This window comes from Panicum hallii, chromosome 5 (genome assembly GCF_002211085.1).
Source record: "Panicum hallii strain FIL2 chromosome 5, PHallii_v3.1, whole genome shotgun sequence".
Lineage (NCBI taxonomy): Eukaryota > Viridiplantae > Streptophyta > Magnoliopsida > Poales > Poaceae > Panicum > Panicum hallii.
In genome coordinates, this window is record NC_038046.1 from 43,265,481 (window position 1) to 43,337,233 (window position 71,753).

The following is a 71,753-nucleotide window of genomic DNA, read 5'->3' on the forward strand; positions in this document are numbered from 1 at the left end:
TTGTCCACATTTTTCATGGGGATTGGATCACGAAAAGAGGGGCGCCAGTTGACAAGACTCTTCTCTTGGAGCAACCCCTCGAAAATAAGTTTTTGGAGGTCGTTGTTGGAGCACTGACTGTGAGACCACTCTCCGGTCGGCGGCTGCGCCTCCTTCTTCTTCCCATCCTTCTCAGGTCTCTTGGGTGCCATTTCCAAATTCGCTCACCACGAGTTGCTCGGGGGCTGCAAGGAAAGGGGTGGGGAGATTTTGGTTGGATTGGGGCTCTTCAAGAGGGTGAAGGTGGAGTGCGGCTCTATTTGGGGGATTTTAGCAGTTCTTGGCGAATTGCAAATTGGAAGCACAATTTTTACTTGCCCTTGCCGCGGGGTTAAATAACCAGCGGTTGGGTAAAGGTTTACTATTTCGAAGTTGAAGAGTCATTTTAGGGAATATTTGAAAGATGAGTGTCAGACCCGGGGCTACGGGGCTGGGTACATAGCATAGTTTAAGAGGTTAAGTCCGTCTTATCTCTTATTTATCTCGGTTATCTCTTATTTATCTCGTTTAAGTAGGAGATAGAGCTAACCGATACAGAGGGAATCTACTCGAGATATGTTCTGGTACGATTCTTTAGCTGGTGTTGGTTAGTATCTTTGTAACCCTGGCCTCTCGGATATATAAGGGAGGGCAGGGACCCCTCTCAAAACACGATCTCTAGATCAACTTACACCTAAGGCAATACAAACCACTACAGGACGTAGGGTATTACGCACCTGGTGGCCCGAACCTGTCTCAGCTTTGTTTCCTTGTACCTTCGAGTTCCTGATCTCGGCGTCTCCTCACTCAAAATTTATCACCTTAGGTATATCCCTCGGTGGGCAGCCGGTTAAACACCGACAGCTGGCGCGCCAGGTAGGGGACGCGTCGAAGATCCATCAGCGAGCTCGATGGCGTCTTTCAAATTCACCATGTCAGTTCCCTCTCAGGGCATGACATTTGTTTTTGGCTCGTGGATCTTCATCACAGATGGTGTGGGCGATTTTCGGCGATTCCTCGTCGACATGAAGCCAAAGACTTCCGCTGTGGATCTCCGCAACGACCTTGACAAGTTCGTCGACGATCTCGACAACTTGTCAACCTGTGCTTCTGCAAAAAAGATTGAGATGGGGTCTGCTCCAGGCTCGACCTCTTCCAGCGTTGCAGCAACTTCCCCTGGGTTGGACTCATTCCAATCTAGGGACCCGCATAACCGATCCCAACTCGGTTCACGCAATCCGGCCACTGATCTCCAGGAGGCCAACGTCTCTAGGTCCCTCTCTATGCTAGAGAAGGACCTGGACTTTCTGCTCTAGGACAGAAGGCCTGAAGCCACCGGGTGTTGGGGGGCTTCGGGTTGTTTTGGTGCCAGTGAACTGGTGATCACCTCCATGCTGGAGGGGCGCATTGTACATTGGAGGGGCATGGCGCTCTCCGATCTACTCGAGGCTGAGTGTCAACTTGTGGCTCACCTCGAGCCCCTACCCTTTCAAGAGGGCAGGCTGTTGGCTACCGCGGCGGAGGGGTCGACTGAACTAGTCGACCTGAGCTCTCACGAGCTCACCTCCCGCCAGGTGCTAATGGCGGAAGAAGGCGAGGTTAATGGTGGTTTTCCCATCACCGACTTTGAAGCGATCTCTGAAGATGAGGCCATTGCCAACGCTGGCGAAGAGAACGACGCCGATTGCGAGGCGCGGAGGGCCAGGAACAGGGCCCGCGCAATTCGGTGAAGGAGGGCCAACGAGCGCAGGTGATCTATGTATAGCGAGCTTGACCCTGAGTTTGTCGCCGTAAGTGAACAGGGTTTCAGGACCCCGGTGGCTAACATTGCCAGGGTTACGGCCATCCTCGAGCGTAGCCATGATCCGGACGTGCGCCAAGCACTCCTTTACGCACAGAGGGCCTGGATCCAGTTGGATCAACAAAATCCAGCTTCCACCATCAGGAAGGAGCGTGTGGGTGAGAGTCAGAGCCAGGCTCACAGCCGAACGGATGGCGGTCGCCCTCGACTTCAACCCAGCCACAACAACAACGCTTGCGGGAGCCAGGCCCCTGGCGGGAGGCAACAGCCACCTTCGGGGGGTAACCCGCGATAGGCCAATCATCGGCCTCCTACAGAAGACTTGCGCTAGCACATTAATGAAGGCCGCGATGCGCGGACTGTGATCTCCTCCAAGCGTAAGGTACGTGAAGAAGTCGAGACTGAAGGGACTGATTGCAGTGATCATTTTCCTACTTTCTCTGCGCGATTCAGTAGCTATAAGTACCCTGAGGGCTTCAAGCCGATCGGCATCACCAAGTACGACGGCAAGCAGTCTCCTCAGCAGTGGCTCCGTTGTTACTCCACGGCCATTGAGGTCGCAGGGGGCTCGAACATCACCAAAGTCGTCTACTTTCCGATGGCTTTGGACCCTGCACCGCTCACCTGGCTGGAGAGCCTCAGCAGCAACTCCATCGACTCCTAGGAGCGACTCAAGAAGGTCTTCATCGACAACTTCCAGGGAGCGATCGCTCGTGCAAGTACTCGTCACGATCTTGCTCAGTGTAAACAGGAACATAACGAGCTCCTGCGGTCCTACACACGTCACTTCTTCGACGTCCGCGCCACCATCGCGAACATTTCGGAGGATGACATCATCGACTGCTTCTACAACGGCATCACCGATCCAGGCATCTACAGAGATTTTGGGCGGAACAGGCCGAAGACCGTTGTGGGCCTTCATGATATGATGCACGATTGGTCCGAACAGGAGGAGAAGATGCGGGAGCGGTTCCCGCGGCATCAAGATAGCAACCTGAGGCACCCAAACGACAACCGCAACAACAAAGGCCAACGGGACTTTTCGGGTTCACCCCAGAAACGAAAGCTATGGATTGTCCTTCGCGGGGCAAGAAGTCGACAACGCAGGAGGAGTTCGAGAAGCTCCTGCAGAAAAAGTGCCCATGGCACCCAGGTGCCAATCATGCTGCCATTGACTGCTACCACCTTCGGAGGACGTTCAGCAACTCCGGTGGTGGTAAGAAGAACAAGAAGCCTGCGGACAAAGAACCCGAGGATGACGACCACGACGACCAAGGGCGCAACCCGAAGTTCCAGGACGTGTCGAAGGTCGTCAATGTCATCTTCGGGGGAGATGAGGACTTTAGCTCCAGGCGGGACCAGAAGCTGCTTCTCCGGGAGATCATGTCCGTCGAGCCGGCGGTACCATGACCACTCCGTTGGTCGGAGGTCCCCATCTCGTTCTCCCGCAACGACCAATGGACGAGCTTTTCGGAACCCGAAAAGTTCCCCTTGGTCCTCGACCCTGTGGTGGCGGAGGTCAAGCTCACCAAGGTCCTCATCGATGGTGGAAGCGGGCTCAACCTCAACTTCATCAGCACTTTGAGGAAGATGGGGTTGGATTTCAAGGACATGCTGGTTCCCAGCAAGTCCCTTTTTTACGGCATCGTCCCAGGTAACGCGGCACACCCACTTGGTACGGTCGTCCTCCCAGTCACCTTCGGCACGAGGGAGAACTACCGCACTGAGTTTATCAAGTTCGAAGTAGCTAACTTCGAATCTTCTTACCATAAATTTTGGGCCGTCCGGCACTTGCCAAGTTCATAGCAGTGCCATATTACGTTTATCTACTTCTCAAGATGCCAGGGTTAAGTGGAGTTCTTACTCTCCGAGGCGACTTGAAGAAGTCGTATGACTGCAATCAGGAGGCAATACAGTACGCCTCGACTACTCGTGTGCCAGATGCTTCCGGAGAAGTACTCGCGGCCACGCAGTAGCTATCCCAGTCCAGGCTGGAGATTCCCTCCAAGAAGGCCAGCAAGTCGAGCATCCAGTCGACTGACGACGTGGCCCTCAACACGATCCAGCTCCAGGAGGGAGATTTATCTAAAACCGCCGTCATCAGCGCGGGCTTAGGTGACAAATAGGAACTCACACTCGTCAGCTTCCTTCGGGCTAACCGAGACATATTCGCGTGGAAACCAGCGGATATGCCAGGGGTGCCCAGGGAGTTGATCGAGCATGCTTTGAATGTACACCCAAAGGCTGTGCCTAAGAAGCAACGCCTGCGAAGGTTTGCTCACGATAAGCGTGAGGCCATCAAACGGGAGATAGCTAAACTTCTCACGGCTGGATTTAAAGAAGTAATCCATCCAGAGTGGGTAGCTAATCCCGTTCTTGTAAAGAAAAAGAACAATGAATGGAGAATGTGCGTACACTAATCTCAACAAGCACTGCCCAAAGGACCACTTTGGGCTGCCGCGCATTGACCAAGTTGTCGATTCGACGGCTGGTTGTGTCCTTCTTTATTTTCTTGATTGTTATTCAGGATATCATCAGATTGCGCTCAAGGAGGAGGACCAAATCAAGACTGCATTCATCACCCCGTACGGGACATATGCCTACAAAACCATGTCCTTCGGGTTGAAGAATGCAGGAGCAACCTCACAGCGCGCGATCCAGATGTGCTTCGCGGATCAGCTGCACCGGAATGTTGAAGCCTATGTGGATGACGTGGTCATCAAGACCAGGGATTCCGATGACTTGATCGCAGATTTGGAGGAAACATTTAGCAGTCTGCGCAGATTTCGGTGGAAACTCAATCCTACTAAGTGCGTTTTTGGAGTACCTTCAGGGAAATTGCTCGGGTTCATCATTAGCAACCGGGGCATTGAAGCCAACCCTGTAAAGATCACGGCCATCACTGATATGGAGACTCCGGCCACAATCAAGGATGTGCAAAAGTTAACAGGTTGTATGGCAGCCCTGAACAGGTTCATCTCCTGACTCGAGGAGAGAGGACTACCCTTCTTCAAGCTCCTGAAATGCCAAGATAAGTTCCAATAGACGGAGGAGGCCGAGCGGGCCCTACAGGATCTGAAACATCACCTTCAGTCACCTCCGATCCTTACAGCACCATTGCCGGGGGAGGATCTACTACTCTACATCGCGGCAACAACTCATGTTGTCAGCAGTGCTATTGTAGTCGAGCGAGACGAGGAAGGCCATGCATTTGGAGTGCAGAGGCCTGTCTACTTCGTCAGCGAGGTACTCTCCGAATCCAAGGTACGATACCCCGCCGTTCAAAAGCTTTTATATGCAATTCTAATCGCATCAAGAAAGCTGCGCCATTATTTCGACGAGCACAAGATCACTGTGGTTACGGATTTCCCGCTGGCTGATATTCTTTATAATCAAGATGCCACTGGGCGTATATCAAAGTGGGCCGTGGAACTGGGGGCTTTGTCAATCGACATCAAGCCACGCACTGCAATCAAGTCTCAAGTTCTAGTCGACTTCATGGCTGAATGGAGGGAGAATCAAGTCCCAACTCCGGTCGATAAGCCAGAATACTGGACCATGTACTTTGATGGGTCCCTCAAGCTCGACGGCGGCGGCGCTGGAGTTCTGCTTATTTCTCCACGAGGAGAACAATTGAAGTATATCCTTCAGATCTTGTGGGCGGTATCCAACAATGAAGCCGAGTATGAAGCCTTGCTTCACGGGCTTCGTTTGGCAATATCACTAGGGATCAAGCGACTACTTGTGTATGGCGATTCTCTTCTTGTGGTGCAGCAAGTCAACAAATTTTCCGGCTTGGAGGTTCATCACGTGCTACGAGAGCACAATGTTGGCGCAGATACTTTGTCCAAATTGGGGTCGACACGTGCTCAGGTCCCACCAGGAGTTTTCGTCCAGGAGCTCAAGCAGCCATCCATCAAGTCTTGTTCGCAGGTAACCATCGACGCGGGTCCCCAACAACCCGATCGAGAGGTTATGGTGCTGCAAGAGGACTGACGAGAGGCTTTTATTGACTTCATTCGAGATCAAAAGTTACCCGCAGGAATTGATGCCAGAAGCGCAGAGGCGGCACGCGTCATGCGCAGAAGCAAGGGTTTTGTCCTGGTCAACAGGAAGCTCTATCGGCGCGGCGCTCGGCCAGGTGTTCTCATGAAGTGCGTCACAAAGGAAGAAGGTTACGACATATTGCGGGAGATCCACGAGGGTGTCTGCGGTAACCACACAGCTTCAAGAACGCTGGTGGGGAAGGCATAGAGGGCTGGTTTTTGGTGGCCCCCTGTAGTATCTAACACGGAGGATCTCGTGCGCAGGTGCCAAAACTATCAATTTTTCGGCAAACAGCCGCATGTTCCAGCCCACAGCCTCATCACCATACTGCCTTCCTGGCCCTTTGCTTGTTGGAGCCTCGACATGATTGGGCCCTTCACAACGGCGCCAGGCGGTTTCACCCATGTTCTGGTGGCTATCGACAAGTTTACCAAGTGGATTGAGTACAAGCCGATAGCCAAGCTCACACCAGATCGGGTTGTTGACTTCATCTCGGATATCTTGCACTGCTTCGGCTTCCCCAATACCATCATCATAGACTTGGGATCCAATTTCACGGCCAACCAGTTCTGGGAATTCTGCGAGAATGCATGCATCAAGGTTAAATATGTCTCGGTCGCACACCCAAGGGCCAATGGACAAGTCGAAAGGGCGACCGGTTTGATAATCGACGGCCTCAAGAAGAGACTCTACGATGAAAACAGTAAGAAGGGGGCAAATGGATACATGAGCTGCCACATGTTGTCTGGGGGCTTCGGACTCAGTCGTCTAAAGCCACAGGACAAATGCCTTTCTTCCTCGTATACGGATCTGAGGCTATCTTACCGGCCGATATCATGTGGAAGTCCCCAAGGGTTGAAATGTACAATGAAGGCGAGGCAGACGAGGCGAGGCAATTAGAGCTCGATTCTGTCGAAGAGGCCCGCTGCACTGCTCTTGTTCAGTCAGTCCGATACCTGCAGGGGATCCGGCGATATCATGATCGCAACATGAGAGAGCGGTCATTCAGCATCGGTGACTTGGTCTTGCGTCGCATTCAAGATGAGTCCGGCCTACACAAGCTCAATTCAAGGTGGGAGGGCCCATTTGTCGTCAAACAGGTTACAAGACCAGGGTCTTATCGACTACAATATCCCGGAGTCACGATGTTCCGAACTCTTGGAACATCCAGAACCTGCGCAAGTTTTACCCATGAGGAGATGTCCGGAGATAGCTGAATCTCCGGGGGCTTAGATGGCCTCCCTTCCTCGAATCAGTTTGGAGGCTACGTGCCACAAGATTCGGGTCGAAAATTTCTCTGTAAACATGCGGAGGCTACGGCCACTTGCAACATTTACATAAATCAGCTTCTTGTCGAGAATTGTACGGAGGCCACGGCCACGTTTATATCCTATCCATTTCATGTTTCGACGTAACCGACCGCTCCGTTCATATCTTCTACGGCTCGACTTCCGCCGCGGCCTTGGATGGTCGCACGCGACAGTAGTCACATCTATCCCAACAAATCGATCCGTTCGACTGGTTTATACCCAGCTTGTTGGATGGGCTCGTGTAAAGAGCTACCTCGACTACATCCCGAGTTGTTGAACTCAGGGTAGTTTTGTTTTTGCCACAAACACGGCAGAGTTGCGGTGATGCCCGCGTTTGCTCCCAACGAGTTCGAACCGTCCGTCCGGTTCTTAGCTAACTCAAGGAGCGCGCTCATATGAGGAGCGACTTCGACTACACCCAGAGTCGATGCACTCGGGGTAGTTTTGTTTCTCTGCCTTACGCAAGGCAGTTCCGCGATGATGCTCGTGTTCTTTCCTAACAGTTTAGACTCGCTCAGTCGAGTTGCAGCTAACTTGTTAGATGAGTACCCGCTTGGAGCTATGACTACCTTCTGGGTCGCTGCACCCAGGGTAGTGTCTACTACTTAGCCTTTGAGCCTGGATTCCAATTCAACCATGGCACAAACACAAGTAGAGGCATCAAATACAACATTTATACAGGGAATGAGTACTTGTTTTTTACACCCTAATCCTGCACTACACTTTGAACTATACGTTCTGATACAGGTTGGGCTTCTACGAGGTATCCGTCAAACTGATCCTCGGTGCAGTCCGTTGCCAATCCTTGAGCAAATATTTCCAGCTGCGCGTTTGGCAGGAAGGACTTCACAATCGCGAGGGCGTTGCTGACACATGCGATAGGAGCCTCGGAGAGGAATTTGAATACTTTCTTCGGGGCTTCGCGGAGCCGCTCCAGCAAGGGCCGGGGGTTTGCTTCACCTTCCTCCGGTGGATCCACCATGTCCACCAGCTCCTGGGCGGCCCCCCTGAGGTCTTCGAGCTCCCTCTGTCGCTGCTCCTTCTCCTTGCCCAGCGTCTTGATTCGCTGAAGGCAGTCGACGAACTGTCGTTCAGTGTCGCCGATCACCTTCTGCAACCTCTTGACGTCATCTGTACGGCGATAGAGCAGGTTCTTCACATCAGTAAGTAGCTCTTCTTTACTCATTAAGATTCTCCTAAGTTCTGTGGCAGAAAGTTTTTCAGAATCCAGGATGTGTCGTTCAATGCAAGTACTCGAGGGAAGCAATGGCTTACCTTGGTGCGCTTTCTTTTGCTCCTTGAGCTGCTCCTGGTGCGCGTTCTTTTGCGCCTCGAGCGCCTTCTTCTGCTCCTCGAGTTGTCGCTGGAGCTCGAAGTTGGCTTTCTCGAGATGCAAGTTCTTCGTCTTCTTGTCATCAATGCGTCTTTCCAGAGCAGCAAGTTCTTGGTGATCACTTACAACTTCCCGCAGTTTTTCTGATTTCCTCCGGGAGTCAGTGATCACATCCTGCATAGAGGAGGAGGTCAAGTCACAACTACTTGACAACGCATACAAGCAGACAAGCACTTGGGACTTACCATGGTAAAGTCATACAGTTCTTTGTAAGCTCTCCTAAAGCCCTTTATGTTCTCGGCTATCAGCTTCGGGTCATCCACCAGTTCGGTGTCGATGATGTCCTTGTCTCCGGGCCCGGCTTTCAGCATTTCTCGGGGACTCTTTAACGTCCCAGCAGCTTCTTCAGGGGGTGCAGGCTGAGCACCTACAAGTGCACATGTTTTTCAGAATACTGCACCTGGGTCTCGGCAATTAGCCGTGGGCGGTCAGATGCTTACCTGTGCCATCCGCTGAAGCGGCATCTGGAGCCTCGACTTGTTCCACACCACCAGCTCCGGTGTCGCCTTGTTGGAGCTCGGGGGGCGGCAAGTCGGGCAGCGTCGCGTCCGCCTCGGGGGCTGGCTCCGCGGGGGCCAACGGCTCGGGGGCTGGAGCCGCCGTGATAGGTCCCGCGCCTGAAGATTCTTCTTGGGTCGAAGACCCGGGGGCCGGGGTAGCCGAGGCCGGCGTCAGCTGGAGGTCCGCGGCGCTTGCAGCTCTAATGAAGTCGAAGTCAGACAACACACAAGTCGAACGATCCAAATATATATTGTGCAACCAGAGGCAAACTTACAGTGTAGACTTCTTCTTGATGGCCCTTTTCACCCGCAAGGCCTGTTGTGGCATTTCCGTTGCGGGTGGCGGGGTTTCACCAGCCAATGGCGTGGTCCCCGCCACGGCGATGGTGACGACTGCGGCGGCCGATGGAGCTGTTTCTTCTTCTTCAGGCTCGGCCCGAGAGGAGGAGGCAGAAGGACTACAGGAGGACAGTGTAAGCACGACACAGTATCAACATATAGCAATACAACAAGGCAACAACAAGTACCCGGAAGATTCGATTTCTTGCGCCTTCCGCTTCCGCGCTATCCGACGACCCTACGGCACCAGCGGCAAAGCGTCGGCCAACTCCACGACTGGCTCGAAGGAGTTGTCCCGTCGCGCTTCCCCTTCAGCTTCCTCCTCCGCCTGAGGGCTCACATCCTCTGTGGACCCGCTGCTGCGCTGAGCCACAGCTATGCGAGCCCTTTTGGCTTCTACAGCGGCGCTGGGGAGGAGGTGGTCTGGCCGGGGGATATCGGGTCATGGCGGGTAGCTGCGGTAGAGCTCTGTGTTTCCCTGCAGAAGGCTTTCAGTTAGCGATGGCATAACAGAAGTAGATTTCAACAAAAAGTAGTCGAGTACTTACAGGTTTGGGCGAATTCCGTGCGGTAAATAGTTCCGACACGTACGGCACGGCGTCCACGTCTAGCAGCACTCGTCTGACTCGGAGGAGGGCGGCATCGTCTGACAACTCCTCTGCGCACATGCGAGATGGATCTTCAGAGCCTGTGTACTCGAATCCAAGTCGGTGGCACTGTAGGATCGATTGGACTCGGCGTTTGAAGAAAGAAAACATAACGGAAGCGTCGGTCACCCCCGTCATCTTGTGTGCCTCTATGATGTCTAAAAGCTCCTCGACTTGATCCATGTCTCCCCTGGACAATTCAAGATTCCACTCCGGCCTCACTACAGGTGGGTTATTTGTTTTTCCGGGGAGCTGGGGGGGCATGATTTTTAGTATAGAACCAATGGTTCTTCCAACCGGGAAGGTTGGAGGGGAATTTGTATGAGAGGTATCTTTCGCCGACCTGCTGACGCAATTGAATGCCGGCGCCCCCTACAACAGAAAGTTTTTTTGAGGTAGGCTGGGGTTTGACGCGGAAGAGGAAGCGGAAAAGATCCCAGTGGGGCTCGATTCCGAGAAAGGCTTCACAGAAATGGATGAAAATAGAAATATGGCAGATGGAATTCGGGTTGAGATGATGGAGCTCAAGCCCGTAATAGCAAAGAAGGCCACGGAAGAAAGAACAAGAGGGGAGGGCCAATCCCCGTTCGGCAAAATGGTAAAATGTGACGATTTCCTCAATATTTTCCATAGGAAAAGGTTCACGGAAAGAGGGGCGCCAGTTGACAAGATTCTTCTCTTGCAGTAACCCCTTGGAAACTAGCCTATTTAGATCGGTGAGGGAGCACTTACTGTATGGCCACTCTCCGGTCGACGGCTGCGCCTCCTTCTTTTTCCCTTCGATCTCTGATTTCTTGGGCGCCATCTCCGATTCGCTTGCCACGAGATGCTCGGGGGCTGCGGGGAGAGGGGCGGGGAGATCAGGGTTGGGGATTTCTTTGGGGGGGATGGCGGCGGCGCGTGGCTCTGATTGGGAATTTTTGTGGATCTTCGCAAAATGCAGATTGGACGCGCAGTTTTTCTCACTGCTGCCACGGGGTTAAATAACCAGCGGAGTGGGGAAAATTTACTGTTCTGAAGCTCAAGCGTCGTTTTTGGGAATATTCCGAAGCTGAGGGGTCATTTGGTGGACTATTTGGATTAAATATTTGACTACTCATTTTTTCAGGGTTAATTCGCCCGAAAAAAGGGGGTTTTCGAATTCATGATCTAATTTCCATCATCTGTATCATCACTTTGGTAATTTCACAAGTTGTCATTTTTTAGCCTGCATGCCACGGTTTTCGGATCCTTATCTCCAATTTTGTGGGATTTGGATTCAAGGCTCGGGGGCTGCGGGATACGTGGCATCGACTACTTATTTTTCAAATTTCTTTGAAGGATAAGGAGGATTACAGACTAATCGGACCCTCAGCCTGATTCTCCGATTCAACCTAAGGCTCGGGGGCTACTCCATATGGAGTGCGATTTTTCAAATCGCACACCATATTAAGAATAAAATTCGGGGCATGAGCACCTCATAGCTTCGATGTAGCCAAGCAAGTACTCGAAGAAGGACTTCAAGGCGAAGCTTTTGAAGAAGTCGAAGACTACTTCGGAAGTACTCGATAAGCCTGCAGTACTCAGCTACGAAGAGCTCGGGGGCTTGTCAGACCCGGAGCTTTATCCCGTTTAAGTAGGAGATAGAGCTAACCGATACAGAGAGAATCTACTCGAGATATGTTCTGGTACGATTCCTTAGCTGGTGTTGGTTAGTATCTTTGTAATTCTGGCCTCTCGGATATATAAGGGAGGGCAGGGACCCCTCTCAAAGCACGATCTCTAGATCAACTTACACCTAAGGCAATACAAACCACTACAGGACGTAGGGTATTACGCACCTGACGGCCCGAACCTGTCTAAGCTTTGTGTTCCTTGTACCTTCGAGTTCCTGATCTCGGCGTCTCCTCACCCAAAATTACCACCTTGGGTATATCCCTCGGTGGGCAGCCGGTTAAACACCGACAATGAGGGGTCATTTGGTGGATTGTTTAGATAAAATATTCGATTAATCATTTTTTAGGGTTAACTATCCTGAAAAAAGGGTTTTTCGAATTCCAGATTTAATTTCCACCATTTGTACCATCACACCAGTTATTTGGGGATATTTTTTCACTGCATGCCACGACTTTTGGATCCTTATTTCCAAACCTAAGAGATTTGGATTCAAAGCTCGGGGCTGCGGGATACGTGGCATCGACTACTTATTTTTTCGAATTTATTTTGAAAAAGTAAGTAAGGAAGATTCAAGACTAATGCGATCCTCAGCCTGATTCTCCGATTCAACCTAAGGCTCGGGGGCTACTCCATATGGAGTGCGATTTTTCAATCGCACACCATACTAAAGAAATAATTCGGGGCATGAGCACCTCGTAGCTTCGATGCAGCTAAGTAAGTACTCGAAGAAAAATTTCAAGACGGAGCTTTGCAAGAAGCTGAATACTACTTCGAAAGTACTCGAGAAGCCTGCAGTACTCAGCTACTAAGAGCTCGGGTGCTTGTCAGACCCGGGGCCACGGGGCTGTGCACATAATGTAGTTTAAATAGAGTTAAGAGATAGAGCCTCTCTTATCTCTTATTTAAGTTGTTTTCTTCTCGTTTGAGTAGGAGATAAAGCTAGTCGATACAGAAGGAATCTACTCGAGATATATTCTGGTATAATTCCTTGGCTAGTGTCGGTTAGGATTCAGGTAACTCTGACCTCCCGGATATATAAGGGGGGCAGAAACCCCCGCAAAACAGATCATTCTACACCCAAGGAAATACAAACCACCATACAGGACGTAGGGTATTACGCATCTCGCGGCCCGAACCTGTCTAAATCTTGTGTTCCTTGCACCTTCGAGTTCCTGATCTCGGTGTCTCCTCACCTAAATTTACCACCTTGGGTATACCCTTTGGTGGGCAGCCAGTAAAACACCGATATTATCTTCATTGATGATATTCTTATCTATTCGAAGACTCGAGATGATCATGCTCACCACATCCAGATTGTATTGCAAAAACTTCGGAAGCATCGTCTATATGCCAAGTTTAGCAAGTGCGAGTTTTGGCTTGAGAAAGTATCTTTTCTTGGTCACGTTCTCTCCAAGGGTGGCGTCGCCATCGATCCTAGCAAGGTGCAAGATGTTCTTGAATGGAAACAATCTTGAAATGTCACCGATATCCGGAGTTTTCTTGGACTTGCGGGATACTATCGCCGGTTCATAGAAAACTTTTCAAAAATTGCCAAGCGTATGACCGAGTTATTAAAAAATGGGGTCAAGTTTGAATGGTCCCAAGCTTGTGAAGAAGCCTTTCAAACTCTCAAAGATCGTCTTACTACCGCTCCCGTTCTCGTTCAACCAAATATTCACAAGAACTTTGATGTCCATTGTGATGCCTCTCGCGTCGGTCCTGGTTGTGTTCTTATGCAAGAAGGCCAAGTGGTGGCCTATGCCTCTCATCAACTCAAGCAACATGAAGAAAATTATCCAACCCATGATTTGGAGCTTGCGGCCGTTGTCCATGCTCTAAAGATATGGCGTCACTATCTTCTTGGTAATCATTGCAATATCTACACCGATCATAAAAGTCTTAAATATATCTTCACCCAATCAGATCTCAACATGAGGCAACGTAGGTGGCTTGAGTTAATCAAAGATTATGATCATGAAGTTCACTATCATCCCGGTAAGGCGAATGTTCTTGCCGATGCACTAAGCCGCAAGGCCCAATGCAATTGTTTGACTATGGGACCTCCTCTTCATACTCTTTGTGATGAATTCCGGAAACTTGAAATGGAAATGGTCATGGAGGGATATCTTGGTGCTCTTATAATCAAGTCCGACCTCTACGATCAAATTAAGGAAACTCAAAAGAATAACAAAGGTATGGCCCGAATTCGTACCTTAATGAAGGAGGGTAAAGCTCAATGTTTTTCTTGTGATGATCAAGGAGTCCTATTCTTTGGGAAGCGTATTATCGTGCCTAAGGATCACAACTTGAGGCATCTAATTCTTAGTGAAGCTCATAACTCTCAATTCTCTATTCATCCGGGTAGTACCAAAATATTTCAAGATCTCAAGCAAAGGTTTTGGTGGACTCGCATGAAGCGGGAAATCGCTCGATACGTCGCCGAGTGCGATGTTTGCCAAAGGGTTAAGGCCGTACATCTCAAACCGGCCGGTACTCTCCAACCTTTGCCTATTCCATCATGGAAGTGGAAAAATATTGGGATGGATTTTATCACCGGGTTACCGAAGACTACTCAAGGGTATGATTCTATTTGGGTGATCGTTTGCAATATGACCAAAGGAAAAATTAAATACTTAAACTATTTTAATGGTGTCTTAACTCCAAATGTTTTATGAGCATGGTATTTGTTTTTTGGATGTTGGAAGGATGTACAAATTACCTTTCTTAATTTTTTTCATGATTAATGTTAATTTTATGAGTAAATCAATAACCTACAATTATTTTGACTTTCTCTAAAAAGTAAACCTCATCACTACACTCGAGGTTCGGTATTATGGACCCACCGATTAATCCATAATAATTATATACACAGAAGCTGAAGGGGTCCCATGGTGAGGAAGTTTTCTTTTGCAACAAAATGTCAAAATAATCATAGGTCTCTACTATGGACACGAGAAAAGTTGTAGTTTCTTTTCAACATGTATTAAAATAATTAGAGTGTTTTTGAGACCCACTCTTTTTTTATGGTGCTGAAAAGCTACCGGTGCGTTGTGAGTTATTAGGCTAGGGTTCTGAAGTTTATGTTAATCTGTATTGATCATAATTTTAAATGTTTTGGATGAACAATAATGTCTAATCTTGTTTGTTAAAATAAGCAACTGATCATGACATTTAATTTAAACGGATCTACAACTGCTGGTTTTATTACTTTCATGTTGTATAGTGCTATTTAGAGGTTTATTTTCCTCATCTTTTTGAAGTGTAGGGTTGCCCCATCTAACAAGCATAGAATATAGTTCCTATTATTCATTTTGTTATAGGTTCTAACACTATCTTTTCAGTCCTATGTGTTACTCCGTAGTATAAAGAAGGGTTAATTGGATCCATACCATTATAATTGTCCGAGTTCACTGATCTGCCATTACAATTCGTCATTTTGGAACCGTACTATTACAATTTTACAACTCTTCGAAACACACCACTAATTACCCCTTTGATGTGTTTCTAAAAAATTTTGGACCAAAATACCCTTAGTGTTCTTTTTCCTCTAATCCCCTCTCTCCTTCATCTCTCTCCATGGCGTCCGGATCTCCGATGGTTGCCCGATTGCTAGCTCTCGCACAGTCATCGAGGTGGACGCCCGGGTCGGGTCCCGCGCCTCGCACGCACGCCACGCCCCGCGTGGCTGCAGTGCCGCCGCACGCTGCTCCCAAGCGCCCGCGCCGCGCAACGTCCCGGCCCACCCGCACGCAGCCCTGCTGGCCGCGCCGTTGGCTCCTCCTGCGCGCTGCCCGGTCCTCCGCGTGGCTAGCGCGCCCATGTAGCATTGCCGCCGTGCCGCCCGCGCCCATCGCCCCTCGGGCCGCGCGCCTCCCACTCCTCCGGCCACGCGTGCCGCGAGCTGCTCCTCCTCTGCGTGCCTCGTGCCCCCCTTGTCCTGCATGCACGCCTTGCTCCTCCTGCATGCTGAGGAGAGGAGAGGAGGGAGGGGCACCGTCGGGTGGTAGCGAGGGAAGAGACCTACGCTGGGAGGGGCACCGTCGGGTGGTAGCGAGGGAAGAGACCTACGCTGCCGCCGAGGATAGAGGATGTGGCGGCGGGGTGAGGGAGAGAGATGGAGAGAAAGGGGATTAGAGGAAGAAGAAGTCTGAGAATATTTTGGTCCAAAATTTTTTAGAAATACATCGAAAGGGTAAGTAGTGGTATGTTTGGAAGAGTTGTAAAATTGTAATGGCACGATTCTAATATGACGAATTGTAATGGCAGATCAGTGAACTCGGATAATTGTAATAGTATGGATCTAATTAACCCTATAAAGAATAGCTACTTCATCTCCATTGGCAGATCTAGAGATGGAATTGAGCCTGAGCCAGCTCTACCTTTACATCTCCATCTTGAATACCTAGCGTTTTGTAGCTTTTTGTGTTACGGCTTGAATACCTAGGGTCGCTTTATTTATCTCCTTTTATGGTTGGTCAAAGGTAAACTGATGATGGTGAGTTTTTCTAGATGGTTATGTGATCGTTTAATAAGAGAGGCTCAAGGACTTGTATTTATCTTTTGTTTTTTAGTGGTTTATTTTATGAATACGATAGTCGACGAAGGAGGCGTGGACACATATTATAATTTTATTTTCATATTATTAGTTCATTTTGTGAAGAATGTTATATTATATGCTTTTTTGTTTTCCTTTGACAATAATACTAGACTAGATATCTTTTTGAAAACATTTACAAATGGTATTAAAAAATTGAAATGCTTAAACTGACGTGGCCCCCGCAAACTCGCCTCAACCCCTGTAAAGCTGTCCAGCCGTGAAACCTCTCGTTCTCGTTAGCCTCCGCCGCCGCACCCTAACACAACACCACAGGCACGCAGGCGGCGATGGCGGCGGCGAACGCGGGGGACGTGGAGGTGGTCGACTTCGACTCCGATGACGACGACCTCATGGACGACGACGCCCCCGAGGTCAACCCGGCCCCAGCCGCCCCCCGCCTGCGCTCCACCATCGCCGCCGGCGGGGACTCCACCGCTGCCGCGCGCAAGACCAAGGGCCGCGGATTTCGCGAGGAGCCTTCCTCCTCGCGCCCCCTAGCCGGCCGCGCCGATTTCGACTCCCTCGGCTCCGACGACGGCCCTGGACCCCTCAGATGTAAGATTCCTTGGGCCTTGACCCCTTTCCCTCTCCAGCTTCGATCCCCACAGAGCGTAGCTTCTTGACGTGGTTTTGGCGGTAGCCCCTCCTTTCTTGGCCGGATTCGACTCTGGCTGTTGGTGTCCAAAGATCTTGCTATGCTTGAAACAGATGCTGCGATCTTGCGAGGTTTGTAGGGTTTGATTTTGTTGGGCGATTCGCCGATTCTAAGCCGACATGTTTCCTGCTGGCTGTGCTGGGCTATAAGCTCTGAAAGGTTGCTACTTTGTTGGCAGTAACAAACCTCGGGACCTCATGCGATAGGGTTCAGAACTGACGCTGTAGTTTGCCTTGCTCAGTGGTCAATAGATTCGAGGGTTTGCTAGCTGTTCTATTTTTAGGAGCAATTCTTTGTAGAGAACAATTGAAGCATGGCAACAGCAAGGAGCTTTGATCTAGGCTATTAAATTGTTGTGGTCACTTCCTTTTGGTTTCTGAGTTGGCATGTTGCAAAATTCTTCTGGGTAAAGGTATTGTCATTCTGAAATTTTCTTATTAATGTGGATTTGGGATGAATTTTGTGCATTGGTTCTGCATTCAAATAATTACAGAAACACGACAACAACAAAGCCTTTTAGTCCCAAGCAAATTGAGTTAGGCTAGAGATGGAACTCCAAATGAGTGACTGACAAAAGGAGTAACATAAAAAATAGCCCTTTATTTCTGCATTGAAAGGATTAAATTTGCCAAAATCGACTGTTCATGCTTTACACTGATTGGTTAGGTATTCTACATTGGACTGCAAATGCAAATGCTGATTTGTTGATTTACCTTTTTTTTCCCACCTTTCTTTCAAATCTATTCATTGTTTCTGACGAATAATGCTACACCTGCAAAATGTTCTCTGGAAATACGACATACATTCCGATGTATTACCACCCAATTATGCAAATGAAACCTTTCAATTAACAACTTATCAGATTGCAAGGTTGTTGCTGTCTATGTGAGCATGTAAGTACAATTTTTGTAGAGCGTTCTGTATGTATAGCATTACTCATTTCTGATTGAGGTGAATGTGCTAGAAGTTAACAATTTTATGGCAGTAATATTGTTGTTTCCTTATCTCTTTGGAATGGTTGGATGTTATAAGTGCATGCTAAAGTTGGAATTGATTGTGTGCGCGTGCGCTCAGAACAGGGATACATCATTGGGGAAGTTGTTCTGAGCATAATGTTTTGACATGTGACCTTTCCTTTGTGGTTTTGTCATATATTGTTAGATTTGAGATACCAATTAGAGGCATGTGCTACAAGCTACATTTGTCAAACTATTCATTCTTTTCCGGTCTTATGATTACATATTGGAAGACTTTTAAGCTGGTTGTACCGTTTGTGACCAAGGATTGATCAAATTGTATCGTAATTAAGTCCTCTATTATGAGATGCATGCATTATTACTTGTTTAGAGCCTTACATGTAAGAATACTACAGATGCTTGTATGGAGTTTTAGTTGTTGGCTGAAATTCTGTAGCTCAAAGTTTCTGTTATTTGTCAAAGAATTATTGCCTGAAAGATGCATACCAACTTTTTTATTTTACAGCTTTACGTAATGTCTCTGTAAAAATGTATATATCCTGAAGTTGGTATGCATCTTTCTTTCTTCGGTTTTGAAATATGTAGTTCACTTTGCTCTTGCTCAAATGCAAATTTAAGGAAGTTTATCAACTAAAAAAGAACAAAGTATATTACTTCCATGACTATATATCTTTGGTTGAACAAGTGCTACAAAGACAATCAAACCTTATTGCTATAGCTCATGTACTTGCCCCCTTTTCTGTGTGTTTGCAGCTATTGAGGGGTGGATTATTTTGGTAACCGGCGTCCATGAAGAAGCACAGGAGGATGACCTACATAATGCTTTCCGGGAATTTGGGCAGGTCAAGAACCTGCACTTGAATTTAGATCGTCGTACTGGGTTTGTCAAAGTAAGTATTTGTTCATTTCTGTCACATGTTCTTGCTTTTGTGGGAACTCTATCCAAATTCAAGTTGCTGTATTCTTTGAATATATGCAAAAGGTTATCAAAGTGTTACAAACAGTTCCTGTGTCTGATATAGGTAGTTATCTTTTTGTTGCAAATAAATGTGCAGGGAAAATGCCATTACTTATGCTTCTAGAATGTATGCTAGATTATAAGACAGATGCAAGATTACAGAACATTTCCCTTCTATCATTCAAATTTGACTTTAAGTTGGAAAGTCAGGTATTATTAAGGTCATAACTGTCATACTTCCTTGAGCAAAAATTGTCAAAGAACTATATCATAAAGCTATAAGAATGAAAGGGTTTACTTTTCCTTTTCATGTTCATTTGAAGCATGGAGGTTGGTACCTACAAAGTAAACTAAATTGATATAGTCTGGAACGTGCTAAATACTAAAGCATGGTTTCTGTTTAGTAGTCTGTGAGATGTGTGCTTATACCTCCTTAGATGACAGATCCCTGGACATACAGAAAATAAGATGCTGCTTAAGGATACTAGGCTTTAGTGTGTTTTTTTGGATAAAAGTGATGCCATAACATGATTCTTAGTAACCTTTTAACCATTTTTTATCTTTTTTAGTTTGTTAATATAGTTGCTATATTGTTACATTCTTGTGGCATAAACTGGTATTACAATTTTCTTCTCGAGTTTTCCACTTCTCCTTAAAACAGGATTTTGATATGTGATATCTGCCTTCCTTCAGTTTAGAAAACTTGATTTCTGAATTTTGCTATCATGGTACTATAAGATAACAAAATGAAGAAAGTTTTAGCTGGTTTTATCATATTTGCATGAACTATCCTGGATAACTAATTATTATTGTAAACGTGGTTGGCACATGCTGGTACTAGTTTTGCTTTAGTTTTTACTCTCATAAGCCTTTTACATTATAGAAAGCAATCTGTACATGTAAACAGATCTACGATTATGTGTATAATATTTGTTCTGTGTGCTTCCAATGAATGTGAGAAACTATCATTTTTTCCATTCATATATGCATTTACTTCCTAAATTCTGGCAAATTTTCATAGCTCGTTTCTCTATTTAAAGCTGAAACCTTATGTCAAGAAGTAGATTTTTCTTAACTCTGTATACAACCTGACTAATATCACCAATGTACACAAGAAAGATGTAGTTTTAACTGTTTTCTGTCTATCATATGCAGGGATATGCTTTGATTGAATATGAGAGCTTTGACGAAGCCCAGGCTGCAATAAAAGCAATGGACGGAACTGAGCTTGTTACACAGATAATAAATGTTGACTGGGCATTTAGTAGTGGCCCAGTCAAGCGAAGAAATGTTCGCAGGAGGTATATTTTTTTGATATTATCAAGTGCATCTGGCTCTTTATTTGTGTTGAACTTTTGGTTCGGGCATCAAGTTACACAAGTTCCATATGAAAGAGATGATGTGGCCCACAAAATGTTGTACTGTCATTCAAACTCATGAAGTGCTTATAGGGAAAAATGATAAGTTTGCTCTGAATAGTAATATTTGTCCCTTTTTTATAGTTTAACATTTTTCATAATATCTCAATCATGTTCCTTTGATATGGTAACATTAGTGCTATACTTATTCATAGGCAGATTGAATTGAAAATACAATGTATTTTTCAACTTGAGGCTTTTGGGCTTTTCTTATAGATTCAGTACGTGTGAAACAAAAGTATTCCTTGGTTGCACCCTAAAGGGTGTGACCACTAGATATATCTCCATCTTGACCTTGTACTCTTACCATTTGTTAATTCTTTGCCACATCAAGGGGAAATTTATGTGTATGTAGTTGCCTTCCAACTTAAAGGTTTTCAGTCAAAATGTTAAAAAAATTGTTTTACCCATTTAAGTCACAGAATACACGGAAACATTTCTAATAACAATTTACATGCTTTATAGGCACTAATGCCTTTTCTTTATACTTGTGCATTTGGGAACATGCTATGATTGTGTTTTTATATACTTGTACGTATGTTTAACTACATTCATGACGGTATTCATTATTCCTATCTTTGATGTTTTTGTTTGGTTGTCGCTACGGCTAACATTTGTCATGACCAATTTTGCAGATCAAGGAGCCCTGCCAGGAGGAGATACTGAGCTTGCCTTCACCATGTCATAAGGGAGGACTTATGTGATGAAACCTGAGCTTGCTTTCTCTACATTGTCATAAGGAGAGCTTGTGTGATGAAAATTGTCTGTTTTCCAGGTTTTGCGCTTCCCGATTTCGTGAGTTTAGTTTGACGCATGATGGTTTGCTTTTGGTTTCCAACTACTATGTAGTATGACTGTTGTATCTCATTTCGTGTTTCCTATTATTTTGGTGTACGTGGGTGTTTGTACAAACATGCCATGAGCACTATGCCTCGGATTGTAATTGCGATCTATGTTACTCTGGAATGGATGCTTCGACGTTTATGCTATCTGTGACACCGCTGGCCCATTGTGTAATATGGTTCACATGATAGGTACCTAAATACATGTAGGAAGCCATGCAGTGCGAATTCAAGCCATTCTGTTTGCTGAATAGAGAAGTATCTGGAAGGAATGCTATTGTGAATGTTGATTCAATGGTTGACCTTGTGTCCTTACGAACCCAGCATAGTGGTGAGGGTGTACGGGAATCAAATACGAACACAATCTATAGACTGGATAAGAATCGGATATGGACACACATGATTGCTACTTCGCTAGGTACAGTTGATAACCTGGACTGAATTTGTGTATAAAAGAACACATCATCGGGAGCAATTTCCATGCTTGAACACATCATTGTTACAGTTGGTAACGAAGACTTGGTTGAATTTGTATATAAAAGAACACATCATTGGAAAGCAACTTCCATGTTTAAAGTTGCACGCGGTTAAAAGTTTTACATGGAAAAAAATTCGCGGAAAAAATCTTCACCACTCCAAGTTACTGAGAAACAAAAGTCTTTTTCTATTAAGAGCAAGGTTCATAGTATAGCAGCAGGCTGCTAGCTGCAAAGATTTTTACACTCTGTACTGTACAATAGTGAGCTCTTCACCATTAATACATAGCCCATAGATCTCTCTCATAAAGTTTTTTTTCTTGTGTCTAGGTAGCCCGCTTCTCCTCTCTCTCCTCTCCTCTCTCTTCCACCTCAGCATTCAGCCTGCTTACATTCTATTATAATACTTGTTCTAACTTGATCAATATTATCGAGGAACAGCAGGCAAAATAAATAAACATCAGGAATAAGATCGTATCCACAAAAATAGTGTGTTTCAACAAATGGTACTTTTTGATATATAGTACAATTGGCATCACTACAGGTGTGTTGAAGCAGCATTTGTGACTTTTCATACCTGCAAAGAAAGCAATTCCAGTTGCAACAATGCCCTGATATCAGGGGAATAAATAACTTATATGAACAGAAACAAAATATAGTTAAAAAGGGCACCTTATTTGTAACATGACTAAGTGTCACATAAGAGGGATGCAAGATTGTTAAGTACATACGACATTATGCAAATATAGGTACCCTCCGTCCCAAATTATTAGTCGTTTCGGCTTCGTTAGTTCATAGTTTTTGTTATGCATCTAAATGTATTATGTTTATCTAAATGTATTATGTTTAAGTGTATAATAAAATCTATAAATTTAGAAAAGCTAAATTTAGGATAGAGATAGTATGAACTTGACTGATATAATACAATACGATGCTACAACCTTATGGAAATGCATAAACTTTACTATACTGAACATATGGGTTAACTTTCCCTAAAGAAAACATATGGGGTAACATAATAAAAAGTTAATATTCTTGTTTCATGTGGTTGGACTTGGGCGCGAAATCATCGGCGAAGCTGAGAGGGGTAAAATCGGAAAGACGCATATATTCGTTGGCACGGAGAGCCAGGCATCTGTAGCGATTACCCTGGTCCTCCTCGCTCCCCTCGCCTCTCTTCGGTCGGCAGTAATCACCGGGACAAGGAAAGGAAATCCTCGATCTCCCGTCCCAACTCCTCAGCAAGCGCGCCGAGAGGAGGAGCGAAGCCATGTCCGTGCCGGGGGCGGGGCAAGCGGCGGAGAGAGATGAGCGCGGGAGGGACGACTACGAGCAGCAGCAGGCCCGGGTGCTCATGGCGCTGATGCGGGGTTTCTGCGCCGCGCGGTACCGCAAGGCCGACAACACGCCATGCCCCATCGAGCAGGTCTCGCCGGTGGCTCCATCTTTCGCTCTTTCCAACTCGATCTGTTTTCTGCGTTTCTTTGCTCTCTGTTCCACACGACCCTGTCATGGATTAGGGGCTGACACTGACGATCTTGGTGCCTGACGTTGGGATATTGCATTTAGGACATCGGTCACCTTCTGTTTGTGGTTTTCTTAGAGGATAATAGTGTTTATCTTCACTAAGAAGAGCTCCCCATCTCAATTAGTTCAACTGATGTGTTCTCGTTAGGAGAAACGAATTTTTCTTGTGTACCATATTGTTTAATAATGAAATTGTTATGTTAAAACTGCTGCATATGTTTGATTGTCACACCTTGTAGGGTCTTTACTTGGGATCTGTTGGCGCAGCATTGAACAAGGAGGCTCTTAAGAGCTTGAACATCACCCATGTATTGATTGTAGCAAGATCATTGAATCCAGCTTTTCCAGCTGAATTCAATTACAAGAAGATCGAGGGTAATTCCTGTCCTTTCTTTCTTGATAAATTTGCAAAACTGCACGTGTGTTTTCATATCTGTTGAAAACATAGTTTAGATTTTATTTTCTGAAATTATACACTATGAAATTTGAGCAAGGAATCCTGATGCATCACACTTTTTGGCCCTGCTACACTGAGCAAAGTACTGGTCATGTGCCGATTATGCAAAATTTTTGAACTACAAAGGAAACTTTCATTTAAGCAAAACACAATTGTTGCATTATTATGCTCCTTATCTCCATGATGATACCAGGAACTTCCTCATTCTCCTTGACCTTTGCACCATGTGGGAAGGCTAGATCAGCGGAGACCCTGGTGCCGGACTTCATCATTTATATATTAGCCACAAAATTTGAAAGAAAAGCTTCAATAAACAACACTATAATTTGATTTGTACCCTGGTGCCTGTGCACCATGGTGAATGAACTTGGCGTCGCCCCTGTGTGTGATATGATCGATCACCTCCTTGGGCTCTAGAAAATTATCTTCACGTGTCTTGCTGATATATTCATTTGGTGTATGTGTTGCCACATGTCCCATTCTCAACTTGTAATTATTTACTATTTCATGCACTATTTGCTAACAGAGTATAGGAAAACATATTTTGAGTTAGGCAAGTAGTAAATTAGTGAAAATCCATAGATTGGAGGCCAGATGTAGGAAACATAGACTAAGATGAGCAAAACCAGATGTGCCATCTTCACAACAGGAGGCCAGATGTAGGAAACATAGACTAAGATGAGCAAAACCAGATGTGCCATCTTCACAACCTACCACAGTGGCCATTTGTGACCCCATTTTCTCTGGCTGCTTGAGCAGATCTTTTGTGCGATGTGTTCACTGAAACTAAAAGTTTGCAGATATAGTTTTAGTTTAGTCAACAAATCTATAGTTCATCATGTTGGGGCAGGGAACTAGGCTTTATTAAGAGGACAGATTAGAGATAACAATGGCAGATTGAGCAGAGGCCGACCTCCTTGAGGAAGACTCGTTACTCAAATTCTTCATACCTAGACTCCTAAGCTACGGCTTATATACTGCCGAGCCTAACAAACAAAAGCAACAAACTCTGCTGAAAATAATCCCTGCCGCTAACTAACTAATCCAATCTACTCCTGGTTGTTGTAGCGCCACCTCCTCTGATATGTCTGGCCAACGAAGGAGTCCATAACACATCATTTACTTAACCTAGCCCAAATCATCTCTGGTTTTTGTCCAGCCCATATGGAAATTGCTGCACTGCTATGCAGCCAGCAGGCCTGCCCTACTTGTTTCTGTCAGATATGACAGATGGGTTCCTTATTCAAATTTGTTGAAATGTGCGCCAAAAGAGAAAGCTGTCCTTCCCTGGAAAATTGAGTCCTTTTTCATCGTCTGTATGAAACAGAAAATAAAATATTAATTGTTCAATTTTCTGATAGTTTTGCCACTTTGTTCTGTTGACATTTTTTTTCAATCTTAATTGATTTGGATAATACCTTTACCAACTTCATTGCTTTTATATCCAAGATCATGCACTACTAAGCCATGCTTTGTTTTATCAATGTAGTACTTGACAGCCCTGACACTGATCTGTTAATGCACTTTGATGAATGCTTTAGTTTCATAGATGAAGCTAGAAGCTCTGGAGGCAATGTGCTAGTCCATTGCTTTGCTGGGCGGTCAAGGAGGTAATCCCTCTCTCCCTTCCCTCCAAAACACCCCCCGCCCCCCCCGCATTTTAACTACTCAAACATTTGCTTACGTTACCAGCAACCCAGTGAGGTGGTAAAGGGAAATAGCTAGTTTATTCATTTGATAGATTGGTACAATAAGGCTATCATGAGGTGGTGTGTGGTTTCAATACAGCATCTGAAATTTTCTTAGCATGATCATGATTTGCCTCCAGTAGATCATGTTTAATATATTGAACAGTAGAATTAACAATGTTGCCAACACCATGTTGCTTGAAAGCTGCCAACACTGAGGTAATCAAAATGTTCTCCTGTGTCAAACATGACTAATCAGTTCATATCTATCCAAAGAGTTAGGATCAAGATATAAGTGGCCCATTACTGCAGTATGTCACTTCACAGAACTTTCAACGCAACCTGTGTGGCTTGCTAAGTCGTCAGTCTAATTACTAAAGTTGGTTAATTTGGGACCGAGTGATAGAAATTCACAGCAAACTGATAGAAGTCAATCTAAAGACTTCTATATTTTGACAATGCATCTACTATGCCTGGATGTTTACTTAATAATGGAAGACCTATGTGCTACTCTAGAATAATCTCTACAGTTACAAAATCTTTCGTCACTTACATTACATGCAAAGATTTTTATCAACATTTTATACTTGCTAGATCTGATTAACTGTTTGTGATTTATAGCAGAATATGTCAATAACACCTTGCCTTTCTCAAGCCAGTTGTATTCCATCCACTAAAAATTCATTTATTGGATAAAGGATGCAATGATATGTTCCTTAACCATTTCACATTGAATGTTTTAATTCATAAATATCATATTATACTGCATTACTTATTTTTTTGGGTTCCCACTAAGTTATCTTTGTCAAATGTTCAGTGTGACAATTGTTGTTGCATATCTAATGAAGAAGCATCGAATGAGCCTCAAAAGTGCCTTATCTCTAGTTAGAAGCAAACGACCTCAAGTGGCTCCTAATGAGGGGTTTATTTCCCAGCTGGAGAACTTTGAGAAATCCCTGGAAGGTAAATCACAAATAGCTGCGCTGTTCTACTTTATGTTAAACCGGTTTTAGAGGAAGATGTTATCTGTATCTTGCTTCATGCATTCTTTTCTTTCTTTTCTTTTTGTTGTTGATTACCTTTAATTCTAAGCGGTAGCAACACACATTTGTTACTCGGTTGTCTTTTCCTAGTTGTTTTAGTTGAAAACTGTAACATGTAGTTTCCAACTTGGACTACACTATGGACTGTAACCTAGACACTTGTATGCAAGCAAAAGAATCCCTGACTGATGAAAATGGTGTGAAAACACACTTGAGATTTGAACCACAATACAACTGTTTCATGTGAAGGTGTTTCGTCTAGTTGAACAGCTATATGGGGGTCTGCAGCTGCACAGTAGTTTTCCATCTTTAGTTTATGAGTTATTGCTTCTTCATAAATGATACCAGTGTCATCAGCACATATCATTCTTTTAGAAGTTAAATCTTTATGCATATTATTTCTTCTCTTGATTTTGTAATGGGGTTTCTGTTTTGGTGTTCTGTTACATTTCTCTGTGGATTTGTTAAACAACATTAGCTGTCAACTTTTACAAAAACCTGGTGCAGCATACATCCTTCGCATAGTCCTTTTTTCCAAGTTGCATAGAAAATGTAATGGTAGTGGAGGTCCCTACTGACTGGAACTGAAGAGAATAAGGATGCACATAGAGCTTTCTGTAAAACTTCTGCTAGTATTTCATAACTCGTTCATGGCCAACACATAGTTTATCAGAAATCCGACCTTATCAATTGACACAATCTCACTTGCCAAACTGATTTATGTGCAGTGGAGCAGGAACAGAGAACGCATTCTTTGCAGAGCTAATTATAGGTGTAGGGGCGTGTATGTCAAGAATACAATGTTAAGAGCCTCCTGCCTGCATATTATGTCATCTAGATATGAATGCCTTGGCAAACCGGTAGGGCTTCATTGCTTTGTTCTGTAAACAAGTGACATTGGTCACTCATCGAATGGGTTCCATTGTATTGGAATGTGGTTTACATGCTCAACAATCATCACTGTAATTTCTATTCCAAATCAAATGTTAATAATCTGCGCTACTTCTTATTTTAATTTTTTACTTGTACATTGGCAATATAATCTTGATGCTTAAACTATATTAAGCAGCATTATGATTAACTGTAGAATTACGTATATGATTCTTCCAATAAAATTCGCCTGCTGACCTATTTCATTATTTTTACGTAACATGTGAGACTGAATTGTGGATGATGTTTGGTTTTGGTGATGGCACATGTTTTTATTTGTTTTCGTTTTCCAGAAATGCTAAGACACAGATGTCCGGATGGAGAAGAAAAATTGGATGCTCCGATGCTCCGATATATGTTCAATAGTTGATCTTCGATGTTGCAACTATTATTTTCGTATATTTCATGGTGAATGTTGCATGAAATATAGTGTTCATGTTGCGGCGGGAATTTTCGTATCCGAGAGTCAAACGACTTAATTAGTTTTTTTTTGCATATGTTTCAATGTTGCACACATATATTTTTGATGTTGTAGATGTCTTGTTTCGATGTTGCAACGGAGCGTCCGATGGGAACTTTCCTATCGGATGTCCGGGTGCTAGCAAGCCTGTTTTTTTAGCAAAAGGTAGGAGCACTGTCATATGATCATATAAGAAGTTGTTACCTCATATTAAGGAAACGAGATCAAACTCGATTAATTAGGGAAAATTGAACATAAATCCCAACAACTCCACGCCTAAATCTAAACTTAGCTGATCTAGGCCCAAAGCTCTGCAAAACAAGGCATCGGACCTAACGCCTCGCACCTACGTGGGCAACACCTTCGTCTTAAATTATTACTCATTTTAACCTTTTATTAGTCATTTTAACTTTTTAATATATAGATTGTGCTATGCATCTAAATATAATATATAATTATGTACTAAAAAATCAAAATAACTAATAGTTTGGAACAGAGAGAGTACCTAGTTGAACTAAGCATGTATGGGCGGGAAGCGCTGAACCTTAAGACAATTGGGTAAATTAAAGATAGATGCAGACTGCTCGTACGGGGAGTTCTCGCTCGCGCGGCACCTCCACGTATGCCAGGTGTCCTCCATCAATCAGCTTGATTAAAAGGTCGTCCTAGGCTTTGCCCTCCTCCCTGCACTCTATGGGAAAAAGGTGAACACATGTCATGAGGCCCGAGATTTGGTTATTTCGCAAAAGAGTCCTCTAATTTTTCTATAAATTACAACTAAGCCCAACTCATCCGGAATGTAATATTTTCCACTTAGACCCTCAAACTAATATTTATTTTGATAGAAAGAAGGAGAAGTTCAATAATACCCTCTTGTTTAAAAACCCCCTCGCAAGGCACTTTTACATTTACCCCCTCCTGCGTCCGGAACCCTAACCCCTCTCCCTCTCCCTCTCCTCCCCAGCTCGTCGCCGCCCTCTCCCTCCCTCTCCTACTCCTTGCCGTCAGGCCCGGCCCTGGGGGGGGGGGGGTCGAGCAGTGCCCTCGCCCCAGGCCCCCAAAACGTTGGGGCCTCCAAAATCCAAATACATATACATGAGTATATACATACAACTGGGCCAGGTCCAACCAAGAAACAAGAGCCCAGAGCATAGAAATGCTAGAAGAAACTTTTAAGGTAATAATATAAATTGCATGCTATAAATATTGCCTTGGATATATTGAAGTGTTTTATTACTACTGCTATTATTGTTACTATTAGTTTATAGTATTATTATGGGCCCCTCCTTTTAGTTCCGCCCCGGGCCAATAAAAACTCAGGACCGGGCCTGCTTGCCGTTGCCCTCTCTCTCTCTCACTCTTTGCTTTCTGTGTCCCCGCCGCGTCCCCTTGTGACAGTTCAAGTACTTGTAAACTAGGCACATTATTTGTTAGTGTGAAGTATGTGCTTGTTAGTGTAAAGCTTGTGTGTATTTATGTGAAGCTTTTAAAAACTTAAATGCAAGTATAAGGGGTATTTTTTATAATTATGGAAAAACTAGGGTTGTTTTTGCAAAATGTATTTGGATGGGGGCGGTAACTTCAAAACAGGTGAAGGGTGGTTTTGCAAACACATTTTTCTTACCTTACCCCCTGTAAAAAAATGTGTATTTACCCAAAAGTTTCATTTGAAATGTATGTGTTAAATTGTGTGAAATTGAGTGAAGTTTGTGAAGATAAGGACCTAGGTGTAATTATTCAAAAGTATGAGCTCTTTTATGCAAGTATTTTACAAAAGTAACTTTCAAAGTTACTAGGGGTTAAAGTGTAATAATGTAAGTCATCATGACATTACATGAAAGCTTGCAAATAGGTCCTGAACTTTATGAATTTTACACTCAAGAGGATAAGAAAACTTTATAGTTTTGAAGTTAGTCCAAGGTTCAAGATAACACCTGATAATTTGAGTTTTTGAATTTGATCCTTAAAGAAAAGTTGTAGCTTTTGAAAAGTACTGCAACTTTTGTTTTTACCATTTTCTCGTTTGAGCCCTAGATTTATGGAAAATTATGGTTTATCGATAAGCCCCTAGGATTTCTCTATTTTGCAAACCAGTCCCTGGATTCATCCCCCTTTTCTTCCTCCTCTGCTTCTTCTCTGCGGGCTCTGCGCCGCCCCTGCCACCGCCGTGCCGCCGCTCTGCCTCGCATGTGCCAGCCTCTACGCCGTTCCACGCATCGTCTCGGCACTAGGTCACCGCCTTAGCCCTCCCCTCTGGTTTCCTTCGTAGCCGCCACGCGGTCCTGCGGCTCGGCCGTGCCCTGCCGGCCGCTGTTTGCCACCGCCTGCCGTACTGTGCCCTTGCTTCCTCATCCTTCTACTTAAGCCAGTGAGCAAGTTGCCAACGTATTCTCCTTTCTCTTCCGCACTCGGCTTCTCTTCTCCTTTCTACTTCAAACAGAGCTGTCAGCCGCCGGAGTGCCCTTCGCCGCGATGCTCGGACCTCCACGTCGAGCCCTAATCTCCGGCCATCCTCAGCCGTCCCGTTGCAATTCTTTGCGTTCCAGGCTGCCTCGCCTCACCCCGCACCTGCTCCGCTTCTCCTTGAGCCAGGCCGAGCTCCTGCCCGCGCGCCAGAGGCGCCACCGCATGCCATGGCCCCCCCTGCTCACCGTGGAGCACCCCTCCCCGACCTTCCTCGACTCCAATCGACCCCGCAGCTTGCTTCCCCACAGCGCACTGAAGCTCCCCGACTCCTTCCCCGCCGCTCACGACCGCCGGAGCGCCACCGCCACCACCTGCCGCCGCCGCCCGGAGCAGAGCTCTGTGGCCGGCCCGCCTCCAACCACCCCAGCTCTACCCGAACGCCGCCCGAGGTCCCTCTCTACTTCCTTGTGCTCCTCCACCCCTGGCCCCTCGCCGCCGGTGACTCCCCTCGCCAGAACGCCGCCGCCTTTCCCCTATCCTCTGTCAAGTCCGGCCAAGGACTTGATTGCCTTGATTTGAAAAGTTCTAGGGTCCTTTCTGCAAAGTAGTCTCAGTCTTTCAAATCTATTTCAGTGAACTTTGAAAATTCCTAGAAATTTTTAGAAAATTCTAAAAATAGCAAACTCAATTGTTATGAGTTATACTAGTCAATATCTACAAGTTTTCTGTTATGCACTTAAGTTAGTTATGTTTATTTTGTACTCTAGATTAATTGTTAGGAAATGAGTGATTTAATTGTATCTCATGATCTATGCTTGTGCTGCCTGTGATTTTTGGAACATGAGATGTACATACCATGTGTAGATCTGTGTAAAAATTGTAGACCCAGTATTGATCGTTAACCAAAGATTTTAAGTACCTTTGTACTATGTTGATTGAATCTTTAGAATTTATTCAGGGATGATTCTGTTGATGTGTATAGCTGAATCTATTCCCATAGCTTCTACTTAGCACATGTAATCCATGATAAAAAATCTTAGGAACAGAAGCACTGTGTGACTCAAGCTATGAAATTGGGCTTGAGTTTGAAGTTATTTCATGTATAAAAGTTTTGGTTCATGAAAAATTAGGAAAATATTCTGAAATAATGTTTCTGAGTATTATAACTTGTCCACAAAAGTTTTAGCACGTGATCTTGTCTGAAACTCTTGATAAAAATAGATCTTGATATAATAGTGTTATTTGTGTTTATTTTATCAGCACTATTTCTTTAAGGATAAATTCTGGTAAATCTGCAGAAGCTATGTTTATGTTTGGCCAGTGCTAAGTTAAATTTATAGCTCCAGCACTATAGGTGGTTTGTTCTAAAATATAAAACATGTTCTAGGTGTTAACAGTTGGAATTAATTCTTCTGATTTATTTACTCCATAAAATGTTTTGAAAATTTTAGGGTAATTTTGATTCTGTTGGTTCTATTTGTTATAATTTTTGTAGCATCAGATCTTAATTTTAAGATCAGATGCTTATAGTGTATAAACCCTATCTATTAGGTTAAAATGAAACCAGCCCTAGTTATTTTATGAAATTAAACATGTTGTTTAAGTGTAGCTAGTTAAATTAGTCTATACTCGATAAATGACTGCCCAGTAGAAGAGTGAATGATATGTTTGGTACATAGCATGTTTTTCGTTTTGCATTGCTGATAAGTTTGATAGTCTTAGCTCATATTTTTGTGATAGACATGTATGATGTTTAGTTAACCCTTTCACACGAGTGCTTGTGCTCTTCTATCATGACCTTGTCTGTGTCTAGTTTGCAATCTTTTAGGGCCTCTTTCTATATCAAATTCCTTCATTACCCCTCTCTGCCAACACACTTCTATAGGCCGATTTATCAGCTAAGATATTTGGCCACACACCCCTTAGCTATACACCCATAGAACACACCCCTGTCGGCCACATGCCTTTTGGCTGCACATCTGTAGGACACCCATCGGCTGTACGCCACTCGATTGTTATACTGACATAATCAAGTCGATGCAACCGCACCTAGTTACCTAGGATAATACTTAAGCATATTTCAGTTAGGCACAGTTAGTGCAGAGTAAGACAATCAGCTACACGGCTGATGTACCCCTATAGCTGTAGGAGAACATTAAGGGTGAAAACCAGCTACACAGCCAACCCACCAATCGACTGAATACACCGAGACATAGACCGTACGGATGCATAGTTCGACTAGTCTACCAATGCACCATCGGCTAGTCACTCGCATTAATCAACTAGCTATGCCAATACATCACTCGACTAGTTCTACCCGATGTGTAAATCAGCTAATGTGCCGATGCACTAAATCGACTAGTATGCCGATTCACCGATCGACTAGTACACGTACACAAATCGGCTCAGCCGATGTTCACTAATCAACTAGTTTGCAAATGCACTGATCGACTATTTGTACCAATTCACAAATCTAGTACATGCGCACATATCAGCTCGACTGATGTTTACACTCTCGACTAGTTTACCAATGCGCAATCGGATAGTTACATGCTACACGAGTCGAGTAGTTGTTGCATAATCGGCTACTTCCAATATTGAATAGTTACATACACTGATCGACTAGCGTGCTGATATTTACAGATCGACTAGTTTGCTAAAAACACAAATCGGCTAAGCCGATGCGCGCAGTGATCAGCTAGACATCCGATTTAGATGACATATCGGCTGCACCTGCCGAAACACACCACCACAGATCGACAAGTTAGCACAGTAAGAGTCTCTGTTAGGCACGGCCGATACAGCTTTAGCCAATCAGCTAGCACCAGTAGACATCCAATCGGCTAGACCTGATGCACATGAATCGGTTAAGGCCAAGGCCAATGCACCAACCAATCGGATAAACCAGAAACATGCTGATAATCCAATCAGTAAGATCTTTCCTTTTTCTATCCTTAGAGTACTGTACCTTCAACGTTACTCTCTATATCAGCCGATTTGACCTCAGGTGAACCCAAATCGGCTAATCCCCTCTGATCATACACAGGGATTGCACCTGCCGATTTCTCTTCCAAACAGAAATCAGCAGATTTCCTAAAAACTATGTAGATAACTCCCTCCTTTGCCGATTCTATCGGCTAAAACCCTGTTGTTTCCAATCAGCTCTGTTGTAATCCTCAACAAATAGTCAATTTTAATTAGTTGTCCACCTAAAGCTCTACCTAAATTTAGTTTCAGATCTTTTTGGTTGTTATATGAGTAATATGTTAAATGAGTGTTGGATTGCAACTTTATCGTGAAGTAAAATAGTTTTATGTGCACACTTTGAATGTAATGTTGCATTGCATGTAGATACAATTACTTTCGTAGACGGTACCTACGAGATCTCCTAGGAGTCTGCAGAGGATATTTCTGAAGACCAAGTAAACATCACCAAGGGATTATCTGAAGCCCCGAACCAAAGTTCGGAAGATAATAATACTAACATCCCTGACTCTAGCCCCACTAACGAAGGCAAGCCCCGGTGCATAATCCAGTATTTCAAATTACTACATTATGCAATCTTATATTTATATATTATATCTTGCATTAAGTTTAGGAGATGAAATGGAACCCTAGATGCATTGCATCCTAGGAATCTATGTATTGTGCCTGAGTCCTTATCGCATAGATGCTCTGCTAATAGGACCGGTAGAAGTCGGGTGATTTCCTGTCACTCGCGCGATATAGGAGTTGCAATGTTTATATTCCTGCAATCACTATAAGGATGAAGGACGGAATTTGTGTGAAGTATCATGGTTGAGATGATACCCCGTCTGTGTTGATGAATTTGGCTAAGGTCGCAGTGTGTGGTAGCGGTGGTTAAGCATTTGAAAGTAATAGCCACATGCGCGAAATATGGTAAGCGGTAAGCGTAGTAACCAATCATCCCGAGGAGTGGACATACCTCCCACCACTCGTAATTTGGTTTTTCGCTCATGCACCGACGTGCGGGAGTACGTTCCGCAGCGGATGTGAGTACGTCCTACAGTCACGCACACTGTAGGCGTACGTTTCGCACAGGCGGACAGGAGTATGGTCATGTAGTCGCGCTACAGACATACGTCCTGCATATTGGATGTGCGTATGGTTCTATAGTCGCTTGTGGTGGATTTGATCCACGAGTCGGAATGAAAGGCAAACGGTTGCTTCGGAACGATCTCTAGATGTTCCAAGCGTGTGAGTTAGGTTTACCCTTGCAAGGCTGAAATTCAATTCAGGAATCGTCCGTTTCTCGCGGAGATTGAGACTGCTTGATCCCTTTGCCACATAGAGTAACAAGAGAAACTTTATGGTTATTAAAGATGATGTTTGGGTAAAGGTTCTACCATTCTTGAATAGTTATAAGTGCTTATCTAGAATGGATAATCACATAGAATTTGAAAGCTAAAATTTGAAATTAAGAATCTACTCTTTGTTGCTTTTCAGCTGAAAACTTTACCCATAACCATTAAAGCCTTCATAAGTCTAGTTACATGGCTAAATATACCATGAAACGGGTAAGCTTTGCTGAGTATTAGAATACTCAGTCTTGTATTGTGACTTTTGTTCAGGTAATCCCTGAGGAATCTGCTCTACCTGTACCATGGCCTTATGCTCTGCCCGATGGTTGGTCCATGGAATGGGACCCGTCCCCGGCCAACACTGAGCATACCGAGTGATGTCATGCCAGGGCTTAGCATGATGTCCGTACTGGCGACGTGTATAGTTGTCGTATTTTAAACTCCACTGCCGTGAACTTAAAACTTCGAACTGGATTGTAATAAATTATCAGTTTAAGAACTGATACTACTTATGGAAAAATTCTTGTAATATAAATGCTTGTGATGTAAAATATGATTGCAGTTGTATCTCTGGACTCGCCTTCGTGCGAGGTACCTTGTTTGATCCTGCATTCGGTGGTTTATCGGGACGTTACCCGACAGGCCAAGGGATTACACCGTTTGAAGTACGTTGGAGCCCTTGAGAGTGAACTTACGTACTTGAACCGGTGTAATTCAGGTTGGTTCTGCCACACCCCTCCCCTTCTCCCTCTCCGCCTGCCTCCATCGCCCCTCCCGACCGTCGCTCCTCCTGCTCGCCGCCGGTGCCTGCTCCCGCGGGATCCTCCTGCTCGGAGGGAGGGGGGGGCACGGTGGCCTCTCCCTCCCTCTCTTGCTCCTCGCCGCCGCCTTCTCCCTCTCTGCTCTCTCCCTCCCTAGCATCGCCTCCCCTCCCCTTCTCCTTCTCCGTCTGCCTCTATCACGTAGAGGGAGCAGAAGGCAGGACTTTGCGGCATGCACGGAGGCAGCCTGCGGTGTGGGCGGACGCGGGCTGGAGGTGGCCAGCTAGCTGACACGGAGGTTGCTAGGAGCAACCACGCGCGTGGAGGCGGGTGGGAGGTGGCCGTCCGGAGGCGGCGGCGCCCACGAAGGTGGCCTATAGCGCGTGGAGGCGGGCGGGAAGCGGCCGGCGCGGAAGGTCGGGGACGGAGGCAGAGCAGGAGACGGCTAGGAGGGCAGGAGACGGCCGGCACGGAAGGCTTGGAATTGGAGGTGGCCGGTACGGTTCGGAGGAAGGAGTGCACAGGTCAGGTTGGACACACGACGGTCTCCCCCTCTCTTTACTACTTCCTGCCGCCACCCTCTCTCTCTCCCTCTCTCGCTCTCTACCTCTCCACCGCCACCTCCCCTTCCCTTCTCCCTCTTCGCCTGCCTCAGTCGCCCTCTCCGCCACTGCTCCTTATAGTCTCTGCTACGTTCTAGTCGTCCAAAGGCGCTAAATGTTCTAGTTTTGCAAAAAACCATCTGGGTTTCCTGAAATCAGTCCGCAGTCCTCTTCCGCGCTGACTCCGTCCCTCCCACGAAGCCTTCTCCCTCTCACGAAGAACCAAACGCATGCAGCAAGGACGTCATGACGGCGGCGACGGGCTCTGGCAGGCTCAACGCCGGAGGGAAAAACGGATCTGAGGTAAAAAAGGGCCCCTTTGTTCACGTTTTGTTATTCCTATTGCCTGTTTTTTCAATCCCCCTTCTCATAGCTCCTGATTTCCATCCGGATTTCCCAAACCCTAGGTTCTGTATGGATGTTTGATGTTGCGATTGGGCATGGGGAGGACGACTAGCGACGGGCCGATGGCGCTGGATGAGCGAGCTACAAGCGGAAATTGATCGAGAGAAATCGACGATGACCACCCAGCAGGTTTTGCCGTTGTGAGGTCCTCCGCCTTTCCTATGACGCCATCTTGCTGCCACTAGAGCATATGTGAGGTCAGAAATTGCTTACACCACCATGCAGCTCAAGTTCTCTCTACATATCTCTATATGATTTCCCTATTTTCTTCTATTTTGTACCTGGTAATTTGTATCTGACGTATGGATGCTAGGTTGCTTCCTTTTGTCTAAGAATGCAAAACAACAATGATATAAGCAAGACATGGTTAGTTTTTGTTTGATATGGACTTCTGTTTTTCTGATTTTCTTTTCAACCTGATTGCAACGTAGTACTAGGCAGTGATTGATGCCAATGCAAATATGTTCTCATTCACTCTTAATTAGAATTTGAGTTATGGACCTATGATGCTTTAGGTTTGGATCTGATTAAATGATGTTATGTTTCATTTTTTTTCACCCAAGGATTTTAGAAAATTAATTGGGCCACTACTTTGCTTATAGGGGTTATTGTAGGATTGATAAGTTATTTGGAGTTCAACATACAAATAGAATGCCTGATCACGATAGGAAAGAAGTAAATAGTCACCATTATATGATGCTTGGACGAAAGCAGTTCTGTTTTGTTAGGGAGCATAGTTTGACGTGTAAAAAGAAATTCATTGTTGGTGTAAACCATATTGGCATTGATTTTCTTTACTCATAAACTATTATGTTATATGCCACAAATGATTGCTAATAACTCCATCTACTGTTCACGCTACTGGACAAAAAAAAGTTGGTCTGCAATGTAACTCAATCTGCGATATTGCGTAAAGGTCAGTAATGTCTCCTCGCCCCGATTGTACCACGTCATGCATTTTGCTTAGGTTTATGCATAGTGCTTGTCACAATCCATACACAGGATTAAATTCTAATGATCTCCCATTACCTAAAGCAGCCTTCCTGTATGTGCTTTATTCTTTCTTAATTTCTTCCTGTTTTTAATAATTGGAATAATAATTTTAAATATGTACTAGAAGGGATGATCTACGCCCTATGATTTTAGTTCCTCCAGGTTAGAACAAACTTTATCAAATATTGATGCATATAACTCTGCTCCAAATATAGTGGAACTATTCAATATGAGTCAGATAGTTGTCTAACTATTTAGCATTCACATTTGTTTTTGTTCTCTAACTGTTTTGACATAGTTTCTTTGCTTTGTATAAGATCTTTGTTCTACTTGTTAGCCATACTTGCTTAGCTGTCTGCTGAGAACAGCTAGCTTTGCATGTAAAATAGCGTCGTTACATAGGCATGTGCAGAGATTGTAGTCAAACTTTGGACAAAACAGTTGCCTGGCTCCCAGTTCTCTGCTTTATGTATGATTTAAGAGGTGTGGTTACTATTTTTCAGGTAACTTCTATCTGCAAGAAAAAAAGAATATGTCATCTGTTGCTGGCTAGGGCTTGAAGTTACTGCATTCTCTTGTGTGCATCTGCGATAATTTGCGATGGTTTGGTGTCAGATTGAAGATTAGTTATCGTTGAGTTATATAGTTAAGGTCATAATAGGGCATGCAAGGCCACATGGTCAGCTGTATCAATATGCATGCCGTTAGTAGACTGATTTGCTTTGTGAAATGACACTGGTTCTAAACATCATGGCTGGATCCTATTAACAAGCAAAATGGGCAATAATCTGCCATGAATTTGTTCTCGTAATGAACTTTGACCGCATTTATTCACTTTATTTTAAATTGCCATCAATTATGTATATGATTTGTTTTTTCTTATGAGGTATTTGGCTTAGGTTCTCTACATGATTTGATCTTCTGAGGTAGTTGAATTATTTGTAAGGTACTAAATTGGAATCACGATAGGGCGCACAAAGCACGCTTGATGTTCTAGTGGTAATTAAAATAGGGGCCTCCAAGACGACGTCTCCAACAAGATCACAACGTTAGATACAGTGCTGCCAAGTCCACACAAATATTTTCACTGGGCCCAACAATGATGCCTCCAAGGAGCCAAGGAGGCCAGCGGCACCCAAGGGCGTTATCATAGCCGGCACAAAGAGTAGTCAGGCTACGTTTTTTATTGTCTCAGGAGGTGGTAAGAAAATCCAAGAATATTTACAACTTAGAAGGAGCCTTAAAATACGCATAGCATGATAGCAAAAAGGAGGTAACCATAAAATATTGGGATACATTTTTTTTTTTGGATTTGCTTGCTTAATACGTACTTCACATACTCATAATTCATAAAACATTCTTGGAAAAAAACATTCAAAACAGAAAAATTCTCGTAAAGGGACAAAGCCACATCAAGAGGAGCTGGTGCACAGCACGTGCTTACGTCACCTACATAGACATGACACATCAATTAACCTTGAAAAAGAAAGATGGCCCATCAACCCCATTTTTTTTAGAAAAAAGAAAGGACCGACTCTCTTTGATGATCCTCTACTAGTATTAAAAATACGACTTTGGTATTTCTTAAACTGTACATTCAAATAACTATTTTAAACTTGACCAATATTTATGTGTTTTGACCAAGGAAAGTGTACTGAACATTACAATATGAACAAGAGAAATGCATCAGTTCGGTGCCAGGATTCCGACCGCAGGCAAATAAGTTCGCTGGCTCCAACATGCAATAGCAATACAAGCATAAAGAATGTCGGAGGTTAGCCCTCTCGTGTTTCTTTACGCAGTCGGCAGCCGCGGTGAGAAAATTAAACCGGACAGCTCCGGCCTCGTCGGTGTCGATCGAGACTTGATGCGGCAAAGATCAGAGAGCCAACCTCGTCGCCCTTCCAATGTCGGAAAAGACCCTGCTGCCGCCTTTTTAATTTCACACAGGAACCGAATGTTGTCGAGGGAGAGAACATATTCGTGTTCTCATCGATGTGTACTAAGGCTTTGTTTGTTACGAGCAAGATTATATAATTTAGCTTATAGGTAATAGATTATATAACACTACTATAAAAATAATTTGTAGGAAGTTTTTAGGCGGACTAAAACATAATCCGCTCTTACAAATAGAGCTAGGTTACTGTAGCAATTTAGCCGTTCCTGAAAATACATTTTTAGGAGTGGGTGATGGCGTCCCCCGTCCCCGGAAACCACCACCATTTTTACGGGCGGGTTATGCCATCATCCGACTATTTCTAGGGGCGGATGATCTCGGATGAACTCAAACTTTATACTAAAATTATAGAGATTGACGAGACCTATAATTTTATAATTTATAACTTTATATACACTGAAATATACTTAGCATATTTTTTATCTACGGTTCACAATAAGCATAGTGCAGAAGTTTCACTTTTTTATTTATTTTTGCTATATGTAAAGATTTATATGAGTTTTCAGAATAAAGTAGCAAAATATTTTTACGGTTAGAAATCATTTTCAGAGGCCGGTGATGGCGTCACCCGCCCCTACAAATCAATTACAGAGTTAATATAAAAGAATAGCATACTCTATAGAGTCTCAAGTGACTGTAGAGTGTGATGGAAGGGTAGAGTATGATGGAAGGGAAGGTATGCGCGAGGCTAGTAGAGGGGTTTGTGGTGGTGGCTGGCTACAATATTTTTTTTATTTTGCTATTTTATTTTTTTGATTTTTTAATTTTCTGGAAATTGATTTGTAGGGTGGATCATAGTATGACCCGTCCCTAGAAATTATTTTCAGGGGCGGATGCATTACCCACCTCTAAAAATAGCATTTCTAGCTGCGAGAATTGGGGATGGGTACCGTAGGGTGTAAATTATATAATATGATGAATAAGCTTGAGTGTTTGTTTTCTTGTTATATTTTTTTTAAGATTTTAAACTGGATTATATAATCTTATGGGCAAATAAATAGGGTCGAAGTTGATAACAGCTAGTGTCATTATCATCACTACCCATCTTGGATCTGATTTAGGCATGAATTAAAGAAATCTAATTAGTTTCAACATGTGCAATATACAAAGTATTGACGCGAAAACAAGCATCACAAAATACAGGACACGTCACGCGCAAAACACACGGGTGCACCTTTGCAGCACTCCAGCGTAGAACCGTCAAGCCGGTTTTTGCAACCCGAGCAGACTAGATTCATCGGGAAGCACAATAAAAATCAAAACGTTTGCTCTGCAGGGACCAGTGGGATAAACACACCTTGTACCCTATCAGCACGCCAGTTAAGACGCCCGATGAAGACAAGAGAAAAATAGCATAGTATGTGGTTGGAAAAGTGGTGCACTTTTATGTTGACTAGTTTTAAATTATTTTTATGTACTTATAGTTTGTGCTTAGTTTTTTCTCTTTGTGCCGTTTATCCGACACTGCGATGCGTGTGTCTGTTTATTTAGTCATTATGGTAGTGAAATTCCTGATCAGTTTGAGTATATATGTTCATATATACCCACGTAAGGTAACATGTATCCCTCCTACTTTGAAAACAATAAAATAAAATTAATATTTATTTATGATAAAAGAACAAAAAAATTTAAATTCCCCATGCGCGGTAAGAATATTTATATTTTTCAAAGTTGTAATGATGAATAGTTGCCATGCTTTATTCCTCTCTTATGCCTAGTTTACAGCTTAGTATTTCCCAAATTTTGACTATTTTAGCTCTAAATTTTTTTACCATGTATCCAAATATTTATGGGTTGCAAGTTGAAAGGATCGATGGACCAAGAGGGGGGGTAAATTGGGACTTTTTCAATTTCTAAAACAAGATAAAGCAATCTTAACCTATGCAAAACTAAAAAGGCACCAATTCACCAACCGGGTAACTAAACTACCTACGCAAGCTAGGAAAGATAAAAAGAGATAAAGCCTAGCAAGGTAGAGCAAAGAATGATCCCTTTATCAAGCACATCAAAATATTACAAGAAAGATAATGCTTGAATAAGTAAAGTGGACAAGAGACAACCGGATTTTTCCCGTGGTATTGATGTGTTGGCACACACCCCTGATCCACGTTGTGACACTCACAAAGAGTATTGTCACCTCCCAAGTCACCAAGACGAGGGCGCTCACTAAGAGTCTCCGTTCACCATCCCGGTGTGGTGGAGATCAAGCCACGTACAATCTTCTTCTCCGGGCTCCCACAATTCTTGGCAAGCTCCGCGAGAATCACCTCGATCACCAAGATCGCCTAGGTGATGCCAATCACCAAGAGTAACAAGCTAAGGCCTTTCACTTGAGCAAGAACCGATCACCAAGAACGGATGCACACAAGCTTCTCTCTACTCAAGTCCTTAATCTTGCTTCTTGAATGATTGAATGAACAAGTGTGTGAAATGATGAAGCTCAAGGTGGCTCTTGACTATAGTATGAGTGTTTTGATGTTGCCTGGTGTCAAGAGTAGTAAAATGACCCATTGGAGGGGTATATATAGGCAGCTCACACGAATAGAGCCGTTGGAGAAAAAGCTGCCAGAAAACTGCGTAGCGCCGGTTAATCCGACGTCGCTCCAATAGTCATCGTCGGTTTAACCGGTGAATGTAAACTACCCCTTCTGAAAACTAGCCGTTACAGCTTGGGCAGATTAACCGTTGTATCATCGGTTTAACCGGTGAATGTAGTCATCCATCGATCAACTGAAAAACCAAGTCTCTGGAAAACTGCACCGACATCCAATTTCAAATAACGTCGGTTTAACCGGTGAGTGTAGTTGTCCACTGTTCAACTGAAAAACGAAGTCTCTGGACAACTGCACCGACGTCCTATTTCAAATATCGTCGGTTTAACCGGTGTATGGACTTGTCCAGACTCTGCCGACTTTGTTCAACCGACGTATAGAAAAGTTTAATCGTCGGTTAAACCGGTGTTAAGGATTTTTCCTGATTTCCTTTTTCTGATTTGAGTCTTGAATGAAATCCAAATATTCTTGAGATATAAGTTGAGAACCACTTATTTGAGCTTCTAGAGACCTGAGTGACAATTGTGTGCATCCATTTTGAAGCGTCCCCCCATCAGGGAAGACTTAAAAGTGTTGAATTATCAGTCCCAGGAGGCTGATAACACTTTTATTACATCAGATGGTACATCACCGTACAACTCTACGCGGTAATGGGCAGTGAAGCGCCACTATCGCGAGGATTACAACCAGAACCCACACAACTACACTAGCGACGAACAAAGGATCATCAGAGTCTTGCGCCATGTGGAATCCAACGGTGGCCTCAACCACAGGCAAGACTGGGTGCAGGACGAAACCCTACTCGTTGTCTTCGGGGACGTAGTCTGGGTCTTCCACTGTAAAAATAGGAATGGGGTGAGTACAAACGTACTCAGCAAGTCCAATCACACCCACGGAGGGGGGGTAATACAGGAATTAATGCAAAGGGCAATCCAAGGATACGGTTAGGGTTTATTTGCGGAAAACTCAGTTATATGCAAGGGTTCATTTTGAAAACACTTTTCAAAACAAGTTTTTCCAATACCAAGAAGCACACGATGTTGATCCACACAGGATCCCAGTTTTAAACTGCTACCGGACTCCCCGTCCGCCGTAGCACACGGCACAACTGCCGGACACTTTTCCAAACAACTCACACTAGCCCATCCATTCCCAAGATAAACACTAGTTATGTGACCACACCGTAACTTGCCCAATACCGTGGGCACGGCTATTCGAATAGATTTTAACTCTGCAGAGGTGTGCAACTTTACCCACAGGTGGGGTACCACAGCACGAACACCTTAGTGCCGGTGCAGATCCCAACAAAGCCATTACCCACCTTAGCTAGACCTGACTAGCCACCACGGGATCCATCAAGGGGTCATTCGACCTAACTCCGAGGTTTAACCGGGGCATAAGTCACACAGAGCTTATCCCGTCTCCTTGATCACCCGTTGCTCTCAGCTCTCCTGATGGCTATCAGACTAACTAGTGGGATTTATGCTAAGCCGTTGCCCATACAACGGTCAAGCGGTTTGCACGACAGGAAGCTAGGTGAGATGTCACATCAACTCGGTCCTTAGGGGTGACAAGATGGATATCTCCCTTCCACGCTCAACCACACAGGTACGAGCACACCATCGGCAATTCACACAGAAATGCCATCCATCCCGTCTAACTCACTTTTCAAAACCACACTTTATCCCTTCCCACACGCACACACATTTTCTTTATAAAACCAGGTGGTCAAAGTATGGTTGTCACAACAAGGGTGGCTATCCTACCATGGTTACGGCACGCAAAACCATGCAACTTTATAAAACAGGCCATCGGGTTGTGTTTATAAAAACTAGGACAAAAACATGCATCAAAGGGCGGAATTGAACTTGCCATCGTCAAATCCTTGCGGGAGGTCCTGATCGTAGCACTGTCCCTCGGGCTCGGGGTCGCAGAACTGGTCCTCGTTCGCTTGGTCACAGTCGGGACCTTCCTCGTTCACTCCGTGTCCTACGACGCAAACAAACAGGCACACAATCAAGCACAAGAACTAAAAGCTTTTATCGTCGAGCTTGAATCGGAAATAATTTAGTTACGGAGGTCGGGGCAATATCTCTGGGTGGTTTCTTAATGGCATGGCTAAAACTATACTAGAAAGGGAGTGGTGAAGTTTCGGGTCGATCGGAGGTCGTTTCGCGCATAAAATGACGCACTAAAGAGGGTTTTAGGGGTTAAACGGGGTCTAAGGACCTGTTCGTAATTATCCAGGAAGAGTGAGGACTTATTTACGATTTCCTAAAGGTATCCTAAGTATGTTAAAGTGTGTCGAATATAACTAGGTTTGCGTATTGAGGGGTTTGTTTTGAAATAATAAAGAGAGTAGGGTCTCATTAGCAAAAGAAGTAGTTAAAGGAGAGGGGGGGGTCCTTTGGGGAAAATAGGAAAACAGGAGGGGGTTTTGGGCAAAACGGCCCCCTTTCTTCCTCCCCTCGCTAACAGGAACAGAGGAGGAGTGAGGAGGGGCGCCGGCGGCCAAATCCGGCCACCTAGGGCTCGGGGCGGCTCGGGTGAGAGGGGGAAAAGAGAGAGGGGGTCACGGGGAACTCGTTCCCGGCCTCACCTCGGGCCGGGGTGGTGCGTGGGGGCGGGGCGACGGCGGGCCGTGGGTGGCGGCGGAGGTGTTCGCGGCGGCGGCACTGTGAGCCGGGGAAGGAGCGGGCGGTGGCAGTGAAGGCTGTGGGGAAGGAAGGAGCGGGATGGGAGCCTATTTATAGGCAGGGGAAGGCGGTGGGGAGGCGGGGCCGCGCGGTGACCGGCCTCCGGGCTCGGCGGGGCGCCATTAAAGGCGTGCGTCTGCTTGCCCGCGTCGTGACGCGGCGCGCGTGCAAGCACAGGACGGTGAGGCGGCGGCGCGTGCGGCGGGACGGGACACGGCACGGCGGGCGGCGCGTCGTTGCAGCTAGGCGTGCGCGTGTAGGCGGCGTGCGGCTCGGCGGGCGGCGCGCCACGCGGGAAAAACAGGGCGCGCGCAGGCGACGTGCTGCACGGCAGGCGGCGCGGCACGCGGCGCACGCGCGCGCGGGCGCGGGTGGCGCGACACGGCGTCGCGCAGGTCAGGGGCGTGGCTCGGCACGGCACGGCGCGGGGGCGTGGCGCGGCGCGACGCAGTGCACGACTGTGCGGCGCGGCCGGGCAGGGGCTGGCGCGGTGGTGCGGCAGGGGTGCGCGGCGCGCACGGGCACACGCGCGTGCGTGTACAAGGGAGGAGGGGCCGAAGCTCAGTACCAAGCAGGAGGGGCGGCGCTCGGGAGCAGGGGAGAGGAGAAGGAGAAGAGGAAGGGAGGGAAAAGAAGAAAGGGAGAAAGAAAAGAAAGAGAAAAGAAAAGAAATAGAGGGAAAGAAAAGAGAAGGGAGAGAGAGGGAGAAAGGGAGGGGCGCGCCGGCGCCGATCGCGGAGGCGACCGCGGTCGGTCGGCCGCGCGCGTGCCTCGTTCGCGTGTGGCGGGATTCGTGTGCGCGACGCGCGCACGCAGCGCGAGGAGATCAGAGGGGGGAAAAGAAATGCGTCGGCGCCATTCGCGGCCGCAGCCGCGGCCGGTCGGCCACGCGCGCGGTATTCGCGCGAAGAAAAGAAGTCGCGCCGGCGCTAATCCCGGCGGGCGGTCGCGCGTGGGCAACGAGCCATCGAGCGACGCGGAGCGATCAGTTAGAGTTAGGGTTTTGACATCGGATCGTTTTTACGAACTATTCTAGCGCAGGATTTAATTAAGTGAATTTTCGGGGCGTCACAAACCTTACCCCACTTAAATGAATCTCGTCCCCGAGATTCGGCTGGCTCCTAAACAGATGGGGAAATTCCTTCTTTAGGGCCTCTTCGCGTTCCCAAGTTGCTTCCTCTACTCCATGTCTGCTCCATTGAACTCTGCATATCCGTACTTCGGAGTTTCTGGTCCTCCTAGTGATAGTGTCTAAAATCTTGACCGGCACTTCCTGATATCGCAAATCCGGCTGCAGGTCTATTGTTTCCACCGGCACATGTTCTCCCTCGGGTATCCTCAGACACCTTCTCAATTGCGAAACATGAAATACTGGGTGTATATCTGACATTTCTTCTGGTAACTCTAGCTGATATGCCACTGCTCCGACTTTCTTCAGAACCCGATACGGTCCAATGTATCGAGGGGCCAATTTCCCTTGTACCTGAAATCTTCGTGTTCCTCGAATGGGTGAAACTTTGAGATAGGCAATTTCTCCCGGATTGAAACTTATTTCCCGCCTCTTCTTGTCCGCATAACTCTTTTGTCGGGACTGAGCCGCTTTCAATTTCTCGCGGATTTCCGCTACTTTTTCTTCTGCTTCTTTTATGAGCGCGGGTCCTACTAGGGCACGTTCTCCAACTTCCGACCACATCAAGGGAGTTTTGCACTTTCTTCCATAGAGGGCTTCGAATGGCGACATACCCAGGCTGGCTTGGTAGCCATTATTGTACGAGAATTCCGCATAGGGCAGACTCTGTTCCCAATCATTCCCATAGGTTAGTACACATGCTCTCAGCATGTCTTCCACGATCTGATTCACCCTTTCGGTTTGACCATCCGTCTGTGGGTGGTACGCGGAGCTAAAATCTAACTTCGTGCCCATGGCTTTGTGCAGGCTTTTCCAAAACCTAGATGTAAATTGGGTCCCTCTATCTGAGACAATTCTGCTAGGTACTCCATGTAACTTTACTATATTTTCCACGTAAAGCTTTGCCAGCTTTTCTCCGCCATAAGTGGTCCTTACGGGTATGAAATGTGCTGATTTAGTGAGTCGATCCACAATTACCCATATGGAATCGTGTCCCTTCTGTGTTCGGGGTAGTCCCACTACAAAGTCCATTCCTATCTCATCCCACTTCCACACCGGAATAGGCAAGGGTTGCAGTAATCCCGCAGGTTTCTGATGTTCGGCCTTGATCCTTTGGCAAGTATCACAATGAGCCACAAATCGTGCAATATCCGCTTTCATTCCATTCCACCAATATTTTTGCTTTATGTCCATATACATTTTGGTGGATCCCGGGTGGATGGAGTAGGCCGAGTTATGGGCTTCGTCCATGATCAATTTCTGGAAATCTCCATTCTGGGGTACGCAAATCCTATTCTCGTACCATAACGTTCCTTTATCGTCTACCCTGAAGCCCGGTGCTTTGTTTTCTCCAGTTTGTTTGCAAATTTTTACTAACTCTCGATCCGAGCTTTGGGCTTCTCTAATCTTATCCTCTAATGCTGATTGGACGTTTAGCACTTGGCTGGAACCTTGAGGTATAATGTGCACATTTAATCGTGCCATTTCCTCTTGCAGATGGTCATTCGTGGGCCCATAGGATTTCCGACTTAAGGCATCGGCTACCACGTTCGCCTTTCCGGGGTGATACTGAATTTCCAGATTATAGTCCTTGACCAACTCCAACCATCTTCTCTGCCTTAAATTTAAATCTGGCTGAGTAAAGATGTACTTTAGACTCTTGTGGTCAGTGTAAACCTCACACTTATTTCCGATCAGGTAGTGTCTCCAAATTTTAAGGGCATGCACTACGGCTGCTAGTTCCAAATCATGGGTCGGATAGTTCTGCTCATGAGTCTTGAGTTGGCGGGAGGCATATGCAACGACTTTCCCGTCTTGCATCAGTACGCACCCTAATCCTTGTCGGGATGCGTCACAATAGATGACAAAGTCCCGATGAATGTCCGGTAGGGTCAGCACTGGGGCGGTTGTCAATCTTCGCTTCAATTCTTGAAAACTCCTCTCACAGGATTCTGTCCAAGCGAACTTTTTCTCCTTCTTAAGAAGTTCCGTCATGGGCCGCGCTATCTTAGAGAATCCCTCGATAAATCTCCGATAATATCCGGCTAATCCAAGAAAACTTCTGATCTCACTAACGTTAGTCGGTTGCTGCCAATTGGACACGGCTTCAACCTTCTCTGGGTCCACTGCTACTCCTTCCGCGGTTAGAATGTGACCAAGGAAAGCTACTCTCTCCAACCAGAATTCGCATTTGCTAAATTTTGCATATAGCCTGTGTATCCTTAATTTTTCCAACACTACCCGCAGATGTTGTTCATGTTCCTGAACACTCTTGGAGTAAATAAGTATGTCGTCGATAAAGACTACGACAAACTTATCCAGCTCGTCCATAAACACTTTGTTCATGAGGTTCATAAAGTAAGCAGGGGCATTGGTCAGTCCGAAGGACATTACGGTGAACTCAAACTGCCCGTAGCGGGTGACAAAAGCTGTCTTAGGGATGTCACTTTCCCTAATCTTGAGCTGAAAATATCCTGACCTTAGATCGATCTTGGAAAAGTACTTAGCTCCTTTTAGCTGATCGAAAAGGTCATCAATCCTAGGGAGGGGGTACTTATTCTTAATGGTAACTTCATTCAGTGCCCGGTAATCTACACACATCCTCATACTCCCATCTTTCTTTTTGACAAACAGCACTGGGGCTCCCCAAGGCGACGAGCTTGGTCTGATGAAACCAATCCGTTGCAGTTCTTCTAGTTGCTTTTTTAATTCCGTCAATTCCGAGGCCGCCATCCTATAGGGTCTCTTGGCTATAGGGGATGTTCCGGGGATGAGGTCTATGACGAACTCTATATCTCTTTCTGGCGGCATGCCAGGAAGTTCTTCGGGGAATACATCTGGGTATTCGCTTACTACCGGGACTCCTTCTAAAGGCTTGGCTTCCATGCTAAATGCCATTGGGTCAAACTTACTATCTCGGGTTCGGCAGATCACTTGTATTCCTTCGTGGTTTGTTAGGTGTACCACTTTGTCGGTGCAGCCTATGAGACCATTGTGTCGGCTTAACCAATCCATCCCAAGGATCACGTCTATTCTCCCAGGCTTAAGTACTACCAAATCTGCTAGAAAGTCTACCCCACTTAAATTGATCCTTATCCGTGGACAACTTAGTTGACACTTGATGTCGCCTCCAGGCGTCCGGGTTAATAGGGGTGTTTTTAGTAGTACCGTGGGTATTTTGTGTTTTTCCACAAAGCTCGAGGATATGAATGAGTGCGATGCTCCAGAATCAAATAGTACTGTTGCCAGAGCTGAGTTGACTAGGTACTCACCGAGCACTACGCCCTGAGCTTCTTGAGCCTCCTGCGCATCGATGTGATTGACGCGGGCTCGTCCAAAGGATTGCTGGGGCTGCTTTGTCTGCTGGCTGTTGTCGTTGCTGCGGATAGACACTCGGTTGGCACCGGTCAGGGCTGGTCTGGGTCCATTCACCGAGTTGGAGAAGGCTGATGTGGCCGGCTTGTTCTTGGCATAAGGGCAATTGGCAATATAATGCCCTATCTCACGGCAGTTGAAGCAGGCCCTAACATTGTTGTTGTCGGGGGCGACCTGGCTTGTATTGCTCTGCGGGGCCCTTGTGGTATTCTGGCTCCTGGGCGGGGCCTGTGGTCCTGTCACTTGCGACTGAGTCCTATACTGCATCGGGGCCTGAGATCTTGGTGCCATGTAGTTGGAGTTCCTCGGCTTTTGGAAGCGGTCCTGCTGGCGGGCCTTGCTCTCCAGGAATTTCCGCTTGTTGTCCTTCCGCTCTTCAGCTTTGGCCCTTTCCGTGAGGATAGCTTTGTTCATCAGGGTGTTGAAGTCCGGATAGATCTGAGGAGTAAGCAAGGTCCGTAGCTCCGGGCTTAACCCCTTCTTGAACATGTCTTGCTTCTTATCGTCGTCGTTCACTTCTTCCGGCGCGTACCGGGCCAATTCTATGAACCGGTGGGTGTATTCTTCCACCGTCATGCTTCCCTGTTGTAGTGCGCGGAATTCATCCGCCTTGCGCTTCATAGTGGCTGAAGGGATGTGGTAGCGGCGGAACTCCCTTACGAATTCTTCCCAGGTGATGGTAGAGGCATCTTCGGCTGCGGCACAATAGTTTTCCCACCAAGATAATGCTGTTCCGGTGAGCTGGTGGGCTGCCAGAAGAACTTTATCCCGGTCCTGGCATTCGAATGGTTCGAGCTTCCTCCGAATCACTCGCAACCAGTCATCAGCATCCAACGGGTTGCAGGATCCGGCGAAGGTAGGTGGCTTGGTCCTTAGGAAGGCCGTCAGCTTGTCATTCATATTCTGCCCTCGTGGCTGCCGGTTAGTGAGGGCATTGGCCAGAGTCTCCAGTATGAGGGTCTGGTTATGGATGATCTGCGCCAGGTCTCCGAGGGGTGGGGGTGGTGGTAGTTGTTCTCCTTCTTGACTTCCCCCTCGGTTCTGGCTTACTTCTTGTTCTCCTTGGGGGAGATCCTGTTCAACGGGATGTGCTCCGACACTAGCGGCTACGGGGTTCCGGCCACGGGAGGCCCTCGCGGCGTTCCGGGGGGTCACCTGTTGATCGGGTAGATTGGGGTTACGTTTATGTGATGTTTAAGTTGTTTAATTCGTATATATAAGGCAGAATCTACCTCCTACCGGTACTCATATAAATAAGCAGCACACAACAAACCAGCACACAACAACAAGCACAAACCATTTTATTACTGCAAGGGGGGTACAACTTAGGGTAAAGCTAGGTCTCGTACTACTCGTCTGGGATCAGTCACAACAACAAAAATGGCTGGGGGCACATCACTAGGGTGGCGCCGGTCATTTTACTCGCGAGGCAGGCCTTCTTCTGGGGCGGAGAGCGCGAGTGACCCTTGCTCGCCGTCCTCTGGGTTTCCACCGGTCAGGGGTTGTGCTGCAGCATCTCCTTCGGCGGCAGCAGCGGAACTTTCAGGGTTCTCGGGTGGGGCTTGTGTGTTTCTGAAGAGTGTCCCCCATCCTATGATGGGTGTCCCGAGTAAAACATGGTCCTCCCCTATTGCCGGGACTGGTGTTCCGCTTTGGGTCCAATCTTGCATGCGCCGATCTCGGGCTTGCCTGAGGCTCTCTTGGGCGACTGCTTCGCTACTAACCGCGGCTGCGGCTCTCGCCTCGGCATGGGCGGCTCGGATCTGCTGTATCCTCACCGCGAGCTCTGCTTGCTCGGCTCGATGGGTCTGCTCCCTTAGAAGGTTGGCTTGCTCATCAAAGAGTTGGTCCAGGGCGGCTAGGTAAGTAGCCACTTGGTACAGGGGGCCTTCTTCGTGGCGTCGTCGCTCCAAGTTTCTCATGCGGGCTTCCCAGACTGGGGTTCTGATGGCCGGCGGGAAGAACTTCGCTGGCGTAGGGGCGAGGTGTTCTTCAAAAATCCGGCACAAATAACGGAGTGCTTTTCTGATGGCCAAGGGGTAGGTGTCTTGGTGTCTAAACCCTGTGGCGGTCGCTCGCCAGGGCTGGATGTCGGGGTGGCGGTTGCTCCTGGCGATGACCAGGATCACCCTGCAGCGGAGGGTACCATGGTGCTCGTACTCTCGGCTGTAGTACCTTGGGCGTTCCGTAACGCCAAGGCCTTCCAGGGTGTCGATCAAGAGGCTGGGGAATCCAGGTGCAGCTTGGCAATCACCCTGGGTCCATCCTTCCTCAGCCATCTGAAACAGAAACGGGGTAAACAATCTGGTACAGGTGCAAAAGCGAGTAGATGATATTTATTAATACAACAAGGGTGGTACAGTTTTCGTGGTCATTAGGGTAGAGTTTTTGCTAGGGGTGCTAATCCTATCATGGGGATTCTTCCTCGGTCCTGATAGAGCGCTTCTTTATCGGAAGGAACCGATCCATCTCGTTTTCGGTCTGAGTCCCCTTATCCCAATGGGTTTCCATGGGTTCTTCTTCTTCTTCTTCGATCCATCCACCTATCCCGTTGCGGTTCTCGTATTCTTGCATCTGGGCCTGGAGGGCGGCTAAGGAATACTCGGCGTTTGCGGCTCTTGTCCGTTGTTCCTCCAGCTCCTGGGTTAACTTTTCAACCCCATGGATTAGCTTCTTCAGTTGTGCCGACTGTTCGCGGCAGAGTGCATCCAAGCCAGTAAGGTAGATGGATAGGTGGGAGACCGCATCTTCTAAATCTTCTTCTTCTCGTCCAAGTCCCCTCATCCGGGCAATCCAAGTGCGTCCACTTCTTTCAGCGGGTGGGAAAAATCCCATAGGAGTCCGCTGAAGGTAGTGCCTGTAGAGCACACGTAATCGGCGCAGGGCTTTACGGGCGGCCTTTCGGTAGGTGTCGGGGAATCGGAAGCCCTTTGTGGAGATGAACCACGGGTCTACTTCAGGGTAGCGGGTGCTTCTCTCCATAAAAATCATCATGTCACACCGGAGGGTGCCCCCGGAGATGTATTCTCGGTAGGCATACTCCGGTGGTTCCATAACCCCAACGCGTTCCAGGCTGAGCAACAATAACTTGGGAAGGCCAGGCTCTGCGTAGCAGACTCCGTTGACCCATCCATTGTCAGCCATCTGGAACAGGGTAAAAAAATTAGTGGTGAGTGTTTGTGTGAGAAAAGAGCTAAGCCAGCGCAAATCCTAGGGCTTAAAAAGGGTTTCGCTCCTAGGGTCACGTCCTACGGCCAGCCTACGGCTCTGATACCACCTGAAGCGTCCCCCCATCAGGGAAGACTTAAAAGTGTTGAATTATCAGTCCCAGGAGGCTGATAACACTTTTATTACATCAGATGGTACATCACCGTACAACTCTACGCGGTAATGGGCAGTGAAGCGCCACTATCGCGAGGATTACAACCAGAACCCACACAACTACACTAGCGACGAACAAAGGATCATCAGAGTCTTGCGCCATGCGGAATCCAACGGTGGCCTCAACCACAGGCAAGACTGGGTGCAGGACGAAACCCTACTCGTTGTCTTCGGGGACGTAGTCTGGGTCTTCCACTGTAAAAATAGGAATGGGGTGAGTACAAACGTACTCAGCAAGTCCAATCACACCCACGGAGGGGGGGTAATACAGGAATTAATGCAAAGGGCAATCCAAGGATACGGTTAGGGTTTATTTGCGGAAAACTCAGTTATATGCAAGGGTTCATTTTGAAAACACTTTTCAAAACAAGTTTTTCCAATACCAAGAAGCACACGATGTTGATCCACACAGGATCCCAGTTTTAAACTGCTACCGGACTCCCCGTCCGCCGTAGCACACGGCACAACTGCCGGACACTTTTCCAAACAACTCACACTAGCCCATCCATTCCCAAGATAAACACTAGTTATGTGACCACACCGTAACTTGCCCAATACCGTGGGCACGGCTATTCGAATAGATTTTAACTCTGCAGAGGTGTGCAACTTTACCCACAGGTGGGGTACCACAGCACGAACACCTTAGTGCCGGTGCAGATCCCAACAAAGCCATTACCCACCTTAGCTAGACCTGACTAGCCACCACGGGATCCATCAAGGGGTCATTCGACCTAACTCCGAGGTTTAACCGGGGCATAAGTCACACAGAGCTTATCCCGTCTCCTTGATCACCCGTTGCTCTCAGCTCTCCTGATGGCTATCAGACTAACTAGTGGGATTTATGCTAAGCCGTTGCCCATACAACGGTCAAGCGGTTTGCACGACAGGAAGCTAGGTGAGATGTCACATCAACTCGGTCCTTAGGGGTGACAAGATGGATATCTCCCTTCCACGCTCAACCACACAGGTACGAGCACACCATCGGCAATTCACACAGAAATGCCATCCATCCCGTCTAACTCACTTTTCAAAACCACACTTTATCCCTTCCCACACGCACACACATTTTCTTTATAAAACCAGGTGGTCAAAGTATGGTTGTCACAACAAGGGTGGCTATCCTACCATGGTTACGGCACGCAAAACCATGCAACTTTATAAAACAGGCCATCGGGTTGTGTTTATAAAAACTAGGACAAAAACATGCATCAAAGGGCGGAATTGAACTTGCCATCGTCAAATCCTTGCGGGAGGTCCTGATCGTAGCACTGTCCCTCGGGCTCGGGGTCGCAGAACTGGTCCTCGTTCGCTTGGTCACAGTCGGGACCTTCCTCGTTCACTCCGTGTCCTACGACGCAAACAAACAGGCACACAATCAAGCACAAGAACTAAAAGCTTTTATCGTCGAGCTTGAATCGGAAATAATTTAGTTACGGAGGTCGGGGCAATATCTCTGGGTGGTTTCTTAATGGCATGGCTAAAACTATACTAGAAAGGGAGTGGTGAAGTTTCGGGTCGATCGGAGGTCGTTTCGCGCATAAAATGACGCACTAAAGAGGGTTTTAGGGGTTAAACGGGGTCTAAGGACCTGTTCGTAATTATCCAGGAAGAGTGAGGACTTATTTACGATTTCCTAAAGGTATCCTAAGTATGTTAAAGTGTGTCGAATATAACTAGGTTTGCGTATTGAGGGGTTTGTTTTGAAATAATAAAGAGAGTAGGGTCTCATTAGCAAAAGAAGTAGTTAAAGGAGAGGGGGGGGGGTCCTTTGGGGAAAATAGGAAAACAGGAGGGGGTTTTGGGCAAAACGGCCCCCTTTCTTCCTCCCCTCGCTAACAGGAACAGAGGAGGAGTGAGGAGGGGCGCCGGCGGCCAAATCCGGCCACCTAGGGCTCGGGGCGGCTCGGGTGAGAGGGGGAAAAGAGAGAGGGGGTCACGGGGAACTCGTTCCCGGCCTCACCTCGGGCCGGGGTGGTGCGTGGGGGCGGGGCGACGGCGGGCCGTGGGTGGCGGCGGAGGTGTTCGCGGCGGCGGCACTGTGAGCCGGGGAAGGAGCGGGCGGTGGCAGTGAAGGCTGTGGGGAAGGAAGGAGCGGGATGGGAGCCTATTTATAGGCAGGGGAAGGCGGTGGGGAGGCGGGGCCGCGCGGTGACCGGCCTCCGGGCTCGGCGGGGCGCCATTAAAGGCGTGCGTCTGCTTGCCCGCGTCGTGACGCGGCGCGCGTGCAAGCACAGGACGGTGAGGCGGCGGCGCGTGCGGCGGGACGGGACACGGCACGGCGGGCGGCGCGTCGTTGCAGCTAGGCGTGCGCGTGTAGGCGGCGTGCGGCTCGGCGGGCGGCGCGCCACGCGGGAAAAACAGGGCGCGCGCAGGCGACGTGCTGCACGGCAGGCGGCGCGGCACGCGGCGCACGCGCGCGCGGGCGCGGGTGGCGCGACACGGCGTCGCGCAGGTCAGGGGCGTGGCTCGGCACGGCACGGCGCGGGGGCGTGGCGCGGCGCGACGCAGTGCACGACTGTGCGGCGCGGCCGGGCAGGGGCTGGCGCGGTGGTGCGGCAGGGGTGCGCGGCGCGCACGGGCACACGCGCGTGCGTGTACAAGGGAGGAGGGGCCGAAGCTCAGTACCAAGCAGGAGGGGCGGCGCTCGGGAGCAGGGGAGAGGAGAAGGAGAAGAGGAAGGGAGGGAAAAGAAGAAAGGGAGAAAGAAAAGAAAGAGAAAAGAAAAGAAATAGAGGGAAAGAAAAGAGAAGGGAGAGAGAGGGAGAAAGGGAGGGGCGCGCCGGCGCCGATCGCGGAGGCGACCGCGGTCGGTCGGCCGCGCGCGTGCCTCGTTCGCGTGTGGCGGGATTCGTGTGCGCGACGCGCGCACGCAGCGCGAGGAGATCAGAGGGGGGAAAAGAAATGCGTCGGCGCCATTCGCGGCCGCAGCCGCGGCCGGTCGGCCACGCGCGCGGTATTCGCGCGAAGAAAAGAAGTCGCGCCGGCGCTAATCCCGGCGGGCGGTCGCGCGTGGGCAACGAGCCATCGAGCGACGCGGAGCGATCAGTTAGAGTTAGGGTTTTGACATCGGATCGTTTTTACGAACTATTCTAGCGCAGGATTTAATTAAGTGAATTTTCGGGGCGTCACACATTTTCAAATGACCATGTCCATGCTCAAGTTACTAAGCCTAAACCCCTCTTTATAGTGCGATCACTACAAAACTATAAAACCTATACTAAGCTAAGTGTCCTTCTCAACCTTATGACACTTAGGACTAGAAAGATCCTTAGTCTTGACATATTATTGAGTTGAATGCCGAGATCGCCTTTTTGAATAAAGTGAATTAGGGGCCTCTTTTGACATATAACCAAATGAGCGATAATGATCTATAAGGCTGCACAAACTCATTAGTCACAATAATGGTTGTCATTAATCACCGAAGCATACCTTGAGGGCCTTGATGCTTACAATCTCCCCCTTTTTGGTGATTGATGACAACATAAACATAAGTAACGAGAGAGCGAGAAAGATAAGGCACGATAAAACACAAGCAACCTCGAAAGAAAAGAACCAAAGAGCTCAACGGCTCAAAAGAAATCCATAGATATGTCTCAAAATGCAGCATACTCAAGTGACAAGAAATCCATAGATATGTCTCAAAATGCAGCATACTCAAGTGACAAATGTACATATCCATGAACTAACATCAAATGAGATACAAAATATCAAAGTCCTGATCATGAGCTCTCTCTAATGCTACCCTCCCCCTGACTCTCACTCCCTCTCCCCCTTTGGCATCAAAGCACCCAAAAAGGCGAGCTACTGATCCGGCTGTCGCGGGACGGCGAGGAAACGATCTGGGTCATCATCATCGTCGTCGTCAGACGGTGGATCCTCGGTGACGGACGGGAGCTGCTGATCTGAACTGCCGGCAGGCGCTGAGCTGACTGGAGGAGTAGCTGTGGTGGAGGCTCGTGTGCTGGCACTGCCAGGAAGAGGGTCCGTGGAAGTAGTAGCCGGCTCAGCAGAAGACGTGTCAATATCTGAAGTAGTAAGTGCTGACGCTGCCGGCTGTGACGACTGCTGAAGCAAGGACACCTCTCCGCCTCCCCCTGAATGTAGTGGCTGTGGTACAACGGGGAGGCCGACTGACTGCACTGCTGGAGGTGACTCCTGGAAGAGTGAAGTCGCTGGCAGTGGAGAGAAGGATGGACGACCTGCAGACCCGAGTAGTGCGGACAACGAGAACATGATCTCCGGGGTCACGGAAGAAGCTGGAGCAGTGGGGGCTGGAGCTGGTGTGACTGCAAGTGGAGCTGCTCCAACGCCCTGAAGGCCTGACTGTCCTGGCTGCTGTGGGGCGAGTCCGGTGTGAGAGTATAGCTGTGAGATCATCCCGAACATCGCCATCATGCCCTGCTGCATCTGCTAAAACTGAGCGTCTGTCCTCTGAGATACTCTGTCAATGAGGCCGACAAAACGCTCCTCTGTAGCAGCTCGCTCTCGGGCGGCCTCTCTCTGTATCGCTGTAAGCTGGGCCTCATGGGCTCTCCTGGCCTCCTCCTGTGCTAGACGGTCCTCCCTCTGCTGTGTCACCAGCTGCTGCAGAAGTGCGGTGAGCTCAGACGGCTGAGACACCTGAGACTTTGAAACTGTAGTAGCAGCAACTGACACTGGAGCTGGCTCTCCGGACCCCCCTGCCTCATGATCATGACTAGCTGGGGCTGGTGCAGGGAAGTACTCCTCGTCCTCGGAGGAGTCTGACTCAAGATCGGACCAGTGAATCTCATCCTCTCCTCCTGGAAGCTGTGCCTCGGCGGCTAGTAACGCCTCATCCTCCTGGACCACTCGGGCCTGTACCTCAGGTGACAGGCGTGCCATGGCAGCTCTATCAGCCTGCCTGCCTCTCCTCCGGTCTGAGGGTGCTGTCGGACGATAGACTGGAAACCATGGGACCTCGTCCTGTCTGTAAACTGCACTGACGGGGGACTCAGCTGGCACAATCATAGAACAAATGAAGCTGATCCAGTGAGCATATGGAAACTGACGCACGACACCCATCCCGTCAGTGATGACATCCTCAATCTCAGCCAAAATGAAGTCAACAATGTCGAACGGCTCGTGAGTAAGGATGTGAAGAAGCAGTAGCTGCTGCAGACCTGTGAACCCCTCTGGGTAGCCACTCCTCGGGAGCAAAGTCCTCCGGAGTGCCATGTGAACTGCGTAAGCCTCTGGGGTCAGCAGGCTAGGGACTCTGGCGTAGGAAGAAGGGAATGGCTGACGGAAACACTGAGAGATCGCCTCGTGAGAAGGTGCAATTCCGCCAATCATAGCCCTGCGTGGTGGATCTGCATCACCGTAGACCATCTCATGCAGAGAGACGTCAACTAGGTCAACTCCAAGAATCCCTGCAAGTGTCGCTCTGGACAAACCAAAGACCTGGCCTCCAAACATGAAATGTACTGCTCTGCGCTCTAGGGCAATCCATGCTGTGGCATAAAAGACTCTGACCCAGTCCTCAATATATCTGTTCCGCTCAATCGAAAGCAACCTGGGCAGACCCCTGAAATGAGCAAAGTGCTCCCTGACATCGGCTCCCCCTGCAGCTGTCCTCAAAGATACCCAGTCAAGTACTCTGTGAGGGAAGATCCTGTGGCCCCGCCTCTGATAGGTCTCGTAGAAACTGGCCTGAAGAAGTGTCCAGAATCTACGATCGACCCTGCTGTCACGTGTCACCGGGAACCACTCCTCCTCCTGTACACTCCACCTGAGCCTCTTGACCTTTGCCGCATTGGCCTTGGTCAAGTTCTGGAGCAGCACACCTGGCTCCAGACGCACGACAGTGTCCATGCGGAACACTGCGCGCTCGGCCGCTAGGGCCTCGGCTCGACGAGCTGCTGCTGCTGCTGCTGTGGACCTGCGAGGCTCCTGTGGCTGGTGACCTCCTCGCGTCCTCGGTCCAGTGCGACGCTCGGTCGCTGGTGAAGTGTCACCTGCGGGGGACGTCTGCCGGGTGCGGCCAGAACGTCGAGGAGCTGGTGACTGTGTGCCCTGCCCCTGTGACTGCTCGGACTGCGCTGTCTCTGTATCTGAATCTGTCTCTGCAGCTGAAAGCGACTGATCAGACTCTGCTGCTGCTGCTGTCGCAGCTCTGGTGGCCCTAGCACCTCTGACTCTGCCCATGCCTCTGCCTCTGGCTGGCGTATCCCTGATGGCGAACGGACGAGCACGGCCTGATGCCTGCTCTTCGGCGGCCTTAGCCACCATCTCGGCCCTCTCGGCCTCTCTCGCTGCACGAGTCCGCTTGCGAGCGGGCTCCTCAACCACGATCTCCTTTCCCTTTCTCTTGTCACGACCCATCTCGATCACCGACAGGAGCAAAGACGCGACGCGGCGAGTTACGGCGAGCGAAAGAAAAAAAAAACGTGGCGTGAATGCGCAAGAGCGGTGCAATGCGCGTGTGCGGCGGCTCGGTGGAGATGCAGTGCGATGGCACGGTGGAGCGTGGGCGGTGCTGTGGTGGTGGCGACGGCGCGGGCGCAGGCGGCGGCGGCGTGAAAGGCGGTGGCGGCGGCGCCGGGGCTGCGCAGGGGCGCAGAATGTGGCTGTGTGCGGGCGGCGCAAGGCTGGGGCGACGGCGGCACGGCGGTGGTGCAGAGCAGGCGGCAGACGTGGATGGCGGCCGGCGGCGCAGCACTACGGCGGTGAGGGCGGAAGCGACAGCGAAGGCGAGGGGTCGAGGGAAATGACGATGAGTATGCGGCAGCGAGTGGGAGAAAGAGAGTCATATGACATGTGGTCCCCGTAGAATTTCTTATCGCCGGTTGATCCGACGCTTAGGTTTTGAACACCGGTTGATTGCGTCGGTGTAGTTGACCAGGGACCCTGCCAAATCTGCATCTGTACGCCGGTTGAATCGATGCTTCCACAAATGAACTCGTCGGTTGAACAAAGCAAATAACTGTTGATTTTCAGGTCTGAATTGTGTTATGTTCACCGGTTGATCCGATGCTGCAAACTTTGTATACACCGGTTGAACGCTTGGAATGTCTGAGCTGAACCTGAAACTTAGTAACGCCGGTTAAACCGATGGGTGAAGATCCTTTGAGCGTCGGTTTAACCGGTGAAGCTAAAAACCCTCTCTCAGCTCACTCTTCTATGCTAAGTCCAATGAACTTATAAAATTCAGATAAAATCAAGTTAATGGACTTGCATAGGCGACTTTATCCCTCAAAATAAATAGGATAGCTTGCTAGCTTAAATAATTTTTCTTTTCAAAAAACAAGGAGAAGTCGCAAGAGAGACAAAGCGCCAAATTAAAATGTGTGAGCTATGTCGTAGGAATATTGAAGAAGGAAAGCTTCATACTCATCACGACATTGCTCACTAGGCAATAACGCACCTAACACTTTACTCTATTCACTTCTCATGAAATAAGATCTTGTACGTAAAAACAAGACTCATTTTCATCAAGTGATTTCCTTTGTGACCCTTACGCATGCAATGATACTGCAAACTACAACCACATGCGAAAGAAGGGTAAACATGAAGTGCACAACTATATGACAAGAAATGCATAGCGAGAATTTAAATTCTACTTGTCAAGTTTGATCCCACGGAAAGCTTCATCATGATGAGCCTTTTTACAAGCCTAGAGGAAAACAAGTGGACCACCACCTCTAGCTAAACCCTTGCTCATCACTATCTTACCATGGTTAGACAAGTGTCCTATATGTATGCATTTTTCTATATGACATGGCATCTTACATGACGTTTGCCGCATCTAACACATTAAGCTCATTTCTTAGCCTAACAAAGGTACTCTCGTCTAAAGGTTTTGTGAAAATATCCGCCAATTGCTCCTCGGATCTCACACCTTGAAGGGAAATGTCCCCCTTGGCTTCGTGATCACGCAAGAAGTGATGGCGAATATCAATGTGCTTTGTGCGAGAGTGTTGAACCGGATTCTTGGCAATTTTTACGGCACTTTCATTGTCACAAAGGAGTGGTATTCTTCCTAGTTTCACACCAAAGTCCAAAAGGGTTTGCTTCATATATAGAATTTGGGCACAACATGCACCGGCTGCTATATATTTCGCTTCCGCGGTGGACAAAGCCACGGAATTTTGCTTCTTACTCGACCAAGAAACTAGAGAACGCCCAAGCAAGTGGCAACCCCCGGAGGTACTCTTGCGATCCACACGGCTTCCGGCAAAATCCGAATCCGAGTATCCCAAGAGATCTAAGCTAGCGCCTTTGGGGTACCACAAGCCTATGCTAGGAGTGTGCTTGAGATACCGAAGGATCCTATTCACAGCAGAAAGGTGTGATTCCTTAGGGTTAGCTTGAAAACGGGCACACAAGCACACACTAAACATTATATCGGGCCTAGATGCGGTAAGGTAAAGCAAAAACCCTATCATAGAACGATAGAGGGATTGATCAACTGGTTTACCGTCCACATCCAAGTCGAGATGCCCATTTGTAGCCATAGGAGTCTTAATTGGCTTACATTCATCCATCTTGAACTTCTTCAAGATATCTCTAGTATATTTTTCTTGATAGATGAATGTCCCTTCCTTCATTTGTTTGACTTGAAAACCAAGGAAGAAAGTCAATTCGCCAATCATGGACATCTCGAATTCCCTAGACATCATGGTAGCAAACTCATGGCTTAGTAAATCATTAGTTGAGCCAAAGATAATATCGTCAGCATAAATTTGACAAATGAAAAGATTCCCGTTGACGTCTTTTGTGAACAAAGTGGTGTCCACCCTCCCGATCTTGAAGCCTTGCATGATTAGGAAGTCACGAAGCCTCTCATACCAAGCCCTTGGAGCTTGTTTGAGCCCATAGAGTGACTTGTGCAACCTATAAACATAGTTAGGATTCCTCGGGTCTTCAAACTCGGGAGGTTGCTCAACATAAACAAGTTCGTTAATAAAGCCATTTAAGAATGCACTTTTCACATCCATTTGATATAACTTAATGTTATGATGTGAAGAGTAAGCAAGAAGGATGCGGATAGCTTCAAGTCTTGCGACCGGAGCAAAAGTTTCACCAAAATCCAACCCTTCGACTTGAGAAAACCCTTTTGCCACAAGTCTTGCTTTGTTGCGCACCACCACCCCATGTTCATCTTGCTTGTTTCGGAAGACCCACTTTGTGCCGATGATGTTCTTATCTTTCGGAGGAGCTTCGAGGACCCAAACTTCATTGCGGGTGAAATTGTTCAACTCTTCTTGCATGGCCATCACCCAATCCGAGTCCTCAAGTGCTTCCTCTATGCTAGTGGGTTCAATACAAGAAACAAACGAGTGATGTTCGCAAAATGAAGCATACTTAGAGCGAGTTCTTACTCCTTTGGAAGGACTACCAATGATTTGACCAATTGGATGATCCTTGGAGATGCGACCATGCTTCACTAGCAGTATTTGCGTGGATGCTTGTTGGGGTGGATCATGAGTGACTTGTGCTTGTGGTGGAACATTTTGCTCTTCTTGTTCTTGGACTTGGGGTGTTGGCGTTGACACATTTTCTTGAGGTAGTGGATCAACTTTATCTTGATCTTCATCCACTTGGGGTGCCGTGGAGGTGTTTGGCAAAGATGAGGAAGTTCCTCCCCCTTGATCATTGTCTTCATGCACCTCCTCCGGCTTGATATCCCCAATGGACATCTTCTTTAAGGCTTCTTCAATCTCTTCATCCCCTACATTTTCATAGCCAACAACCTCCTCTTGGGAGCCATTAGATTCATCAAACTCCACATCACATTCTTCAACTAACCCGGAGGTTTGATTGAATACTCTATATGCTTTGGAGTTTGATCCATAACCAAGAAAGAAACCTTCATCACATCTACTTTCAAACTTACCGACCCTTTTCTTCTTATAGATGAAACATTTGCAACCAAAGACTCGAAAGTATGATATATTTGGTTTCCTCCCGGTGATGAGGTCATATGGAGTTTTCTTGAGGAGTCGGTGAGGATACACTCGGTTGGATGCATGACACGCCGTGTTGATTGCTTCCGCCCAAAACTTCTCGGACGTGCCATAATCATCCAACATTGCTCTTGCTAGGGTGATGAGTGTCTTGTTCTTTCTTTCCACCACTCCATTTTGTTGAGGCGTGTAGGTGGCGGAAAACTCATGTTTGACTCCTTCTTCATCGCACCATTCTTCAATTTTCATATTTTTGAACTCGGTGCCGTTGTCACTCCGGATCTTCACGATTGGGGAATTGTATTCCCTTTGAGCTTTTCTTGCAAATGTCTTGAAGATTTCCGGAGTTTCACCCTTATCGCCTAGAAACATGACCCAAGTGTAGCGTGAAAAATCATCAACAATTACTAGGCAATAGAGGTTACCACCAATGCTCTTGTATGAAGTTGGACCAAAGAGATCCATGTGTAGTAGCTCGAGCGGCTTGGAGGTAGACAACATCGTCTTGATAGGATGATGTGTTGCAACTTGTTTACCGGCTTGACATGCTTTGCATAGCTTGTTCTTGTCAAAAGTGACGTCCTTTATGCCGGTGATCATCCCTCTCTTGTGGGCTTTCTTGAGGTTGCTCATGCCAATATGAGCAATTCTTCTATGCCAAAGCCACCCAAGAGACGACTTGGTGAAGAGGCAAGTCATGGTGCTTGTTTGGTTTGAAGAGAAATCCACCAAATAGATATTGCCATGCCTAAACCCCGTGAATACCAATGACTTGTCTTTTTCATGAGTCACTACAACACCATTCTTGTCAAAGGCACACGTTAGTCCAAGATCACATAATTGTGCAATAGAAATGAGATTAAAACTAAGTGCTTCTACAAACAAAACATTTGAGATGGATAAATGTTTTGAAATTGCAATTCTACCCAAACCTAAAACTTTCCCCTTTGAGTTATCACCATAAGTGACATGTTCATGATCGCCGGGGTCTTCAAGAGAGGTGAACATGCTATCATTGCCGGTCATGTGTTGAGAGCAACCGCTATCAAGTACCCAATGTTTTCCACCGGCTTTGTAGTTCACCTACACACATGAGAATTCATTTTTGAGTTTTAGGAACCCAAACAAGCTTTGGGCCTTGCACATGTGTGACAAGAGCTTTTGGGACCCAAAGTTGCTTGGGGAGCTTCTTCTTCGACTCCTTAGCAATTTTGCCAATGAACTTGGCTTTCACCTTGCCCTTCACTTTACTCAAGAGAAAATGGTTATTTTGGAACATTGATGAATAATTCTTGGATAATTTAGGAAGAGGACATGATGGCAAAGTGCACTCCCTAGTGTGGTGCCCGGTGACTTGGCAATGTTGGCAATATGAGCCCACTTCCTTGATGAAGCTTGTCTTGATCTCCGGAGAAGGAGTTGTAGCCATGTTTGGCTCCGGAAATGAACCAAGACCTCTCTTGCCATAGTCACGGGCATTGTTGAAGAGAATCTCCTTGTGGATGTATTCTCCTCTTGAGAGTTTCTCCACACTACTCTTGAGGCTTGCCACTTGATCCATCAATTCCTTTTCCCTAGAAGAGGCAAGCTTGGGCACAACATTAGTGGTATTTGCATCAATGAGTAGGTCATCACATGAAGTAGAAGCGTTGGCCTTTTCATGAGCAAATTTCTCAAGACTTGGGTCAATAACTTCATAGGCAAATTCAAGTTCTTGATACTTGTGAGCCAACTCCCTATGCTCTTGTTTGAGCTTTTTGTGGCTCTCTTCAACTTGCTTAGCAAGTACAAGTGAGTCATTGTGCTTTTTGAGCAAGTCATTGTACTTACTAAGTAAGTTGGAGTGGGCAAGCTCTAACTTGGCATGAGTGCTCTCAAGAATTTTGACTTTGCCCTTTTCCCTCTTGATGACGGATGTATACTCATTGATGAGGTTAGTGAATTCATTAGGATCAAGCTCTTCATCACTATCATCTTCACTATCTACCTCACATACCTTGGTGTTACCTTTTGCCATGAGGCACATAGGAGGCGGAGGTAGAGGTGGTTCTTCATTGGTGAGGGCGATGGTGACAATGTCTTCTTCATCACTTGAGTCTTCGCTTGATGAGACATCGGTCACCCACTCTTGTTTTTCCACCAAGAAACTTTTTTTGGTGTGCCCTTTCTTCTTTGGGAAGAGCTTGGTCTTCTTGTCATGGGTCTTTTTCTTCCCAAATCTCTTGTTTTTGTTCTTTCTTTCCTCTTCTTCATCATCGCTTGAATCATGGCGATGCTTGCTCTTGTTGTCCTTGTTTCTTTTATCCGGCTTGGGGCAATTTGGACGGATGTGCCCTTTTTCGCCACAATTGTAGCAAATCTTGTTCTTGACATCCATTGGCCGGAACATTCCCTTCTTGGAGTCAAAGTTGAAACCCTTCTTATTGATCTTCTCATTCAAGCGTGTGAACTTTCTCATTATGAGAGCAAGTTCTCCATCATCTTCAACATCGGATGAGCTTTCATGACGATCATCTTCTTCATTGCTTGAGCTTGAATCTTGCTTGATCATCTTGAGCTTGCGGGATTTGTTTGTCTTGGTCTTTAGAGCAATTGATTTGCTTGAAGTTGGCTCTTCGGACATACCAAGAATGCTCATTTCATGAGCGCGAATTTCCCCCATAAGTTCTCCTACTTCCATTGTGTCAAGGTCCTCCTTTTGAAGCATAGCATCGATGATGTTATACTTGGGCTTCGGGAGAAGCATGAGGATCTTGCGATTGATGGATGCACTGTCAATTTTGGATATTTCAAGTGCATTAATGTCCTTGACAATGACATTCAAGCGAGAATACATATCATTGCAATTTTCATGAGCTAGCATTTTAAAGGAATCATACTTAGCTCTAAACAAGTGATATTTTTGCTCACGAACTTTGGTAGAACCTTCATGAATTTCAATGAGCTCCTTCCAAATATCACTTGCTAGGTCCATGCCATTTACTCTAGCAAAGACCTCCTCACTAATAGCTTCGAAAATTGCATTTCTAGCTTTAGCATTCCATTTTAATTGTTCGGGGGTGGGAGCTCCGGTGAACCCGACTTTAGTTGCCGACCACACTTCGGGGGCAATCGCATCAAGGTATGCGGCCATGCGAACTTTCCAATAGGCAAAGTTCTTGCCCTCGAAGTGAGGCGGCGAACCACCCATCTTGGCCATAGCTCTAGGCGGTGAAGCCTAATGATCCAAATGAGCAACGAGGCTCTGATACCAATTGAAAGGATCGATGGACCAAGAGGGGGGGTGAATTGGGCCTTTTTCAATTTCTAAAACAAGATAAAGCAATCTTAACCTATGCAAAACTAGAAAGGCACCAATTCACCAACCGGGTAACTAAACTACCTACGCAAGCTAGGAAAGATAAAAAGAGATAAAGCCTAGCAAGGTAGAGCAAAGAATGATCCCTTTATCAAGCACATCAAAATATTACAAGAAAGATAATGCTTGAATAAGTAAAGTGGACAAGAGACAACCGGATTTTTCCCGTGGTATCGATGTGTTGGCACACACACCCCTAATCCACGTTGTGACACTCACAAAGAGTATTGTCACCTCCCAAGTCACCAAGACGAGGGCGCTCACTAAGAGTCTCCGTTCACCATCCCGGTGTGGTGGAGATCAAGCCACGTACAATCTTCTTCTCCGGGCTCCCACAATTCTTGGCAAGCTCCGCGAGAATCACCTCGATCACCAAGATCGCCTAGGTGATGCCAATCACCAAGAGTAACAAGCTAAGGCCTTTCACTTGAGCAAGAACCGATCACCAAGAACGGATGCACACAAGCTTCTCTCTACTCAAGTCCTTAATCTTGCTTCTTGAATGATTGAATGAACAAGTGTGTGAAATGATGAAGCTCAAGGTGGCTCTTGACTATAGTATGAGTGTTTTGATGTTGCCTGGTGTCAAGAGTAGTAAAATAACCCATTGGAGGGGTATATATAGGCAGCTCACACGAATAGAGCCGTTGGAGAAAAAGCTGCCAGAAAACTGCGTAGCGCCGGTTAATCCGACGTCGCTCCAATAGTCATCGTCGGTTTAACCGGTGAATGTAAACTACCCCTTCTGAAAACTAGCCATTACAGCTTGGGCAGATTAACCGTTGTATCATCAGTTTAACCGGTGAATGTAGTCATCCATCGATCAACTGAAAAACCAAGTCTCTGGACAACTGCACCGACGTCCAATTTCAAATAACGTCGGTTTAACCGGTGAGTGTAGTTGTCCACTGTTCAACTGAAAAACGAAGTCTCTGGACAACTGCACCGACGTCCTATTTCAAATATCGTCGGTTTAACCGGTGTATGGACTTGTCCAGACTCTGCTGACTTTGTTTAACCGACGTATAGAAAAGTTTAATCGTCGGTTAAACCGGTGTTAAGGATTTTTCCTGATTTCCTTTTTCTGATTTGAGTCTTGAATGAAATCCAAATATTCTTGAGATATAAGTTGAGAACCACTTATTTGAGCTTCTAGAGACCTGAGTGACCATTGTGTGCATCCATTTTCAAATGACCATGTCCATGCTCAAGTTACTAAGCCTAAACCCCTCTTTATAGTGCGATCACTACAAAACTATAAAACCTATACTAAGCTAAGTGTCCTTCTCAACCTTATGACACTTAGGACTAGAAAGATCCTTAGTCTTGACATATAATTGAGTTGAATGCCGAGATCGCCTTTTTGAATAAAGTGAATTAGGGGCCTCTTTTGACATATAACCAAATGAGCGATAATGATCTATAAGGCTGCACAAACTCATTAGTCACAATAATGGTTGTCATTAATCACCAAAACATACCTTGAGGGCCTAGATGCTTACACAAGTGCATGATCCAAGTCTAAATAGTTGTGAGTTATGATATAGTAAAATAGAGCTGCTATAATCTTGTTCCAAATGAAAACATGACATCTGAAGTTTTATCTTTCAAAACAATAAAATGAAAGTTCATCAATGATGATATATTCCTACCAAAGCTATATGTCGTTCACACTGAAAAAGTTATACATATACTGCTTGTTATTTCATTGAGTTTTGTCAAATTGTTGTGATCCTTGTGAGATGATTTTTATACTTTCATGATCAAGATCATATACGTACCACCTTCATATGCTAAACTTCTATATTGGGAGTTAGCAACATTTCACCCATCCACTAAACAAATACTCCATGTGTTCCACGATCTCTCTCCAAATTCCCTTGCAGAAAGACATGGGATATGAAAAATAAAAATAAAAAGAAATACATGCCTAGAGCATGATAAAAAAATGAAGAGAGATAGCCATGTCCAAATAGAAAGAAAGAGAGAGAGAGAGAGAGAGATCATACAAAGGAGTTCTCATACATACCATCCATTCATCCACATATATGCATATCTTGATCATATTGTATGACTTGATTCTCCTAGGATCCGGTCTTTAACTTTGCAAAAAAAGAAAATTGAGATATAAGCATGCCTTGTTAGAAGTAGGATCACTACAAGAAACCTATTAATCTATAACGGATTTTCTATGATGTTTTCAGAGAATGTCATTAACGGTGCTCCATCTGTGATGATTTGTGAATTTTCATCATAAATCTGCAAATGGCCCATCCGGACTCAAATTCGGGCCTGATTTTTATGGCGATCCTCAATAATTGTCATGGATTGAAAATAAAAAATCATCACGGATTCGATACCGTACTCAACCATAATTTTAATAAAACAAATACGTCATTTAGTTTCTACTTATTTTTTCTTCAAAAACCTAGGTGTACTGCTAGGGAGGAAAAAAGTATGTCCCCTTTTGCAAAAAAGTCAAAAGAAAAAATACAAGAGCGAGGGAATGAACCTAGGGCTTTCAATTTTCAAGTGTCATTCGAACTTGAGCATGTTGAATATTTTGCATACTTGCATCATGACTTACCATTGAGCTACTACTTCATTTGTGATTAGTTTTGATATTTCGTCTTATTTGTATAAATATGTTTGTGTTTGGTATGTACACAGGACCAGCTCATCAGCCTAGTCAGCAGAGCCACCTCATCAACCCAGGAGCAAGGGCCGAAATTCTTAACAAAAAAAAGCCCCAGGAGGCACTAGCTGAGCCAACTTTACCACTACACAACTTCTATGTTTGTGTCATAGAGTATCCACCGGCTGTCTTTAAATTGTTCGGCCCATGTCCAGTATTGAAGATAGTGCGCCGGTCCACCATGCCAGGTCACTAGACGTGGAAGCCAGGTCACCGGCCGCGGTTGTACACATGTTCTGTTGAGTCAGTGAATAAATTTGGCAAAAATCCTTAAATTGTTTGGCCCATGTCCAGTATTGAAGATAGTGCGCCGGTCCACCATGCCAGGTCACTAGCCACGGAAGCCAGGTCACCGGCCGCGGTTGTACACATGTTCTGTTGAGTCAGTGAATAAATTTGGCAAAAAATAACAAGGCCTACGGGTTTCAAACCCGGGTCTTTAGGCTTCAGAAAGCAAGTGTTAGCACTGCGATGCAGCTCTGTTTATTACTCTACGTGGTATTGCAATATTTTATGTAATAATCGGGAAAATAGATCTGCTGGATTGAGACGTAGATTACATGAATAGTTCATCTTTCTCTTTTTAATCTGGATTTAAAACTTCTAGATGGTTTCTCTCTCTAATAATAACTCCAAATTTGATATTTTTTAAATTTTTTTATAAAATTATTCTATTTAATTTAATGGAATTTTTTAGTTAATTACTATATTTTATTTGTTCTTTTTCCTAAGGCTTTTTTCTCCACAAAGTAGAAAATGGAATAAACAACCTTTTTGCACAAGAAGTGGCAATGTAAATCCACAAATGGTAATAGGAGAGTAAAGGAAGAGTGTATCCAAATTTGATGTGTATATGAGCAAGAAAAGACTTTAGGGTGTATAAATCTCAAAGTTTGTCTTGAGTTGTATGAAACAATGTGAGGGATCTATCCATTCTATGAACAAAGTATACTTCAATCTTCGTAAAATCTTTTGAAACTTTAATGTCAAGCTTATAAACTCATAAACTGATTCCATGCTATTTTATATAATTTTTGGAGAAATTTTAAGTATTATTATCATTATTTTATAATAAGATTTTGAATAGAAATTTGAACTATCCCTAACAAACATTTGAAATTTTCATCTATTTTTAGCATATGAGCTATAATTGAAAAATAATTAAAATATATTTTTTGAATTTTCTAATTAGTATTTGAAATACAATTAGTTCAAATTGTAATTATTTTCTGTAAATATGCAAAAATTCATTTAAACTATTGAAAATAGTAAATGAGTTAAATTTTTTTTTGAAACTTCTACAAAACAACTTATATGTATTCTAATATATATAAAACATGAATTGATATATAGAAGACAAGTGTTTTTGCATGTTGCTTCACAAGGTCCTTTCTCCATTTGTCTGAAAATGAAAACGAAAAAATGCTATATAGTATTGTGCTGAAACTACTTTGGATTCCACATCTCATATTTGGTCCATTTTAGCCCAGATTGAATTAGAGCACAGCGTAGACCGTTGGATCATGTGGACGACTGAGGTGCACCAAGAGTCGAATAAATATACACATCCCTCTAAGCTGAAACCCTAATTCTCTGGCGCCTCAACGCACGCCTCTCTCTCCCTGGCTTCCCTCCCTCCTTCAGATCTGCACGCCGCTCCCTTTCCCAAGCGCACGGCTACTGGGCCTCCGTCACCTACTACTAGGCCACCGACCACGGGAGCGCATGCCCGCACACGCCCTGCGCCTGTGTGGAGGCCGGCTGCCTCTTCGTCGCCACACGTTTGCATGCCGGAGCTCAAAGTGCACCGCCTGCTCATCGCGGAGGAGACAGACAGCGGGGGCGGCCAAGGAGCTCCACACCCGCCTAACACGGGGGAGATCCGGCGGTGGCGGATCTCCTCCCCACCTGGCAGCCGCCCAACGACCCTGCGACCAACATGGTCCTCGCCCCACCCCCTTTCGCAACGCGTGTCAGGGGCCGAGCCGTCGAGTGGCGCACGGGCGCCGCCGGCCCCATAGACACGCCCCTCTTTGGCAAGCGCGGTGCCGTGGATGTGGGCTTCGCCGCTTCTGGTGTGGAGGCTTTTGAGCGCATTCTTTGTAATCATGTGAGTGCTAGATTCATGCGCCGTTGTGGTTTTCTCCCCGCATCGTTTCAGTTTCGTTCTGATCGATTGGTGTGATTGGTTCCCCAGGGAGGAGGTCAGTAGGAGTACAAGGAGAAGCACCCCAATGTGAAGCAAGTCTCTATGGTAAGAGTTGGTTCCTCCGCGAATTTGATGCTATGAGTTTGCTTTCTCACTTCTGAACCCTGTGAACTGTGTAGTTAGTTTCGATGAGCTCTCTGGTAGGTTTGATTGAATGTTTGTTCAAATTTGTCCGGTTTTGGGATAGTTAGTTTCGATGTGCTCTCTGGTAGTTAGTTTCAATGACATTATTTTGTACTGCAGTTTGGTCCTTATTTAATTATTTGCAGTAGTGTTTTGGATGCTCAAATCTTTTGTTAGTCATGGAATTTCTGCTAATCATGTTAACTTCAGTTCAGTAGCAGTAAGCTCTCTAGATGTATGGAATAAATGCCACCTTGCGGTAGGAATAAATCTGTCCAGCTCTCCAGTTCAGTCCGGTTCATGGAATAAAGGCCATCTTGTGACTTGGAAAATCTATCAATTATTTATAGGAGGTAAAACATATGGTCAATTTTTAACCTGATTCTGAAAAAAATTTGAACAACTTGCAGACTTCACATGTTTTAATTTACTATCACATATTATTTTCATGCAACTATATTTCTTCTAATGCATTCCTTTATGCTTACTGAAGATTTGGATTTTCGAAGCATGTGGATTTTGGAAGTGTCATAGTGGTAGTGCCCTAGGGTTAGATCTGCCTATTGATCCCTGGATTTTGATTTGGATTTAGGAACCACGTCATTAAGTCTGAATTTGCTACTTTGACCCAAAATTCAGGGATGCATTTCAATAAAATATTTTTTAATTTCTGTTATGTTTTGTTAATCCTATTTCAACTATTTTCTTACTGAAGAGTAAAACTGAAGTTTCTTGATATGTATATTGACAATTGAAACTTTTGTGCATAAGTTTTCTGAACATGTAAATAGACAGCTAGACGACCTTGATGTAAACTTGCAATTTCATCTGAATATTTGATTACTGGTTGTCTATCTACTGGTGCCAGATAATGTATATAGACAGCTAGATGACCTTGTCTAATGTATCTTCTCCAAATTAGGTTTCAGGTGTGGCAGGAACATTTGATGGTTCAGACCCATGTCAGGTCAAGTCCATCTCAATTTTTGTTACCTGATTGTTACTGTTTAAGAATGATACTAGGTTAATAGAGTGAAATCTTAAATATGCAAGTTGTAGTACTACTGTTCACCTGCTGGCCTATATTGCAATATGCAGAATGAGCCACTAATGTCATATTCATT

At 46.2% G+C, this 71,753-nt stretch overlaps 2 protein-coding genes and 1 long non-coding RNA gene across 4 annotated transcripts; all 3 read left to right on the forward strand.

The window, feature by feature from the left end:
• The first annotated feature begins 16,504 nt into the window (after positions 1-16,504).
• Positions 16,505-21,312, forward strand: LOC112896022 (RNA-binding protein Y14A). The gene is made up of 4 exons (XM_025964058.1): positions 16,505-16,863; positions 18,694-18,830; positions 20,054-20,199; positions 20,952-21,312. Exons 1-4 carry the CDS (start codon positions 16,596-16,598, stop codon positions 20,980-20,982), a joined length of 582 nt encoding a protein of 193 aa, XP_025819843.1. The 5' UTR covers positions 16,505-16,595; the 3' UTR covers positions 20,983-21,312.
• Positions 21,313-22,730: 1,418 nt separating this feature from the next.
• On the forward strand, positions 22,731-27,795 carry LOC112894120 (dual specificity protein phosphatase 1B-like). Of its 2 annotated transcripts, none has more exons than XM_025961732.1 (5): positions 22,731-23,060; positions 23,401-23,536; positions 25,108-25,228; positions 26,124-26,269; positions 27,573-27,795. In XM_025961732.1, exons 1-5 carry the CDS (start codon positions 22,905-22,907, stop codon positions 27,647-27,649), a joined length of 636 nt encoding a protein of 211 aa, XP_025817517.1. In that variant the 5' UTR covers positions 22,731-22,904; the 3' UTR covers positions 27,650-27,795. The 2 variants fall into 2 exon arrangements, with proteins under 2 accessions (XP_025817517.1, XP_025817518.1); XM_025961733.1 differs by lacking the exon at positions 27,573-27,795 and adding an exon at positions 27,078-27,371 and having other exon boundaries at positions 22,735-23,060.
• Positions 27,796-35,838: 8,043 nt separating this feature from the next.
• Positions 35,839-38,060, forward strand: LOC112895897. The gene is made up of 2 exons (XR_003229293.1): positions 35,839-36,133; positions 36,238-38,060. It is a non-coding gene; the product is annotated as an uncharacterized LOC112895897 (long non-coding RNA).
• The last annotated feature ends 33,693 nt before the right edge of the window (positions 38,061-71,753 follow it).

Bases quoted from the DNA above. Each gene is read 5' to 3' on its own strand.
- LOC112894120 (XM_025961732.1), top strand. From the start codon at position 22,905: ATGTCCGTGCCGGGGGCGGGGCAAGCGGCGGAGAGAGATGAGCGCGGG. The intron at 23,537-25,107 runs GTAATTCCTGTC...TTATCAATGTAG, and splicing joins CAATTACAAGAAGATCGAGG to TACTTGACAGCCCTGACACT. The intron at 26,270-27,572 runs GTAAATCACAAA...TTCGTTTTCCAG, and splicing joins CTTTGAGAAATCCCTGGAAG to AAATGCTAAGACACAGATGT.
- LOC112896022 (XM_025964058.1), top strand. From the start codon at position 16,596: ATGGCGGCGGCGAACGCGGGGGACGTGGAGGTGGTCGACTTCGACTCC. The intron at 18,831-20,053 runs GTAAGTATTTGT...TATCATATGCAG, and splicing joins GTCGTACTGGGTTTGTCAAA to GGATATGCTTTGATTGAATA. The intron at 20,200-20,951 runs GTATATTTTTTT...CCAATTTTGCAG, and splicing joins CGAAGAAATGTTCGCAGGAG to ATCAAGGAGCCCTGCCAGGA.